Genomic DNA, 60,948 nt, shown 5'->3' with positions numbered 1-60,948 from the left:
TATCTAATCCTATCCCTTCATTTTAGAGGTAAGCAGATTAAAAACCCAAAAAGAAAAAGGGACTTTATGAAGTTAGGTAGAAAGGCAAAGTCATCATAGCACAAAATACTTTTTTTTTTTTTGAGGAAGATTAGCCCTGAGCTAACTGCTGCCAGTCCTCCTCTTTTTTGCTGAGGGAGCCTGGCCCTGAGCTAACATCGTGCCCATCTTCCTCTACTTTATATGTGGGATGCCTGCCACAGCATGGCGTGCCAAGCGGTGCCATGTCCACACTCGGGATCCGAACCAGTGAACCCCAGGCAGCCAAGAAGCAGAACGTGCGAACTTAACCACTGCGCCACCAGGCCGGTCCCCACAAAATACTATTTTGAGTCCTACAAAAGTCTCTCCCCCCATTTCACACCCTAATACTGTTTATCTATACCCATTATGCTAAGGTCTTTTTCAGCCTCTTGTTAATGGTTACTAGTAAACAATGGAAATAAATTTCAGAGTGAGACAGCAGGTCTTGAAAAAGATTCAGAGTTTCATGAAGTCAATGAAAGTGACATTGAAAACCATCTCTAATGGCATGTAAAGTCCTAGATAAACGGGGATTTGGCAAAGATAGACCAGTTACCACTGGCAGAAGAGAAAACTGACCTGGGTAATGACAGATCAAGGCTTCAAAGAGAATGATTCAACTCTCAAAGGATTCCAAGAGGTCCTTGGGATAGCTGAAGGAGCTCTCTAAATTCAGGGAAACAAAACTCCGTCTATGGTGTGTGGCAAAGGTCAATATTGTGTTCTCATGCACCTTGGTCAGAAAATTATGTTATCCCCCAATGCTTGGTTCATTCTTTGTTCATTCTAAGAATTAGTGTATATTTGCAATTATTTACAGATCTTAAATTTAAAGGAAAATCTTTTCCTCATTTTCAATTGTATTTCTCAAGATAAAGTCCCAGTCAAGCTCGGGCTGGCCCACTTCACTCACTCCCTTGTCTGCCTGAGCCCTGCAGGAGGGTGAGTTTGTGATTACCTGTCTGGAAGAGCCTACTACAGTTTCCCCTCTTGTTCTGAAACTTGAGCCGACAAGGGCACAGGGTCAGCATCCTCTGGTCTCACCTCCTTCTCAAGCGTTGACTTTTTCGTCGGGCAGCACTTGACTCCACAGAACGAAACCAGGAAGGGAGGGTTATCATCAAGTCTTACCATTTATTTCTTTATGGGGTTGAACAAGAGCAGAGAGGCCTCTGCCCCACAATGCAACAAAACAGAAAGCAGTACAAATACAGAGACTCTCACCGAAACACAGAGGCAGGGGAAGGGGGACAACTGAATCAGAGCCGGGTGAGGGAGGAAGGGACGGGGACTACTAGGAATCCAGCTTGGAGACTCAGTCATAGGAACTAGTGCAAGAAAGTCCTACTCATGAAGCACAGTGTAGAAAATGGCATAAGAAAGCCGCCCAGCTCTGCTGCCTGTGACGGAGGGCAGGGGCAGCTGGAGGGGTAGGGGATCGGGATGGCGGGGTGGATACGGACAGTCAAATGACTTCGACGTGGAGTGAGGTGCCCCTTTCCTCTGCCACTGGGCAAGGCCCTGGGCTGGTCTGAGCCAGGGGTCTCCTGGGCACTTGGTGAAGAGGAAGAGAAAATGGGAGTCTCCAAGGGTCCATTCCCTGGGGCCCTAAGGTCCCCCCTTACTTCCCAGTCCCTTTTCCCCTCCTGAGGATGCAGGAGTTAGAAGGCAGTACCTAGGGTCTCTCACGTCTACATAAGCATCTCTGGAAAGGAGCCAGCACCTCTTCCCCTCCCCAGCTGAAAAGAGCACTCTAGGGATGGGGCATGTGGCTAGGCCCGAAGTGCTGAGGGCCAAACAGGAGTGTGTGGGCAGGGCACAGGGGTGAGGGGAGGGGGACACACTGTGAGAAATGAGCAAACTGGCAGGGAAGGACTCCCCAGTCTCACAAAGCCTATTTGGGACCCAGCTGAGGCCCCTGAATGATTCCCTCTCTACTTGGGGGGTCTCCCATTTATCCCCTAGCCAACTAATTCCAGCTGTCTCCTCCCCATCCCCTTCTTAGTTTCACCTAATGCAGCTCCAGGTCCACCCCTCCCCTTAACTCGCTGGCATCACGTCCTAGGACACAGGCCCTTCCGGCACTGAAAGCCCTTTGGCCTGTCCCCAGAACACAATTCTGGCTCCCTTTCTTGTCTGCTGCTGTTGCCTTTTTGTGATGTCCCAGGCAATATGGCCTTCTACTCCCAGGAGATCAGCACAAGGCTAACGGCCCCCAAGGGGCTCTCGATGCCTCTTCTCTCGTTCAGCCCTCTCGCCTGACTTAACAGTTCAAGTCTCTCAGCCAAGGGACGACAGCACATCATCTTTATTCAGAGGGTCCTCTTGCCAGTCTTTTGACTTTCTCCAGCAAGGGGCAGGGGTGGTTGGATCAGGGGACTTGCTACAGGGTGAGGGGGGTCTGGTTGTTCCACAACTGAGATAGTAACCCACGGGGTCAGGGATGGGAAGGGATGAATACTCTTTGGTAGGCTGGGGACAGCGACAGGGTGGGGATGGGGGAGGCTCATCTCTGGAAAGCCCTGGGGCAATGCCACCAGGTTCTCCTTCATGGAGGCCTGGGCTAGGACAAGATGGGGGAGTATGGGGACCCAGGCCAGGCCTGACCCACTTGGGCTTAAGTCCCTCCTCCCCATGGAGATCAGAAATGGAAACGTCTTTGGCCCCAAGGCCAAGATCTCCAGGGCAAGAGCGGCCCTTGGGAGTGTGTGCACCTTCTGTAAGTTATGGCCCTTCAGAGAGCAGCAGTCTGACCACGCACCCTCAGCCTTCTGTTCTGAGGCCCACCAACCCAGTTCCTGTGCTCTTTCCCCAGAGGACTCTATCTGCAACACTTTCTGATTCGGGGAGCTGTTCTCGAGCCTGCCTCAACGGTGATCCCAAAGCCAGGTGGCAAGAGCCCGTTCCGCCATCTCTCTAAGCCCTTCGCCCACAACTCTCCCCTCCTCTCCCTTTTTCCTATCTCCACTCTCTCTCACCACTCATTCTGCACCCCGTTCTTACCCCTCATCGTGTAGCATGACGGGGCACAGCTTCAATGCGGCCCTGACCTAGCTGCCACTGTGCGCACCTCATCTCCCAGCCTGGCACTTCCCTGTGGCGGCCCCACGTGGGGCAAGGTGCGCTGGAGTGGGAGGAGGGCCACTGCACCGTCTGCCATTGCCTGTAGGGGTATGGGCAGGAGGGAATTAAGGATCGTGGCAACAAAAGGAATGTGGGGGGTGAAAGAGCTTCTCCCCTCCGTGCCCCCCAACATTCCCTGCAGGGCCAAGGCTGAGTGAGCAGCCCCCTTCCCTAGGGTCAAGGCTCTCGGCAGGGGTGGGCATTTCCAGCCCCCACTCCCCCCCCTTTTTTTGCTAAGCCCCATAGATGGGGGCCCGGGAGGGGGCGCCTGCTGCTCCTGCCTTTTTCTCCCGGATGAGTTTGCAGCTCCCTGGGGCCCTCTGGCCCTTCTGGTGGAGCTGCTTTTGGGGTGGGGGTAGGTTGGGGGTGATGTGTGGTCCCCCATTTCCCCCCGCCCCCCACCTGGTCCTATACCTCCCATGGGAGGAGCCCCCTCCCCCTCCACCTGGGGGGGCTGGAGCTGCTGTCAGTATGTGGTGGAGGTCTGTCCTCCCTCCCTGCTGTCACTCTTCCCGAGTCAGGCCCTCATCTAGGGCAGGCAGTGCCTCCAGCCCCAGTCCCCCACCCCCCTGGTTGCTGGAGAAGGACACCATGGTATGGAGGAGCATGAGAACAAGGACATAGAGCCGGATCCTGCTGGGGCTGAGGCGGGAGCCCCCAGAGACCGGCAGCAGGGAGGGCTTGTGGCTGATTCGGCCTGGGGGGTCATGGCGGGGGTGGTAGTGGTGGTACTGTTGGTGATAGTGGTGGAAATAGGAGTGGTGGAATTGCTGGTGGTGGGTTTTGGGGGCCTCAGACTCCTTGAACTTCTTCTTCTCCGACTCACAGGAGACCCACTGCACGTCACAGCACTTGGTTTCCGGCCGCCTTGGCGAAGTATCCAGCAACCCTGCCAATGGATAAGGAAGGTGTGGTGGGGTGCCAAGGGGCGGGCGCGGATGGATATGCCCTTCCTAGAGAGGAGATTTTTCAAAGCTGACTGCTCCGATAGCCCTGCCCAAGACTCCTTTCCCCCTGCCCGTTAGAACCTTCCCTTTCTAGACAGTTCTCTCCCAGGGATCCCAGATGGTTTCTCTGGGCTAACTCCCTGGCCGGGCAAGTTCTAGACAGAGATGGCCACTCTGTTCTTTGCTCCTATTCCACCTGGTCCTATCCCAGCCTGGGGACCTCGCTGCCCACTCCTCCAGCCCCTAACCTTCTTCTAACCTGACTTCTCTGTTGTCCTCCCTGCTCCCACACCCCCGATCTGATGCCTGCCCTGGGCCCCCGGCCTCCTCCCTCCTCCCCAGTGCCCTGCCTTTACCTGTACAGATAAAGCCAGGGAGCCCTCCGTACACCATTTCCTCATTGTCGGGGAGTATAAAGGGGCACCGGGTCTGCACCTCCAGGCAGTATTGCTTGCAGGGCACCCAGCGCTGGCATTCCTGCTGGGTCACGCTGAAGTATTCTGAGCATAGCCAGGCCTTGTAGACAGCCTGTGGGGAGAGGAAAGAGCATCAGCCCAGGCGCCAGCCCCTTCCCACCTCCGAGGAAAGGAATGAGGAAGGATGTACTTATAGTCTATGGGGGAGGGGGTGATGTGCTCACCAACCCAACCCCAGGATCCAGGGGGTGGAGAAGAAAGAGGGTTTGGGTCAAGACCACTACATCCTATCCTAAGATCTCCCATCTCACAGCCAGGACTCCTGAGTCCCCCAGTCTGCAGTCATCCAAGACTTAATTTGTTCGTTGGTAAAATCACAAAATTACTCCTATGTCTGTGCTGGAAAGAGCTTTACCAATCATCCCATCCAATCCTACCATTTTACAGTTGGCCCAAAGAGGTGTCCTGACTTGTCTGAGGTCACCTATAATGAGGTAAATTTCAGTTCCGTTCAATTCAGCAAACATTTCTTTGGCTGATGATATTAAGTTTCTAAATTCAAGAAAAAGATGGAGAGAATAATCCTTGCCCTACCTCATTAGGGTGTTGTGTGCATCAAACAATAGGACACATATGAAAATGTTCTGTAGACTCTAAAGTGCAATACAAATGTGAGGGGTTATTGTTAATAAAAATTTGCCTTCCCAGGTACCACATGTGCCTTCAAGCTCTACTTAATCCATGCTCTGTCCTGTTGGCTTCAGCCCTGGTGTGGAACAGACACCGCGTTTCATTCAGAAACTTTGCTTTGCAGTTTCACTTCACGGGTCTGCCTCCTGTCCCTCATCGAGCCCACTCCTACCCGGTACTGGGGCCCAGCTGAGAAAGCTTCCTTGCTCTATACTCTTTGGCTTTCATCAAGCCCAGAGTTTCTCAACGGTGACGCTACTGACATCTTGAACTGGATAATTCTCTGGAGTGGGAGCTGTCATGCGTATTGTAGGATATTGAGCAGCATCCCCTACCTCTACCCAGTAGTTGCCACTTGTATCCTCCTCCCTCCCCCTCAATTGTGACAACCAAAAAATGTCCTCCGCCATTGCCAAATGTCCCCTGGGGGGCAAAATCATCTCCCATTGAGAACCACTGATCTAGCTCCTTGCTACTGAAAGTACAGACCGGGACCCCAGGCCTGGCCCCAGACCTGCCAAGTCAGCACCTGCATTTCAACAGGCTGTCCAGGCAACTCTCAGACATAGGGTTAGAGCCCTGCCCACATCCAGTCCTCGGATCTTCAGGGCACCTTTTCACAGTTGCTCCTCACAGCAATGGCTCTCAGACTTCATTGTGCCTCAGGATCCCCTGGGCTGCTTGTAAAACATGCAGATGGCCCCTCCACTTCAGCTTCAAGAGGAATGAGGGGAGCTCAGGAATGTGCATTTTGAACATGGGTCTGGGTCATTCTGCTGCCGGAGGCCTTTCAACCACACCCTGAGCAACATGGTCAGAGCTTCTTACACTGATTTTAACCGTTTACACTAAAATACAAATAACTCCACCGGGAACATGGACTTCAGCAGTGCAATCCCATGCCAGCCTTTTCTGAAGCAGGGAAGTGCTGGCGGGTGGTGGTAAAAATCAACCCCCAACCCCCCGTGGAGGGACACCTTGGGACTTTGAGACATCACTGGCATCTCACAGTTAACATGTCCTAAATCTTCAAATGAAGTTCTTGATTTTTTTTTTTTTGCTCCAAATCTGCCCTCACCCCCAAGTCTTGACCATCCCAGTTCACTGCCACGACCATCCCCCCAAGTATTCAAGCCAGAACCTGGGTGTCAGCCTTCATTTCTCTTTCACTGTCTCCCTGCATGCAGTCCCTCAGCAAGGTGTGACAAGTCTCACTCCACTTCCACAACTTTGCATAGGCCACTGTCATCTGTCACCTGGATGACAGTCTCTTATCTGGCCTCCTCACCTCCACTCTTGCTCTTTCCAATCCACTGCTTACACAGGAGTAAGAGCAATCTCAAACTGCCATGGGATCATGTTACTCCCTTGCTTCAAACCCTTCAATGCGTTTAGAATAAAACCCAAACTTTTGGTCACAGACTTGAAGCCCCTGGATAACTTGGCCCCTGTCTATCTCTCCAACCTCATTCTCTACCTCTCCCTTCAAGCTCATCATGTTCCACATGCAGAGGTTTTCTTTCTTTTCCTCGAAGATGCCCTACTTCTTCCCACCTCGGGGCCTTGGCATATGCTGTTCCCTTGGCCTGGAAGGCTCTTCCCTCCACTTTTGGCATGGTTATGTCCTTCTCATCTTTCAGGTCTCAGTTTAGATGTCACCTCTGCAGAGTGGGTCTCCCTGACTAATGTCGCTAGAGGATGTTCTCTCTGTGTTCTTTTTCTTAATTGTTTCTTCACCACAAATATGACTTTGTCTGCATCCTTGTTTTGTTTTTCTCTGTCAACCTCACTAAAATGTGAGATGCATGAAAGCAGACACCAGTTCGTCTTACTGACCATTGCATACTCAGCACAACATATGTAAAAAATGTCAGTTGATCAAATGAATAGGACGAGTAAATGAAGACATGTCCCTACCCTCAGAGAAATTCAGTTTCATGGGTAGACACATCTCACTTGAATTTATGGCATATGCTTTATACTATAGGAGAGGTTAAACCACTGACCATTTGAGGGAAGCAAATAGAGAAGCTGGGAAAGATTTCAGTGCAGGATAATAGTTGGGCTTGGACTCAAAGTAGGATTTTAGATGGGATGGGTAGAGATGAGATAAAAGGGCATTCTAGGCTGAGGCAACAGCTTAAGCAAAGGTCTGAAGGTGAGTGAATGCATGGTGTGCTAAACGAACAGAGAATGATTTTGTATGAATGGGGCAGAAAGGGTACCAATCTCCTGCGGATGAACATTTAAGTTATTTCCACGTTTTCATTATTATAAACAATGCTTTAGTGAATATCTTTGTACACATGTCTCTTGCACACTTGTGTTAAATTTAATTTATATAAACCCATAAAAGTGAAATTATTGGGATAAAAGGTATGTGCAAAGGAATGAGAAGGGAGTGAAAGGAAGGTGGAAAAGAACAAGTGAAGGTAAGAGGCAGGGTAAGAGGGAGCTGGAAGGGGCTAAGGGGGTAGGCACAGTGGCAGTGGGGTAAGGGAGTACAAGGGAGGAGGTGTGTAAGAAAGAGAGGTTAAGAAATGGTGGTAATAGGGGGCCAGCCCCGTGGCCAAGTGGTTAAGTTCACGTGCTCCATTTCGGCAGCCCAGGGTTTCACTGGTTCAAATCCTGGGCATAGACATGGCACCACTCATCAAGCCATGCTGAGACGGCGTCCCACATGCCACAACTAGAAGGACCCACAACTAAAAATACACAAGTATGTACGTGGGGGCTTTGGGGAGAAAAAGGAAAAATAAAATCTTTAAAAAAAAAGAAATGGTGGTAAAAGTGGAGGTAGGAAAAATAGGGTGGGGAGGGGCTGCCCCGTGGCACCATGGTTAAGTTTGGCACACTCCGCTTTGGCAGCCTGGGTTCATGGGTTCGGATCCCAGGCATGGACCTACACCACCTGTCAGCCATGCTGTGGCAGCGACCCACGTATAAAGTGGAGGAAGACTGGCACAGATGTTAGCTCAGGGCTAGTCTTCCTCAAGCAAAAAAAGAGTGGGATTGGCAACAGATGTTAGCTCAGGGCTAATCTTCCTCACCAAAAAACAAAAACAAAACAAACAAAATCACAGGGCTGGGGAGAACGAGTGGGGGAATAAGAGATGGAGGGTGTAAGGGAGGTAAAGGGGTGCAGTGAGGCTGAGAGAAGATGAAGGGTAAGAAAGAGCAGGGGGATAAGAGGGTGGGGGGCATAAGAGTGGGTAAGAGGGGTCTGTGAAAAGAAAGAGGGAGTAAGAAAGAAGAAGGTAAGAGTGAGCAGGGGAATAAAGGGGGTTGAGGAAGAGGTGAGTATAAGAAAGCAGGGGTAAGAAAGAGGGGTAAGAGAGCAGAAGGAGCGGAGGAGAAAGAAAGAAAAGTAAGGCAGGAAAGAAAAGGAACTCTCAAGAGCCAAGGGCCGCAGTACCTCAGAGACCCCCTTCTATCTTTTGGGCCTCAGAGTGCCAAGATGAGCCTCTGTCCACAGCTTCTGCCCTGATCTCTGCAGACTGGACCCAGAGTCCACCTCAACCCTCAACCCAAACTGTGTGGAACTGCCCCCTCTTCCACCAGTGGGGCTCAGAGACCCCTGTGGGATTCTTCCTGGACTCTTCCAGTTCAATATTCCTGCTCCTAGGTGAGGAGGCCCCAGTGGAGTTCTGGCCCTCCTCCAAGGCAACTGCAATTAGCCTAATAACAGGCTATGATGGCTGGGCACTCCCCTCATCTGCTTTGGGAGAGAGGGCGGGAAGGGGTCAAGGGGGGGAGAGAGGGAGGTGGAGGTGGGGAGAGGGGTGGCCTGACAGTAGGAGTGTGGCCTTTCTCCTTAATAAGACGACCCTCCCTCAGGCCCCACACCCCTAGCCAGAGTCACCATGGCAACAAGTGGGTGAGCAGATTGCCCAAGGAAGACACCAGGCCTGTGGGTGGTGAGGCAGAAACAGGCAAGGAGCTAATGAGGGGAAAGGAGGAAGAAGAGCTACAGGGGTCTGAGAGGTAACCCACTTCCTTGGCCCCACAGGCGGCCAGCTGAGGGAATTGCTGGCCCACCTGCTTCAAAGGTGGCCTGGGCTCCTTCTCAGGTAAAAAGTCTGCTTCTCAGCACTACCAACTGGGCAGCAAGCCTGACAGTCTCTGCAGCTCTCTTCCCTAGCCGGGCCTAAGTAGCTTGCCCATCTCATCAGCGTTAGGATGGAGCCGGGGGGCCAGGTTGTTCGGGCAGTCACAGGGGGCTGGGCACTCATCCACAAGGAGGAGGAAGAGCCGGGGGAGCCAGGGCTAGGGGAGCTATGGGGCTTGCTGGAGGTGGGCCATGCAGGGAAAAGGAAGCAACGTCTCAGAACCAGACAACAGTCAATCGGGAGCCCCTCGGAGATCTTTTGCTCTAGTTTGTCAACTCTGGCTGCATATTAGAATCACTCAGAGAATCTTTTAAAAATGCTCCTGCTTGGCTCACATCACACTCCAGACCAACTAAGTCAGAAGCCTTGTGGGTGGGCCCACACATCTGTAGTTTTTCGAAACACCTCAGGTAATTTTAATATGCAGAGAACTATCAGCTTAGTCCTACTTCATCATTTTATAGAAGAGGAAACTGAGGCCCAGAATAGAGGGAAGGACTAGTCTACTGTCATATAAAATAGTGGCAGAGGGAGGAACTTGAAACCTGGTTTCCTCATTCCAATTCCAGGGTTCTTCCTACTGGACAATCCTACCAGTGACTGCAAACTCCAAACTCAGAGGGCAGGACACAGGGGTGCGCAGAGGGGAGGAGAGCTGAGGAGAACTAGGCCTGTTCTGGGCTTTCAGGCTCTTCAAACTCCAGCCCTCGCTGCAAAGCTTTCTCTATCACGCCCTGTCCCCTGAGCTTAATCATCCTGGACTCTTGAGGTGGCCAAGGAGGATGGGTGGGGTGGGAAGCCTTGACCCGGCAATGCCCTCCTTTCCCTCCAGAACCCCCTTTCCCACCTCAGTAGGCCACCGCTGGGCTCAATCAAGTTCTGGCTGCTGCAGCCCAGTTGCTATGGGAACTGGGAGGGGAAGGAAGCAGGGAGTAACTATAGAGAACACCAATTAACCCAAAAAGGAAGCTGAGAAGGCTGTCCCACCCCTCCTCCCAGCTGGGCTGTTAAGTCACTCTTGAAATGGGAGCGGGCAGGATGAGGGAGATCCCTACCCATCCTGGGCTCTGCAGCTGCCAGTTTATGGAGGAATGGGAGCACCTGGAGAGCCTTACCCTCCTGCTCCCTGCTTGTAGCCCTGGCCAGGGCATTCTCGTCCCTTCTTGTCCCTTCGTTCCTCTAGAAAGAAGCACCTGACTTCTAGTCGTCAGGGTGCCGCATGAATGCACGCAAGTGCATATACACACAGCCCAAAGCCAAGACCCAGAGCCAGAGGGTTTAGAGAGGAGGCCTCCTGGACTCCTTGGTTTTGGGGCTGGAACAGCCTCCAGAAAGGAGGGCTTCAGTTCTTGCCAACCAGGAAGTCAGCAGTTTCCTTCTTGGATTCCAGCTCGCTTCCTTCCCTAGGGCCTGTTTCCCCCTCCAAATCCTCCCTCTGGACCTTCTCTTCATGGCTGCTTGTCTTCTTAATGTCCCCTGGGACCCTCGGCCAGGAGCTGCAGCTGCAGAGGCTGTGGAGGCAGAGCAGCAAGCTGGACTGGGCTGGGGATGAAACTCATTGTCTATAGCGCACAAGTAACCACCCACTCCCAGATTTTAGCTAGGGGGAAACTGAGGCCCAGAAAAGGGGATTGATTTAGCCAAGTCAGAGGCATGCAAGAAATCAACTACAAAGCCAGGATTGGAAAGGAGATACTCTGATGACCAATCCAATGCCTCTTTGCGCTGTATCCATCAGCACACCTAGAATTGCATGAGGGACCTCCTCAGCAGGGTCTGAAAAGTGCCACATGCTCCTATTCCTGATTCTGGGCTTTCAAAGAGTTGGAACAAAACACAGTAAGGTCAAAGTCAGTCTCTCCAACCCAGGTAAGGAGATCATGGACATAACTCTGGGGACAGCAGTAGTTCATTGGGATTGGCAGAGTCAGACTGGGATTAGAGGCATTACAGGGCAAATCCAGCTGGATGGATCGGCTTTACTTAGGTGGCTGTAAAAATAAGTAACAGCTTTCCCGCTTCTGAGAATGAGCAGTCATGAGTCAAAGTGGCCCAGCCTGGCCTGGAGGAAAGGTGGGGGGGGATGGCTAGAGAGGTGGGTAAGAACCCAGAGCCAGTGTAGCTTCAGAGGGCCCCATACCTCCAAGCCTCTTAGGCCACCTGCTCAAGGGCCAGTGGCTGGCTGGGCCTGGCTTGACCAGAGGCAGCCTGGTTAACGAAGAAGCAGTGTCCCTAATGCAGGGGCAGATCTTAAGGAGCCTAGATGATCCACGCCAATCGGGTGCACAGAGGAGGCAGGTTCATGACCACTCCAGAAAGGAGGGGACTGTGAGTCATCCCTCCACCTCCCTATCTGCTGCTGCAATTTCCACTCCCAAGCGCTATCCAGTTACTGATTGTAAACCCCTTGTCACAGGGCGCTCACTCTCCCAGGGCAGCCCATATCTTCAGACAGCTCTAGCAGTTAAAGACGTTCTTCCTTCTTTTGAGCTGAGATAATGCCTCTCTCTGGCTTTACTCGTGGCTCCTACTAGCTCTTCTGGGGTCATACAGAGCAGTTGGCTTCCTGCCCCCCCATGCCAGCCCAGCAGGTATTTGTAAACTTCCCTGAATCAGGTCTTCCCATTCATTCGTCCATGCAATAATCACTTTCTGAACATCTTCTGAGTGCCTGGTACTGTGCTGGAGAGCTACAGATAACAGAGATGAGTAAGACAAGATTGCTATCTTCAAGGATCAGGAGAGACACCCATGTGAATCAATCATTATAAGTCACTGTGATAAGTAGAATGTACTTCGTACAGTGGTAGCATAAAAGGAGGAGTGATCAATTGTGATTTGAGGGCTGAAGGGCAGGAAAATACCTCCGCGTGGGAGAGGCTTGAGTTTGGGCTTGGAAAAAATGAGTAGAAATTCACTAGGTAGAATCGGGTGGGAATAAGTGCACTTCAAGCAAAGGAATCAGCAGGCATAAAGGCTTGGAGGTGCGCAATAGTGCTGGGTTCAGACACTGTAGGTAGTTTAGCATAGTTAGAAGGTGCAAAGCGGGGCATGACGGGAGAGGAGGTTAGGCTGCAGAGGAAGGCCATGCCTATATATGATATGCTCTGGATGCTGAGGAGGAGCTGAGCTTCATCTTATAGGCAATGGAGACCCTTTAATGAGTTTTATTTTTTTATTTTGATTTTTTTGAGGAAGATTAGCCCTGAGCTAACTGCTGCCAATCCTCCTCTTTTTGCTGAGGAAGACTGGCCCTGAGCTAACATCCGTGCCCATCTTCCTCTACTTTATACGTGGGACACCTGCCACAGCATGGCTTGCCAAGCGGTGCCATGTCCACACCCGGGACCCGAACCAGCAAATCCCGGGCCACCAAAGCAGAACATATGCACTTAACCGCTGCGCTACCGGGCCAGTCCCTAATGAGTTTTAAATAATTGCTTTTTAAAAGATTGCTTATTACTTCTGTGACTAACTTTTCATACTTACGTCTGAAAGTGTGGGTGATGGAGTGTAGGCATCAAGACTGGAGGTAGAGAGACCAGTTAGGAAACTATTGCAATAATCTGAATGAGAGATGATGGGGACCTTAACTAAGGGAGTAGCCACAGAGTTAAAAAATGGAGAGGAGGAGGTGGATGTGAGAAGAGATATCAAGAAGGTAGAATCAACAGGATGACTTATGGATATGGGGAATGAAGGAAGGGAGGGGTCCGGGATGACTATCAGGTTTTGGGCTTGGGTAGCAGGATGAATAGTAGTTTCATTCATTAAGGAAGGCAAAGCAGGAGGAGGGGCAGATTTGGGGGTGAAGACTATCAATTCAGTTTTTAGTCATGTTGACTTTGAAGTATATGTGGGTCGGCTAGGTAGAAATGTCAAGGAGGCAGTTGGACATAATGGTCTGAGCTCAAAAGGAGGGTCTTGGCTAGAGAGAAAGGTTTGGGTGTCATCGAGGGTTAAGGGCTTAATCGTTAGGAACATAGTAGGACTCTACTTTTCCATACCCTTTGAAGTTAGGCATGGCCATATGACTTGCTTTGGCCAATGAAATGCGAGTTAAAGTGACATGGGTCACTTCTGGGGAGAAGCTTTAAGAGCTGGTGTGTGCTTTGCCACATTCTCTTCCCTCTGCTACTGACTGGGGAAGCAGTGTTGAAATGGACCCTCTACTAGCTTGGGTCTCTTGGTGGCTATCATGAGCAAATGCTCCCTGTTGACCTGTTTGGGACATGTATTGTGAGCAAGAACTATTTGTTGTGTTATGCCTCTGATATGTGGGAGTTGTTTGTTACTACAGCATAACCTAGCTCACCCTGACTGATAAAGCAATAGTGGAAGCCAAGGAAGTAGATGATATTGTCTAGGGAGAGTGACCACAAAGAGAAAAGGATCAAGAGTGAATCCCTGGAAAACACTAACATTTAAGGGGTATGTGGAGGAAAGGAATCTGATGAAGACGGAGGAGTGGTTTAAGAGATTGAAGGAGAAACAGAAGAGAGTGGCATTCTGTAAATTAGAGGAAGAGAGACTTTCAAAGAATAGGGAGCGGTCAGCAGATAAGGACTTAGACAGGAATCCCGCTGGCAGTCTCAGCATGGTGGGAGCGGTTTCAGTGGAGCAGTGGGGACAGAAACCAAACTGTAGCCAATTTAAAAAGGAATGTGACGGAAGAAAAAGGGAGATAGATATATGCAGACTACTCTTCCAAGAAACAGTCCCAGTTTTTTCAACTATTTCTTGGGATATGGTTTCCAGTTCTGTCATCTATTCTGGTCGTTCATATTTAGACAAATTCCTATTTTTCTATGTCCCTTGCGACTGAATGCAATCCCCAGATAGAGTTTATCAACACAGAGTCAAGTAGGAGTATCAGCCCTCCTGTCCTAGAAGCTCTGCTTCTGTTAATGCAGCCCAAGACCACGTTTGCTCTCTGGGGGACTGTATTGTATTCTCCTGGTAAATCACTGGAGATGGAGAAGGGAAGGCCTGCCTGGAGTATGGTATCAAAGACACAGCCTAGATAAAAGGCCCTGCATGGAGCTCAAGCCTTCTGGTGAGACACCTGTATAAATTAAACATCCTTGAGACTGTAACCTCCCTGAGGACAGGAATTGTATCTTACTTATCTGTGCACTGCTCTCCTTTCAGGGTTTCAGATGGAGCTAGGTATCAGAAGAGGTGCTTGCTAAGTACTTGAAATCCAATCACTTGAAAACCGAGTCGCCAGCAACTAGCCTAGATTGGAGCAAAGTGGAGAGCTCCAAGAGAAAGGTGGAAGCAATGGGTTGTGTAATGTGTTTGCATGAATTTTACAGCTCTGATGAAGAAATTGGAGATGTATTAGCAAAAAAGTCAGAGAAAACGAAGCAAACAGAAAAAAAGAGGCAATTATTAACTCAGAAAAACAAGTTGACCAAGGAAGGAAATGTAATCACAGTATTCTACGTGACTCAGCTGTGAACAATATTTATAATCCTAATAGTATAACCATGAAATACTGTTAAAGCCAGAAATTGTGATAGTCCAATACTGGATGTATGAGGGGAAGGGAAGTATGTTTATGCATGTCGTCCTGCTAGTAAGAGAGTTTAGTCCTCCTCTAATAAAATAAAAAGTCAATAGATATTTAAAACAGAAAAAAAATCAAGAAAGAGGGGGCCAGCCCCGTGGCCGAGTGGTTAAGTTCGCGCGCTCCATTTTGGCGGCCCAGGGTTTCGCCAGTTCGGATCCTGGGCGCAGACAAGGCACTGCTCATCAAGCCATGCTGAGGTGGCATCCCACATGCCACAACTAGAAGGACCCACAACTAAGAATATACAACTAGGTACCAGGGGGCTTTGGGGAGAAGAAGGAAAAATAAAAAATAAATTAAAAAAACAAAATACAGATGACAATAAACTTATGTTTAAAAAAAATCAAGAAATAGTATCGGCATGCTGTTTAGAGATGTGGAGGTAAATATCAGAAGAAACAGCTAAGAGAATTAGAAGTATTTCACTCTCAAGAGTGAGGCTCAGGGGTGGAGCAGAGGGCTTCTGTTTTAATTATAAGCATTGAGATCTATATTTATCATTTAAAAGATATTAAATTATATATATTGTTATATGTATAATTTAAAAGACAGGTACAAGCTACAAGGAGATATATACATATATATATATATATATACATACACACACATATATATGGGATGATATACACGTGAATATATGTATATGTGTGTATTTATGTGTGCGTTAAGTCAATAGATATTTAAAACAAAAAAGTCAAGAAATAGGAATATTGGCATACCATTAGACATGTGGAAATAAATATGACAAGAAAAAGCTAAGAGAGCTTCAAGTGTTTAACTCTGAAGAGTGTGTATATATATGTAGCTTACATGTCTTCTAAAATTATCAACATATATTACTTTGATAGAATGCAAATAAAGTAAAAATATAAACTGATCTGCAGCCATGAACCTCAAAAACAATGAAACAAAATCCCCAAGATTTGACCTGCCCAACCTCGCCAGATTCAGCCCTACGGCCCCAGGCCCTGCACTGCCTGGTCCTCGATCATCCACTCCATTGCCACCGTCTGGGCCGTGGGCTTGGGCCAGGTAAGCGTAATAGGCCAACAGACCTAATGAGTAGTCCCATAGCCAAAGAGAGGAACTAAGATGAGAGGAGGGAGTTTTGGAGTCTTCCATGCCCAATGGTTGCGCAGGCCACCACAGGAATGGTGCTAGTGTGACAGTGACAACCATAGCTTCCTTTGGGCTGCATACAGATGTGTGTAGCATAAAATCCCACTGCTCCCTCCCAGGCACAGCTGTCTGCCACACACTGCTAGTCCTGGGCTCAGGCCCAGGAAACATTCTCCAGCCTTCTGCAAGGATCATCACGAAACCAGCTAGTTACCCTTGCCTTACCTCTTTCCCCAAACATGGTGCCTTGCTAGACAGATGAGAGCCTGGTGAGAACAGAGACCTGATAAAAAGACCTGTCAGCTGTGCTTGGTCTCTGGGGAGGAGGTAAATCAAGGCTTTGGAGTCCTTCCATCTCTGCCTCTTCCCTCCCCCTCCTAAGCATGTCTTTGTGCCCTCACTCGTAGAATCTCTCCAGTTGCCCTCTGGCTCCTAACTTCCCACCCCCACGCCAGACACTTCACCTCCCGCTCCCAAATTACCTTTCCCTTCTCCTAAGCAGTTCACCCCAGTGTTGTCAATCTCGAGTATTAGGCAGTCATTTGGATTAAAAACATCTAATTAAGATGAGAAGAATAATACCTACCATTTATTAAGTACTAACTATATGCCAGGCTCTGTTCTAAGCAACTGACATTTATTAACTCATTGAATCCTCACAGCCACCCCCTAAGGTGGAGACATATTTACAGGTGAGGACAGGAGGGACCAGAGAGTTTAAATAACTTGACCAAGGCCACACAGCCAATAATAATAATGGTGATTACCATTTCTTGAGCACGTTCCATCTCACAGGTGCTGTGCTCTTAAGAGATTAGCATGTTGTATGTCATTTAAGCCTCATAATGACCCTATTTCTTAGTTTCATATGTGAAGAAAATGAGGTTCCAAGAGAGATGAAGGAATATGTTCAAGGTCTGAACAACTATTTTATTGAGAAGACAGATTTCGAACTGGAATTTGAAGCCAGGTTTCCCTGGACTTCAGTGCCCAAGCTCTTTTTTTTTTTTTTTTTGAGGAAGATTAGCCCTGAGCTAACATCTGGTGCCAATCCTCCTCTTTTTTTTCTTTTTTGCTGAGGAAGGCTGGCCCTGAGCTCACATCCGTGCCCATCTTCCTCTGCTTTATATGTGAGACGCCAACACAGCATGGCTTGCCAAGCTGTGCCATGTCCACACCCGGGATCCAAACCGGCGAACCCCAGGCTGCCTGCCAAAGCGGAACGTGCACACTTAACCGCTGCGCCACCGGGCCGGCCCCAGCGCCCAAGCTCTTATATGCCATATTGCCCCCTGGATGGTCCATCCATTTCACTATCACTGTTGAAGTAATTAGTTTGTTACTCAAACAAATCTTTTTGATGGAATTGCAAGTTTGGGAGAGATTTCTAGGACTGGATGGGAGAGTGACCTTCTAAAATCAGTGTACTCAGCCCATTCCCTATCTGAGTAAGGTTTTCTTTGTAAGGGGGTGTGAAGCAAAGAACATTTGGGTACTAGGGGCTACAAATGCCATTTCCATTCCCCTATCAAAGCACTCCCCTCTTTCCTCTAAAGACACACACACACACACACACACACACACACACACACACACACACACACGCCCCTGGGAAATGGAGATGTTGAAAAGAGGCAACTGCTGCTTTATTTCTTCCAAACCCACCAGCTTCATACCCAGAGCCTGAGGCTCACTCTTCCTGCTCTAATCTTTGGCAACTGACGAAGGGAGGGAGCTGTCTCCTTGTAGAAAGGTTTTCTTGCCTTCGGACACAGTTCTCCTGTCCCAGGTCCTATCATTTAGGGGCTTCTGGAACTGCCTTGCCCTGGAAGACTCCAATGCCAGAGTCCATTCCTTCAGAAAGGTCTCAGAGTAGCTACACACTCTACCTAATTAATTGCTCCTTCTCCCCAGCTTGCTCCATAAATGTTCTTCCTCGCAAAGCCTTTTCTCCAGGCAGATGGAGAGTTAGCTAGAGCTGGGTTCAGATTCTGGCTCTGCCAATAACTAGCTGTGTGAACTCGGACAAGTCACCTGTAAGGAGGCAGGGACTCAACCACTAATTTGCTATGTAACTGTGAGCAAAGTACTTTCCCTCTCTGGGCCTCAATTGGGACCAAGAAGATGGTCCTAAGGGGGCAGCATGTACAGGGAGAAGACAAGGTCAAACATCTTTACACTCAAACAGACCTGCGGTCAAACCCCAGGTCTGCTCTGACCAGTTACTTAACCTCAAGCAAGTTACTTAAATTCCCTGATCTACACTTTTCTTTATATGCAAAACGGAGATAACAAAAGCGCCTATCCTTACTTTTCTGTAAATGATATCTGTAAAGCAACTAGCACAAAGCTTTACCTGCAGTATAATTACACTGGCACAGATTGGGTAGTACCATTGCCTTCTGGCAATCAAATACCTGGATTTGACCTGGATTCAAATCCTAGCTCCAACTCTTACTAGCTGGATGACCTTGAGCTAGTTACTTAACCGCTGAGCCTGTCTTCTCCTGTGTAAAATGGGGATGAATATATTTGTTCTTCACAAGGCAGATGTAAGAATTAAGTGAGATAAAGTATATAGAAAGTGCCTCGGATAGTTCCTTTCTTTCTCATTCCCTCCTTTCAGCTCTAAGATTCAATTAACAGATGGAAAAAACCTGTTACAAATGTGATCATAAAAAGGTTGAAATTATTAATACGTATAAAAGAGTACATGCAAATCAATAAGAAAAACACAAGACATGAAGAGAATTCACAAAGTAGGCAATACAAATGGCCTATAAATGAGAAAAACGAATGTTTGACCTAAGAAATTCAAATTAAAAGCCAATGCTAGACCATTTTTCAACTCCAAATTAGTAAAGCTTTAAAAACAGGATACTCAAGACTGGCAAAGGGTGGTAAGTTAGTTCACACTTTGGGTGAGGGTATAAACTAGAATAAACCTTTTGGAGAGAAATTTGGTAGGAAAGAAATTTGTAGGTTGAAAGCCTTAAAAAGGTTACTACTCTTTGATTCTGTAAGATTAGTCCCAAATGTTCATCCTGCAGACTTAATGTTTATGCTTCCATTTGTATGCAAAATAAAGGAAAGAAAAAGTCATTTTGTGTGCCAATGTTTATGTAAGCTCAGAGAGAGGGGTGGAAGGATACACATCAAATTGTTAACATCAGTGACCTCAGGGCAGTGGGCCTGCGAGGGGAGGGAAGAGGATGACTGCTCATGTTTTCTTTATAAACCTCTGTATTGTTAGATTTGGTACAATGAGCATGCATTATTTTGTTATTTAAGAAACTCAGCAAAGCAGAGAAATAAGAAAAAATGGTTAAGATAACATTATTAGGAAAAAAGAATCATAGATCTGACAAAGATTTATGAGCAAAGATCTTCATCACAGCATTATTTATAACAGTAGAAGTTGGAAGTAAAGTAAATATCTAACAATAGGTGACTAGTTAAATAAATTGCACTACATTCATGTGATGGAATATTGTACACTCACCAAGAATGATGTTTATGAATATTTAATTACATGGAAAGATACTCAGTATAACTTCAACAACAAGTTAAAAAGAGCAGGGTAAAAAACTATGATTTCCACCATGTAAAAATATATAGTCACATCTGTTAGGATGGCTATTACCAAAAAAGTGAAAAACAATAAGTGTTGGCGAGCATGTGGAGAAATTGGAGCCCTTGTGCTTTGCTGGTAAGAATGTAAAATGGTGCAGCGCTGTGGGAAACAGTTATGCAGTTCCTCGAACAGGTAAACATAAAATTCCCATGCGATCCAGCATGTCCATATCTAGGTATAGATCCAAAAGAATTGAAAGCAGGGATTCGAACAGATACTTGTACACCAATGTTCATAACAACACTATTCACAATAGCCAAAAGGTGGACGGAAATGAAAACGTATGTCCACACAAAAATTCCTCCATGAATATTCACAGCAGTTTCATTCATAATTGTCCAAACGTGAGAAGCACCAAGAGTCCATAGAGATGAATGGTAAACACAATGTGGTATATCCAGGCAATGGAATATTTTCAACCATAAAAAGGAATGAAGTGCTGATCCATACTACAACATGGATGAACCTTGAAAAAGTTAAATGAAATAAGCCAGACACCAAAGGACAAATAGTGTATAATTCCACTTAAATGAGGTACCTGGAATAGTCAAATTCATAGAGATAGAAAGTAGAATAAAGGTTACTGGGGCTGGGGAGGGAGGAATGGAGAGTTATCGTTTGATGGGTACAGAGTTTCTGTTTAGGAAAATGAAAACGTTTTAGAAATGGATCATGGTGATAATTGTACAACATTGCAAATGTACTAAATGCCACTGAATTGTATACTTGAAAGTAGTTAAAATGGTAAATTTTATGTTATGTATATTTTACCACAATAAAAACTAATATATACATGTATACATATATATGTAACTAATATATATATATGCCATGAAAAAGACGTATTAGGAGAAAATACACGGTAACATTAGGAGTGTCTCTGGGACATTTTTCCTGTTATACTTTTATTTTCCAAAATTTCTCAAAGACCATTTTTTTCGTAATTGAAAAAAAATGGTACTTTTAACAGATTCTGTATCTATACTAATTCTGAAGGCTTAACTTGGTTGATAGTTTTAGTTGAGTTCAACACCAAGCAGATAAGCTCACCTTTCACAGATCAGCCAGGTAGCCAAGCATCTGCCAGAAACCAAATGAAAAGACAGAAAACAATGGTAACACCCACCATTACCACACATCCCTCTGCAGGCAGAACCCGGTGAGCTGACACTTCCTTCTACCCCCAGGAGAAGCCTAGCCATCCCAGGCCAGGGCTCCCCAAAACCCACGCATGGGAGCTGCATGTCCAAAGCCCAGACCAGGCCTCAGCAGGCTCAGGGGTGACAAGGTCTCCCTGTTTCCCCTCCCAGCTCTCCCAGCAGGTGCTGGGTGGGGCTCAGGCCTGCACTAGGCCTGCCTAGGGGACCTTCTCCCTTCCTGCCCTGGTTAGTCTTTCCAGCAGATTGATGCTGAGAATATAAGAGATACACTCCCTCTAGGCATGAGGAGCCCAGCTCCTCCCACCTCCTTTCCGAGCCTGCAGAAAAAAGAGGGAGCGAACACCTCCCTTTCTCACGCCCATCCTCTGCCACTATCCCAAGAGGATACCAGTAACTGTCACCTGGTCTCAAGGACAAGAGACTGGGGTATTGAACAAAGAGGATGTTGGTGGGTCTCCACTTTGGATCTGAGTTACTCCAGGTGGTCCCTACAAGCTGCCAATAGGTTCTGCTTGACCTCCCCTCTAGTCAGTCCAGCTTCTCACCGCAGTCACTCAGTAGCCAGCTGGACATTCCTCTGACAGCTGGAGAGATTAGTAACATTTTCTTTATACATCTGTGCACTGGCAAAAGAACAGACAGACCTGGGTTTGTATCCCAGTCCTTCTACCTTTTAGTTCTGTGGCCTGGGTAGGTCACTCCACCTGACTGAGCCTCAGTTGTCTCATCTGTAAAATCGGGAATCCTAGTACCTGCCTGCTAGGATGGCTGTCAGGATTAAATGAGTTCATGGACGCATATAAAGCCCCTGGTATCTCCCAGGCACTCAAAAGCTTGCAATTTTCTTTCCCCCTTTCCCTTTCTCACCCCATTCTTTGGGGTCAGCCTGCCTAGCCTTCTGGCCCAATGACTTGTGGCTCAGGTTCCAGCTCCTGTCTCCAGAATCCATAAGTAGGAGCTTTGTCCCTGGCAGCCCCTGCCACTCCATATTATCTCCTTCCTCCCACCCCCCAGGGCCAGCTACAGCTCGCCTGCTACCCTTGCTCTCCCCTCTAAGCACCAACTGGCTCAAGGTGTCAAAAATTCAGGCTTTTCTGAACCCCTTCTTATGCCCAGGAAGGGAAGTCTGGTCCAGTGTCCCTGGCCACCTGCACACACTCTGGTCTGTGTGCCTGTAACCACAGGAACACTACATACCCATTCCCCAGAGACCTCCCAGGTCAGCATCTGAGAATGGTGCTTCTGGAGGCCCATATTTGTCTAGACCCCTCAGAAGCTGCTCATAGCTTTTCAGGAAACACCTGTAGCTGGAATCAGCATGTGGCTGAGACATGAGTCGGGGGGGGGGGGGGGGCAGGTTTGCTGCCCAGTCTGCATGGGCACACAGCAGGCACACAGCCTCAGAGGGTGGGAACACAAAGGAACTGCCCTGAGGGAAAAGTTTTTCTAGGGCAAACTCCCACCCTTGAGCCTGAGGTGTTGTCTTACATACCCACCCACACATGCAAGGGTGGGTGTACCCTTTCTCTGAGGTACCAATGCCTGGGGAGGAGACCCACATGCACCCTCTCATGCTTGTGATGTGTTCAGAGATCCTTGATCTTCCTTTAATCTCAGACCCACTCCCTGTCCTCCCTTTCCTTACCCCTACCTCCACTGTGTTCAGCAGACTCTTCCAGCCGGACCATGAGATTAGGTGGGAGGCTCCTGGGCTCCCTTTCTCTAACTAACTTCCCCCACCCCCACCTTCAGGAGATACCAGTGTATCCTTCCTGGAGGTTCCCGTTGCTATGGTGACTATAGTAGTCAGGCACCAGCCTGTGGGAAGGATGGGGAGTAGCCCTGAAGAAGACTGTGTGAGTGTGTGTCTATGTGTCTAAGTGTGTGTGCATGCACACATGCACGTGTCCACCCTGAGTAGGGAGGGGAGAAGGGAGGGAGGAGAAAAAGAGCAGAGAGGGAGACGGGGGCGGGAGGGAGAAAGGGGACAGGAGAAGGGGGGATCAGAAGATGAAAGCGGGGCAGGAGGAGGGACGGGGAAAAGGGAGGTGAAGAATGGGGTGTCAAGGGCAAGAGATGCAGCACCAGGGGGGTTTGGGGGAGGAGGCCAGAAGAGGGTAGGGACATGGGGTAAAGGTTGGGAGGGGTGTGAGGTAGAGGTGGGAGATGAGGGGAATGGAGTGGGAAGGGAGATGGGAAAGGGTGGCCCATTAGAGAGAAACAGTGCGGGAAGTGGGGGAAAGGGGAATGGGTGAAGGTAACTGTTGGGAGAAGCGGGGGTTGGGAGAACGTGGGTGTAGGGGTAAGGATTAGAGTGAGGTGTGGGGTGTGGTTTCGGAAGGGTCTAGGGTGATTTTCTAGTAGAAGATTGGAAAGGTTGTGGGGTCACTGGTATGTGGATGGGGGTGTTGGGTGTTGGCTAAAACTTGGGAGGAATATGGGGGTTCGGAGTGAGGTAGGTCAGGATGAGGGTGAAGGAGTCTGGAGAGGTGTGGGCAGCATGAGCCACTTTCCCACTCCCATGTTTAATCCACTATTTCCTTGTCTGAGCTATAAACATTGCCTCTCCTCTGTCCCTGCCCCTTCCCAGACGCCCAGTGCTCACATTCCTGGACAATGAGCTTCTGTGGATCTGGAGGCCTCTCCCCAGGGGAGGCTTTGCCATGGTTGCCAGGAGGTCACTTCTTGACTGCCTCCCACTTCCTCCACCCCCAAACAGGGACCAGGGCACCCTTCTGCCTGCAAGAACCCTGGGTCAGGGAGGCCAACTGCTCATTGCCTGCAGGTTTGCACGACAACAGGGTCCACTGGCCGACTACGGGCTCCTGCCCTTTGCCAAGTGCCCTGCGCTCCCCGCTCTCAGCACCAGTGTTAGCCTGGGAGTCCTGCCTGGCAGGAAAGCTGTGGCAGGCGGGAGGAGAGAGGAAGGCGGCGAGGCAAAAACAGCTGCCAGCCGGAGTGGAGGAAGAGCAGGGCCCCAATGGGTATGGGCAGAAGGCAAGGAGCTGGCTCTGGCAGTCCCTCCCCCATGTGTGGGTGTTAGGCCTCCTTCCCCAGCCCTTCCTAGCCAATTCGGGGAGCAGGCTCTGCATACCAGCCTAAACTCTGGGCTGAAAGAGACCTCAGAGGTCACCTGGTCCAACTCCCCCCCCCCCCCCCCCCCACAATCTGGAGTTAGAGTCATCTCCACAGCATTTCCTCCAGGGGTCTGCCTGAATCACGCCAGGCGTTTTCTGGAAGCAGGGGCTCACATCCTTCTAAGGCAGTCTATTCCATCTTTGGAAGGAAAAAACTGTTAACTGAGCAACTCTGATGTGCAGGCTGAGGTACTGTGTAGACTTCTCATTAATAATGGCCTCACAGGGCTGTTAGGATAAATTAGCTAAATTTGCTCCATTTTACAGATGAGAAAAGTGAGGCTCAGAGAGTTGAAGTTCCTGGCTCAAGGTCACACAGGTAATAAATAAAAGAGCTGGGTTTGAATCCAGAACTTTCTGACTAGGACGTCCCTCTGGGGCTAAGCAGGACATGCTTCTTCTTTTGCACCATGGCAACTCTTCTGAGGTCTAAAGTCAGAGACCACGTCCTCCTGAGTCTCCTCTTCTCCAGGTGAAACAGCTCCTTCAATTCTGTCCAGGAGAACTTGGGTTCCAGCCTCCTCCCAGCCTACTCAGTGTGAGACCCAGGACCAAACACACAGTCTGCCAGGTGGGTTTGGGCTGTCCAGAATAGCGCCAAAGTATCACACCCTTCCTTGGTGCTAACCTTTATTGATGTGGCCCTATGGTTGGTAGGAGAGCTGAGAACTGTCCTTCTCTTGGGCTTCTATCCCCTCTTGGATCACAGCAGTGAGAGAAGAGGCCAGGGTTTTGTTCCCATCTCCACCACTCCCCCGAATCAGAATGTCCTGAATTTAGAGTAGGCAAGGGGCAGAGGTGGGGGAAGAGGCAATCAGCATCAGGCAGGGGCATGGCAGGGCTGGGAGGATGGAGAGCTGTGGGGGAGTGAAGTGGTTGTCCAGTAACCCAAGGCAGGGCCAGGAGGGCCAAGGGGAGGAGGGGGTAAGGGCTTTGGGGGAGTGTGCACAGGGAGATAAGGGAGGGGTAAAGCATGGCCCCAGGCGTTGGGGGAGGCCATGGTGGGGATGGGCCTGCCTAAGGGTAACATCACCCTGCTGTGCAAGAGGAAGTCAGCCGCACTTTAAGGAAATGTCGCAGCTGGTACTAAATTGGGAGGTGTCACAGGCAGCACTGAGGACAGGTATGATTCGTGGGGCCCTGTGGGGCCCAAAACAGGGGCAGACATTGCAAAGGGAGAGAACAGGGTTTCTGGAGTTGCCCAGAGACGATCTGACTGAGACACCCAAGACAGGGCCCCAGAGACAGGAGTCACCTGGCCCTGAAGCAGAGGCTGCTGGCTCAGTTTCCAGAAGCAGAGGAAGCCTCTTCATCCTGGCCTGGGGCTGTGGGCTCTCCACCCAGGAGAAGCTTTGAGGATGGGGCGTCATCTTCAAGGGATCCCACTTAGGGTAGGGGCTGGACAGGAGAGCTTGGAGCCCAGGGGCAGGTTCTGGGATCAGCACAAAAGGCCTGGGATAAAGGTGGGGTGATGGGGTGAAGAGAGAGGGGCTGCAGGAGGGAGGAGAGCAGGGCTGTCTTTTCCCTTAGTGCCAATAATCCAGCTGGAATCGAGAGCCCTGTGGGTCTAGGCCTCAGTTGAGGGAGAGAGCACCGGAGAGAGGTGGGAAAGACAGGAAGAAAGCTGTAAAGCTGGCACTGCCCTTCACCTGGCACAGCAGGCAGCAAGAGAGCAGGCATCAGGCGGAGTTCACTGAAGAGGGAGAGGGAGAGAGCGACAGTGACAAGGAGACAAAGGAGAGGAGGGAGGGCCCTGGCCATTGGGTGATGGGAGGCCACGGCAAAGCATGGGCTTAGTAGCAGAACTTGTGGGTTGGAGACCTGGCACTCCTGTTCATTAGCTGAGTGACCTTAGGGCAAACTGCTCGATCCCCCTGCACCCCAGTTTCCTCATCTGTAAAATGGGGATGATGGCGCTAGTATTACCAGCCTCCATGGGCAGTTGTGATCTCATATGTGAGAGAGGTTGAAAACCCTTAGCATTACATCAATGTCGGGTGTCATATTACTATTACAAACTGCTATCAGCTACCTCTTCCCACTTAAATTTCACAAAAAACTCAGGACGTGGGCAGAGCAAGGATTACTACCCTGTTTCACAAATGAGGAAATGAAAGCTTAGAGAAGTGAAGTGACAAGCCCAAGGTCACACTGCTAACAAGTGGTAGAGGTGATAAGGCTTCCTGAATCCAAGAGACCAGTTGTCTTTCTCCTACATTAAACTGCTTGGTAAAAATAGTCAACATGAGGGATTATGATTTAGCGCGGGACCAGACAGAGCTTGAAGCCAACTATAACATGGAGAAAACCCCATGGGAAAGTTGTGGCGTGGTCTCTCATTCCTCCTGGTGATTGAGGGGAAAAAACAGTCGGGCCATGGGGTTGGAGGGAGGGTCACAAAAGTCAGACATCTGTTATTCCATCTGCTAGTGGACCACGTCCTTCTGCTCCCACTGAGTGTGCGTATTTGTGGCTGAGGGTGTGTGTCTCTATATGACAAAATGTGCCCTTCTTCATGTGACAGTACTTCTGCCTGTGTGTCTCTGACATCTTGGGAAGATGTGCGTGTGTGTGAACACAGTGTCTGCTTCTACGGCACTGTTTGTAGGTGTGACGACCTGTCTGTATCTCTGTGTGACTTTGCCTGGGGTGGTGGTGTATGGCAGTGTGCGTGTGTGTGTGTGTGTGTGTCTATCTGTCTGTACACCTTTAAGAAGTGGAATATCTCATTTGGTAGTGTGAGTGAGGCAGTGAGTCAGCTGAGGCTGAGGGAGCCGGGAGGGAGACTGCTAGGTTACGAGAACAGGAAAAAGGAGAATGAGAAAGTGAAGTCAGGAGCAAGGAGCTACCCCTTTCCTCCCCAACACCCCGCCCAAATCCCTCAGGAGCCCTCCAAGAGCACGGAACCCTGCAGAAGTCCACAGAGGTCACACTGGATGGAAAGGGGCACTTTCTGCCCCTCCCCAAAGCCTTGGAGGGAGATGAGGTAGGCTAGGAGGCAATTGTCTCCCTCTCCCGCTCTTAGCCCCCAGCTCAAGGATGGGTGATGCCACCACCCCACCTGGTTTCCTCGTCACTTGACCCTTTGACCTTGCTGTTCTCTTTCCTCCCAAAGGCAGGCCACCTGGCCAGGCTGAGCGAATAGGGCAAGAGCACCACGTCCCAAATGTTTACAGCTCCCATACAGCTACTGTCCAGAACGACCCTGCTGAGGGTCAAGAAGTTTCTCAACACTCTGCTCTGCCCTAGGCAGGCCCGTTCGCAGCGGCCTCACCTCTCCTCTGGATGCCTGTCCCCAGCAGCCAGAAAGCCAGCTTTCCCTCCACCGCCACCCCAGGGTGCTGGGAAGGCACTGGGAATTTTGTAATGCACCAACCTTCAGTGGCCCTCCCACAAGCCGCTGTGCCCTGTTCTCAGCTCCTTTTGTCAGGGAAGAGGAGCTGGCAGGTTCCCTCCTTAGGTGAAGACAGGCACCCCTGGGCTCCACCTGCCTAGGCTCTGACCAGCCACCTCAGGTCATATAAGGTCAACAGTCTGGTGTGCCCCACCACCAGGAGTGCCCCTCCTCTCACCCATTGGCAGGGGCCAAAGGGTGAGGGTTAGGTTGCCAAATATTCTTCCTCCCTCCTTTGGCCTTCCCCCTGCACCAGCCAGTCCCAGGACCTTCAATTCCAGCCCAGGAAAGGAAGAGGGCACTGCTGGCTGAGGATGGAGGCTGGGGGAGCCAGATCCCTCTTTCGACCCCTTTACCAGCCCAGAGCCCCGTGACCCTTCCTTCCTCGTGCGAGGGCGGGGCACCAGGAAGCCCCAGTCGGAAGGCGCCCAATCCTAGAATTAATAGAAGTTGGCCAGGTGGTTACCTGACCTGAATCCCTGAGGCCCCTTCTCCGGGGAGGGTCCCAAGGTAGCACTCAGAGTACCACACTGAGAAGGGTAGGGGTGATGAGGGGAAGGGGGGGTAGAGGGGGAGACCTCCTTTTTTCTCCGGTCCCACCACCACTGCTCCCGCCGGGCCGCCAAGGCAGCCGTTGTGGCTGCAGACGCCAGTCCCTACCTTACAGCCTTTCGTGCAGGACCGGATTGAGTACTCTTCTGCCTGTAAGTATTTATGCAGCACGAGGTCGAACTCGTCATATTTTTCCTGAGCATGTCGGTCGAGCCGCTGGTACGCCTCGATACAGTTGCTACACACCTCCCAGGCCCCGGAGCCCGGGCTGGCCACCACGGCCAGCAGGTCTCCCAGCAGGGTGTCCAGGCTGCAGTCCAGGCTGTCGGGGCGGTCCATGCCCAGCAGCAAGTCCCAGACCGTGTAGGTGTCGCAAAAGGAGAGAGTGAAGTTCCGAAAGTGGCCTTTGAGCAAGTTTTTTTTGGCGGAGGGGAACTCTGCCGGGGCACGAGAAGGGGAGTCAGGGGGCCGCAGAGGGGGGGCTGGGGTAGTCGGTTCGAAAAGTCTCTGCAAAGATTGCAATTTGGTGCAAGCTGCGTCCAGCCCCGTGGGCTCTGGGACGCCGCCGCAGTCCGGCCCGGGACCGGCGGCGGGGGCGGCTTTGGTCAGGTTGCTGTATCGGGGGCCGCAGGTGCCCGGGGGCGCACTGGGCGGCGGCGGCGACAGGGGCAGCACTGAGCGAGGAGGCACCGGCTGCCGCTCACGGCCGGCCCCCCAGGGCGGCCGCATGGCGCTGCTCAGCTCCCTGGCTCGGGGCCGGGCCCCCGCGCACAGCCACAGATGGTCAGCGAGCAGCACGGTGAAGAAGAGCAGGGACGCCAGGGACAGTCGCCATCGCTGCGCCCGCTCGGAGTCGGCGCAAGGTTTGTCGCTCGGCCTGGGAGCCCAGCAGCAGCAGCAGCAGCAGATAGTCAGCGCGGCGGCGTCTTTCCCGGGCCACATCCAAGCGCCCCTGAACATATTTCAGGGGGGTCCGGGCTGGAGGGAGCAGGCAGGCGCGAGGCCGGACGGCCGTCTCAGGCGGGCGAGCGGGCTGCGCGCTGCTCCGCTCTCCTCGGCGCCGTCCAGGCTCTACCTCGGGGGCTGCATGGTGAGGCAGGCCGGCCGGCCTGGGGCCCCGCTCAGGCCGGAGTCGCGGGGCGCTCTCGTGCCGTCCCCGCGCCCCTCCCGCGCTCTCTTGCTTGCAGCCCAGGCGCCGCCGCCCGGCCCGCTAGGCGCTGCCCAGCGTCCCGGCGGGGGGCGGTGCGGGGCGCTGGGGCGGTGGCGGCTGCGGCGGCGGCGCCGCACTCCTCATAGTGTCGGGCCCCTCAGCTGCCCTCGGCTCCGCGCCACTCCACGCCGCGCCGGCGGACGCCCGCCTCGCACCCTGTCCCGGCCGTCTCGGCTCGGCGCAGCTCTGCGCCTCTCAGCGCCGCCGTGCGGGCCCGGCCGCCGCGCTCCACTCGCTCGCTCGCCCAGCGCCGCTCCTCGCCCGCCCGCCCGCCCGCCGCCGGCTCCGCGCCGCTCCCTGCCTCGCTCGCGCCCTCCTAGGCCCGCCGGCCGGCCCGCCGCTCGGCCCTCCGGGCTTCGCTCGCGCTCTGGCCGTTCGCCGGGCCGGTCCCGGGCCGGCTCCGCGCCTGCTGCTCCCGGAGTTCCGGCTCGGGCGGGCCACCTGGCTCCCGGCGGCGCCACAGGCGCCGGACGCGGACGCGGAGCTTCACTTAGTGCGCCTCTCGCTTCCGCCTTTCGTTCGCACTGCTGTGGCGGCCGCCGAGCGGCACGGCCCCGTGGCTCCCGCTGGCCATGCCCCCTCAGTCTGTCGCCATCTTCCGCTGTGCGGAGAACACCTTGAGAGCCCGTGTGCGAGTGTGTTTGGGGGGGAGCGGGGCGGAGAAAGAGGCACGAAGAGGAGGAGGGAGCGGGACTAGGGCCCCGACTGCGCCTGCGCCTCAGGACTCCCCCCCCACCCCAGCCCCCGCCGGCCGCAGCCTGTGCCGTTTGGGGATGTTTCCAGTCCACCCCCAACTCCATTCACTTCAGCGCCTCCGTTCATCCGCCCGCTCCCCGCGTGCACACGCCACACGCTGAGTCCCAGGCCCCGGCGCTCCCCCTCCCCCCTCAACCTGGGCGCCGGTCTCCCTCCCCTGGGCGGCCGCTCACTACCCCGAGGGCTAGGGGACTTCTGAGGGTGATTCTTGGAGACAGGAGACAGGAGGCATCTCCGTAGCGTCTCCCTGCCTCCCTGGGTCGCCTCCCCCGTCCCCGTGACTAGGCGACGCTGGAGCCGGCTACGGATCGGACCAGTCCTGTGTCCCTAACTCCGCCGTTGCCCTCCCTGTCCTGCCCGAGGCCAAGGCAGCCCCTGGTGCTGAAGGACAGCTCCCAGCTTAGCTGCCTCAGAGGACAGAGCTTGGAGAGCGTCCTGGAGGGGGCGAGACAGTGGGTTAAGGTGGGTAGTAGTGATGGGGTGTCGTTTCTGCCCTTAGTAAGATTTCCAGCAGCCTCTCCCCCGTCCTAGCTTCCTGGCTCCCCCTTCAGGCTGCTGATAATAGCTGAGCGAGAGTTGGGGAAGCTGCGCCTCCTGATGGAACCATGTGCTTGGGGCCTTCACAGAGTCACATGGCACTAGGAACTCAGACACACAAACGTCTTGCCGTTCAGCCGTGCCACTAACCTTGTTTGGATTCCAGCAAATCTCAGACTGGCTCGGTTGTCTACTTCCTTTCCTCATTCCCTCCCACTCCCAGTAACTCCCACATTCTAATTTTTTTCTTTTTTCTTTTTTTTTTTTTGGTGAGGAAGATGAGCTAACATCTATGGCCAATCTTCCTCTTTTCGCTTGAGGAAGATTGTCACTGGGCTAACATCTGTGCCAATCTTCCTCTATTTTGTGTGAGATGCCGCCACAGAGTGACTGGATGAGATGGTGCTAGGTCTGCGCTGGCATCCGAACCTGTGAACCCCGGGCAGCCAAAGCGGAGCATGCAAACTTAACTGCTACACCACAGGGGGCCCCCTACATTCTAATTTTTAATCAACCATTACCAGTAAGGATTTGTCCATATTATGAATAATAAAAACATGGGGCCGGCCCGGTGGCACAGAGTTAAGTTCGCAAGTTCCGCTTCTCGGCGGCCTGGGGTTCGCGGTTCGGATCCCCGGTACAGACATGGCAGCGCTTGGCAAGCCATGCTGTGGTAGGCGTCCCACGTATAAAGTAGAGGAAGATGGGCACGGATGTTAGCTCAGGGCCAGTCTTCCTCAGCAAAAAGAGGAGGATTGGCAGTAGTTAACTCAGAGCTGATCTTCCTCAAAAAAAAAAAAACAGAATAAAAATAAAGAAATAGCCTTTATTGAGCATATACTAGGTGCTAGGTACTACTCTCAGCCCTTTACGTTCATTATTTGGTTTATTCTTCACAACAATCTTATGAGATCTTACGAGACAGGCAGTACTGTTATCTTCGTTTACATGTGAGGAAGCTGAGCTTTAGAGTAGTTAAGCTGCCTAAGGTCACACAGCTAGGAATGGGTTAAGCCAAGATAGAAACCAAGGCAGTCTGTCTCTAGAGCTCTCTCTCTTTTTTTTTTTTTTTTGAGAAAGATTAGCCCTGAGCTAACATCTGCTGCCAATCCTCCTCTTTTTTTTTTTTTTTTTTTTTTGCTGAGGAAGACTGGCCCTGAGCTAACGTCCGTGCCCATCTTCCTCTATTTTATATGTGGGTTGCCCACCACAGCATGGTTTGCCAAGCGGTGCCATGTCTGCACCCAGGATCCAAACCGGCGAACCCTGGGCCGCCAAAGCGGAACGTGCACACTTAACCACTGCGCCACTGGACTGTCCCCTCTAGAGCTCTCTTAACACTCCAAAAAAGCCCTGGAAAAATGAAGGTATGGAAGACACAGTCCTGCCTTAAAGGATATTATAGTCTACATGAGTAAATGAGGAATATATGTTGGCTAGTGGGGGGATTCATGGACTGGAGACTTGGGTTCAAGTAATAGTTTTATCACTGAACATGCCATGTGCCCTTGAGAGAGTCTTTTTTCTCTCTGAGTCTTGGTTTTCCCCTGAGTAACATGAGGGGATGCCAAGGGCTAAATGAGATTAACACTACTCTGGAGTGGGCTGCCGTGGATGCCTGAAAGGCTTCTGGAAGAGGGAAAATATGAGCTGATTCTTAAAGAAGTAGCAGGATTTGGGTGAGGGGGTGGGAAGGGTATTCCAGGTAAGAGAAATGTCAGTGAAAAGTTTCAGGGATGAGGAGGAGCCTTGTATGGCTGTGAAGCTGAAAGTGTGACAATTTGGCTGTATTGGTGGTGAGAGCTTGTGGGGAAGGGCGTAGAGGGATATGAGACAAGGGACAAAAGCATCAGGCATCTGGGAGGCCTATTCACTCATTATGTTGCAAACACTGTGCTGGGGAGACTGAGTAAGACTGTGTGTAGGAGATTGAGGTGGACAGACATGGCCCTGCCCTCAAGATGCCCACAGTCGAATTAGAGAGGCAGACATTTTAAAGAAGAAATTGCAACCCAGTGCAGTGAGGATGATATGAATGGAAGAGAGGAGAGGTCTCCCTCCCATAGAGGGAAGGACTGATCAACTCTGCCGGCTTCCCTCAGAGATGATTTTGCACATAGTCACTTGAGTTGGGGACATTCATTCATTCATTTATTTGGCAAACATCTACTGAGGATCTGTTATGTTCCAGATGCTGTATTAAGCATCAGAGATATAGACATGAATAAAATATCTGTCTTGGGCTGAGGGAGTTTAGTCTTAAGGGATAAAAATTGGCTAGACAGATAGGAGAAAAGGTGGTGTGTGAAGGATGTCCCAGGCAGAGGGAATGTCATGTGTAAGGGCCCGGAAGCAAAGCCAAGAATGGCATGTTCAGAAACCTGCAAAGTAGTTCATTGTGACTAGGTGTGACACAGGAGTGCTGCCAAAAATGAGGCTGAGGATTTGGCTGGAGCCAAACTATGAAGGGCCCTGGGTGCCATGCTAAGTAGTTTGGACTTTATCCCAAGGGTATTAAGAGCCACGGAAGAGGTTGAAAGGTTTTCAGCAGGAGGTGACACAATCAGATTTGTATTTTTAGAAGATTGATTTGGCTGCAGGATGGAGACTGAGTTGGCAGGGGTAGCGGGGGCTTGAGGCAGGGAAACTAGTTAGGACGCTGGTTAGTAGTCCAGGTAAGAGGTGTTGAGGGCTGAACAAAGACAGCAGCAGTAGGAGTGGAGAGAAGAAATGCACATGAGAGGGAAATGACAGGTAGAATTGAAAGGACCTGGGACTGGCCTGGATGTAAAGAATAAAGTAGAGACAGGGCCTGAAGAAGGAGGATGAAACCAAAGTGTTCGAGTTAGTGACACTAGCGTGACTGCCCCTGTCCACCTGGGAACTCTCTTTCCAGAACCATTCTTTGTTTAGTCCTTGGAGGGTTCAGTGTTCTGTTTAACAAAGAAGGCTAATCGCTTCCAGATACCTAGCTCAGAGCCGATTGGCAGGGCCACAGTGATTGACATTCCTGAATGCCAATGAAAGAACAGCCTGCCAGGCCTAGGCTATCAGCTCTGAGCACCTCTGGAGCTTTCTGTGAGAAGTCACTCAGGCAAGACTCCCTCCCTCTCCCCCAGCACACACAGGGTGAAAAGTGTCTCACAAAGGTCCATTTATCACAGGAGCACAATATAACAATAACTTACCCACACAGTACTCGCTGCACACAAAGGAGAAGTGGTAGCACACCAGCGGTCAGAGGAAGCTTTCATTCTCGCTCTGGATAACACAAGAAATTGGGATGGGGGAAGGGAAGGCATTGGCTTCTAATCAGGCCCCTGGAGCAGAATAGCTGGGTGGGGCGGGGAGCTGCTGTTCCCCAGAGCTGGGGGGCCCCGGCTAGCCTTCTTCTCAGCCCTGTCTCTCCACCTGCTCCCAGGTCAGCAGAAACTAAAGCCAGAGGATAAAGGTGGGTCACTCCTGAGGGGACCCAGACTGCCCAGGAAGAGTGATGGAGTGCCCTCAAACCAGGCAGAGGGAAGGACAACTTGGAGTAGAGGAAGGAGGGGAAGGTTTTCCACAGTGAAATTCTGACAATTAGGAAGAAGAAAAAGCGGGAGCCATTTAAAGTGACCAAAGTGGTTACACAGGGAACTTTCTGCTAAGCTCAGATCTTAAAAGGTCACGGGCAAAAGATGGAAACAAGAGCACTTAATTAAGGGTGAATCTAAGAACCTGTAAGAAGAGTGTCAGGATGGCTAAAGCACAGCTTGAGCTGAAGCTTCTCAGGCTCTGCTTGGATCCCACCCTCTGTCCCCCTCCTCTCTCCATGGTTGGAGTAATTTTCCTCCCACATGCAGGCTACACCTCTCTTAAGACAGGAAGGATTAAAGTAACCCAACCCTACACCCTGGAACTCAGCATCAAGTCGGCCCTTTCCCACCAGTCTGAGTCTGATTTCGTTTCCCCTTGAGCCTCTACCTCATTGCTCAGTTCTGATCCTTGGCCTTCTGTCTCATATCCTGTGTCTGAGTCCCCCAATCAGAGACCTTTCCTGAACACCAAGCCCCTATCAAGTCCTAGGCCCACTCCTGCTCTTTTAGTCTACCATCTAGGGGGAGAATCCTGACCCCAAGCCCCAACCGCGGGGCTGAAGCTTGATGGCCTAATGATGGACCTCGCTGATCCCAACTGCCCGTTTGCATTTCTAAATGTCTAAATTCCTATAGTCATGTTTGCCCTCCATTTGGATCCCCAGTATTCCTACGTTGTAACCCTATGTCAGCTAGGTGTGCTTTTGGACACAAATAATAGACAACTCTACAATAGTAGCTTACATGAATAGAGGTTTATTTGTCTCATGCAACAAAAATTCCCTGGATACATGGTCCAGGGCTGGGATGGTAGTTCGACGATGCCATCAAGACCCTGCCTTTTCACCTCTACCATCCTTAGGGTAGGCTTTCATCTACTTGCCTTTTGTCTCATGGTCACAAGACAGCTGCTGAGCTCTGGACCTCATGTCTGTATTATAGACAGGAAGAAGGGGAAACAGCTATGGGGCAAGAAGGCTAAGGGCAAAGGACCTTCCAGAGAGGCTTTGCCTTTTTATTCAGAATGGAGTACTCTTCCCAGTGACATCCACCTACATCTCTTTGACTGGAACTGTGTCATATGGACACTCATAGCTTCAAAAGAAGCTGGGAAATCTAGTACTTTTAGCTGGGCACATTGCTGCTATGAACAAAGTTGGGACTCTGTAAGTAAGGAAGAGGAGGGAAATCCTTATTGGACAGGAGACTGGTAGCATCCACCAATAACCCCAACCACCAACTGCTTGCCTGGACCACCTTTCCTTTTTCACTAAACCCCTCAGATACTGGGCTTTGACTGCTGGACCTGACTTCTTCCAAGCAGCTATAGCTGTTTTGTTCCTCTAGCACAGGATAGAAAAGATCTGCCTGGCTTAACAACAGCACATGTGAAAAAGACCTTGATTTGATTGTAAAGTCAATGTGAGCCGACAGAGCAACGATGCTGCCAAAAGAGGTAATTAGATTTTAGGCCATATTAATAGAAGTATAGAACCAGAACAAGAGAAAAGATGGTTCTGCCCTTCTCTACACTTGTCACATCCTACCCAGAGCACTGTGCTCCATTCTGGACAACCCATTTAAACAGGGATGCAAGGACGAAGTGCGAAGTGTCCAAAGGTAAGTCACTGGGCTGGTGTACCAGCAGCCACATCATATGAAGAGAAGTTGAAGGCAATGGGCTTCTTTGGTCTAGAGGTAAACAAACCAAGGGGAGAACCCCCATGGGGGAAGAATCAGAAGCAATTATTCAAGTTAAGGTTCAGAGACAGAGAGATTATAGTGAGTAGGGTAATATCAAGTGATTAAGTGGGAGGATGGGAGAGAGAATCGATAACAATAAAAACAAACACTTATATTGTGCTTGGTATGTACCAAGAACTGCTCTAAGCATTTACGTATGTTAAGTCACATAATCCTTTATGAGAACAATTCTGTGAGGAAAGAACTGTTGTAGTCTTCATTTTCCAGATGAAGAAAGTGAGGGACAGACAGGTTAAGTAGTTGTCTAGGGTCACAGTTAGCAAGTAGCTGAGGCAGAATTTGAACAAAAGAGTTCATGCTTACCTTACCTCCTCTCAGAAGATGGTTAGTGATTCTGGGTAATTTCCTACATTTGAATACCAGCTAGCATTTGCAGCTTGCTCAATTGTTTGGCAGTGGTGGGTGAGCTGGCACGGATGGGGCAGAGATAGAGAGCCCCATTTTTATATCTTCTTAGTCAAAACCAAGAGAAGTAAATGTCCATATTTGCCCACCTTGGGCTTTCCCTCTCACTTGGAATTTCTAATATGAAGAATCCAGCCTCATTCCTAGGTAGCTGAAAGACTGACCTCAGCCTAGACTCCATTCCACTCTAGGCCACAAAGGTACAGAGATGGCCACCTCTGGGGTCAACACTACTGTAGAGCTTGTAGTTTGCAGAGTCTGCAGCTCCTGCAGCTGCCACCATCCTAGGCCAAGAGAGCCAGGTTTTGGCCATCAGGCCCAGAGCCTGATAATGCCTCAAAGATGCTAGGACTAGATCCACCCTGCCCCACACCTCCCAAGGTCATCAGTCCACTCCCAAGGTGTAAGCCTCACCTCCGCCCTCACATTGATTCTCATACTGCTCTGCTTTTTTCTTGACTCAATCTATCCCTCCAGTTTTTCTCGACCTCCCCAAGCCTTCCACCAGAGCCCTCTTGACCAGCTGCTCCCTAATCAGCACTCTCAACCTTTTTACCTAACAGAAACCTGCTTAGACCTGTAGGGCTCTGTTTCCCCTCTACCTTCTTCGGTGAAGGCTGCTTGTTGTCTTTTCCAGTGCTTTAGGGTAAGGGGGTCAGGTAGTGTCTTGTTTGCTCCCCATTACTATTTCCAGACCATTTGTTTTCCTCCCCTTTGTAAAAACTACAGCTTTTTTGAGACTCACATCATTTTGATATATCACTCACTCCTTCTCATTGCTGTTGTGTATAGACCTCCTGATCATACCTTCTGTAGCGGGTTGAATTGTGTCCCCCAAAAGGATCTAAACTCTAGTACCTGTGAAGGTGACCTTATTTGGAAATAGGGCCTTTGTAGGTGTAATCAAGTTGAGAGGAGGTCATCTGGGACTGGGTGGGCCCCTGACTGGTGTCCTTATAAGAAGAGGGAAATTTGGACATGGAGACACACACAGAGGGAAGATAGCCATGTGATAAGAGAGGCATAGATTGAAGTGGTGAGACTACAAGCCAAGCCAAGGAATGCCAAGGATTCTTGGCCACCACCAGAAAATAGGAGAGAAGCGTGGAATAGATCTCTCTCAGAGCCCGTGGAAGGGACCAACCCTTCCAACACGTTGATTTAGGACTTCTGGCCTCCAGAACTGTTAGAGAATAATTTCTGTTGTTTTAAGCAACTTAGTTTGTGGTAATTTGTTAGAGCAGCCCTAGGAAGTGAATACACCTCTTTCTCAATGCAGACTTCCGTGTCTGTCTCGGTGGCTTTCCCACCCTCCCTTCACTGCAAGTCCTGCCATCATCCTACGGGACTTCAGTGTCCATCTTGATGATTCAGCCGTCACTTGGACTTCCTGGTTCCTAAACATCTTCATCTCTTCCACTCCACCTCAGCCACCTACCTCCATTGTTACAACCTGAATCTGCTCCACTGTAAATCACCGATCTCAATTGAGTCCTCAACACTGCTTCACAATCCTACTAGGTACTAAATTGCTTTCGTACCTCTCAGTCTCCAGGATGACTATTTCAAATCTTCTCCACTCTTTTCATAAACCTCCAACTCCTGTGTCCATCCTTTCACTCTCTCTCATAGCAGATATCCTCATCATTTACTTCATTATTGATAAGATTGAAGCATCGGGCAGGGCCTCCATTTCCCACATTACCTCTTCAACATCCTCTGTAGGACTCTCCCCCTTTCACAATGGAGGAGGTGTCCCTTCTTCTCAGGGGACCATTCCTTCTGCTGATGTTTTGTAGCCTATCCCTTCTCACCTTCTCACACTATCAGCTATCCCTGTTCTCTCCTATGTGTTCAACCTCTTTCTCTCAACTGGACACTTCTCAGTAGCAGATAAAACAGTCTCTCCCATCTTAAAGTAATGTCCCCCTCAACTCCACACCCTTCTCCAGTTATCACTCATTCTTCTCCCCTTCCAAATAAACTTCTCGAAAGAGTTGTCTACATTCACTCTTCAGCCTACTCCAGTCATGCTTCCGCCCCATCACTACCCTGAAAGTGCTTTCACTCAGGTCACCAATAACCTTCATACCGTTAAATCCAAAAGATGCTTTCAATCCTCATCTTACTTGACTTCTCAGTGGCATTTGACATTATTGACTGCTTCCTCTAATAAAGACACTTTCTTCTGTCAGCTTCCTTTCTTTGTTTTTCTCCTACATCTCTGAGGACTCCTTATTGGTTTCCTTTGGGAGCTTATTTTTCTCAAACTGGCTTTCAAACGTTGGAGTTGCTCAAAGCTGCCTTATCTTCTCAGTCTATACTCTCTCACTAGGGCATCTCATCTATGCCCATGGTATGTATCCCGTATTTATATTTCTACTCAGATGACTGAAACACAACTCAAATTCAATACGTTTAACACCAAACCTATGATCTTCTCTCCGAGATCTGGTTCTCTACCAGTTTTCCCTCTTTCAGTGAATGGCACCCCCAATTATCCATTTACACAATTCAGAAACCTAGCAGTCATTCTTGGCAACCCCTTTCCCTCATATCCAATCCATCACTAAGTTCCATCTGTCTTACCTGTTAAAAGTTTCTTAGTCCATCCACATCTTTCCAATGACACTGCCAGCCACCACCCTTGTCCATGTTACTGTTATCTGTCATTTTTATCTATTACAATAGACTGATCTCTACACATCCACTCTGGCTTCTCTCCAACCCATTTTCTAGACAGCAATCAGAGTGATGTTTTCAAAAGTTAAATCTGATTGTTTTATCATCTTGTATGAAAATCCTCCAATAATTTCCTATGGCCCATAAAAGAAAGAAGAATCGTTAATGTGGCCTACAAGTTATCCAAACTTATATCTCCAGCCTCGGCTCACATCACTTTCTCCCTCATGCTCCATGCTGCAACCACGCTGGCCTTCTTTCAGTTCCAAATATGCCATTCCTTTTTGGCCACAGGGCCTTTGCACATGCTTTTTCCTCTTCCTGGAACACTTTCCACTTCCCACCTCCATCTGTTTTCCTTGGTTAATCCTACTTAATACTCAGATACTCAGATTAACTGTCTGTTTTTGATTCTCCATTTCTCTAGCAGCAAGCATAATGCCTAACATGCAGATGCTCAGTATATGTCAAATGAATGAATGAATGAGTGAGTGAATGGATGAATAGACACTTCAAGTGAGACCATCCCCATCCTATCACAGATGTGTGGCTTTACTCTAACAGATCTGCTAGCATGACTGTGTTTTAATACCAAACACAAACCACAACATGTAGAAGCAGAGGGTCTTTCCCTCATAATTGCCTCCAGAGGTAGTGGACTCCCCTCAGTGAAGGTATCTTCAAGCAGGTGTCTAAGCACAAGTTCAGAATGAATGCCTGTGGTTAAACAGCCACAAGAGGGCTAGATGATTTCTAAAGTTTTTGCCATCTAAGGTTTTGTGATTCTAGTGTTTGGTACATAGAGAGGGTGGCTTGAGCAAAGACACCCTCTGGCATGGAAAATTGGAGAGACATGGAAGAGGGGCCGGCCCGGTGGTGCAGCGGTTAAGTGTGCGCATTCCAGTTTGGTGGCCCGGGGTTTGCAGGTTCCGATCCCAGGTGCAGAAGTGGCACTGCTTGACAAGCCATGCTGTGGTAGGCGTCCCACATATAAAGTAGAGGAAGAAGGGCACGGATGTTAGCTCAGGGCCAGTCTTCCTCAGCAAAAAGAGGAGGATTGGCAGCAGATGTTAGCTCAGGGCTAATCTTCCTCAAAAAAAAAAAAAAAAGACATGGAAGAAACCACTTTAGGATCCTAGCCCATTGAGATCACCTCATTCACTTCCTTCCCTCCCAAAAGAAGTTCTCTTCTAGTCCATATTTGGGAGGCCCAGCATTTTTCCTACATTGAAGATTGCCATGGGGTAGAGGTTCTTCAACTTCCCAAGCTCTCAGTTCTGTCATTCACTGACCTCGCCTCCAATTTTTATCTTTCCTACTTAAATTTAAAGCTATTTCCTCATATTCTCACAGCAAGGATATAAGTGCACTACCCCAGCTGTATCCAAAGAGATTTTACTAAGGTTACTGTTTTAGGCTGAGCGCAATTCCCCACATTTCATAGTGTGGAGAATTCAGGTGCTATCTTTTATACTGTATGGGGGCTACTTTTGGTATTCGGATGTTAAGGGCCTGGTAAGGCTGAAGTGTTGTCAGACTGTGGGGCCTGTACAGGTCAGAGCCATGCCTCTCAATGTAGGGGGTTGGCTCTCCCCTCAACTATGGGATAATAAGTGGTAGCAATCACAACAGAGTCCTGAGGATCCCCTGAGAGAAATGTATTTGTCAGAGAGGGAACCAGGGCTGAGAAAGAGGCCTCTAGGAAATCTAGGACTCAGGTCTCTCTAATATTGGCTGGGGAGGGACCCCAGCCCTCAAACACTTTCTCACTGAGGTTGAAGGTAAGAGATGCCCACTCTGTGAACACAGGTCAGGGGCAGAGAGGGAAGGAGCCAGGCCTCTTTGCTCCTTTGGAGCCTGGGTATAGTTCAGACAGAGCGTGTGAGTCCCACAGAAGAGTTAGCTATGGTTGGCCCAGAGATGTGTAGTGTGGAAGCCAGGCTCTTCGGGTTTCTGGAATTGCCCTGTGCTTCCCCCAGAGCGCTTCAGGAAGTTCTCTGTGCAGATGCTTCCCGCTGCCTCTACCACACCCAGGGAAAACCAAAGATGGGCTTTGTGGCCCTCTTAGGCCAGAGGGTTAAAAATAGTGGCACATGTCTTGAGCTGGGTATGTGGCGGCAGGGGCAATGAGAGAGAGGCAGAGCCCTACCGTGGGGCTCACTATAGGGGTCCTAGAAGCGAGAACTTCCCTCCTGCATGCCCTCCTTCCCAAGGTCTTCTGTGCTCCAATCTGGGAGTCTCTATGTTCTGTTTTACCAAGGGAATGACGGTGGTGAGGTCAGAGTGAGACCTAGGGCCCTAGAGGGGAAAGGGGGGATGCAATGGGCCAAAGCTGAGGGGCAACCACAGCCTCTTCCACTATGGAGGTGCTCTTTTTGGTGCAATGGGTTTCTCCTAACAAGGGAAACAGTTTCTTTATTCACTGGCTGCTTTCTCACGGATCAACAAGAGACCTACCCATAGAGACAGAGGTAGATTTTCCAGATGGCAGTGGGCACATGGGGCCCTTCCAGCACTGCTCTTCAGCCTTCTCTGGAGCCAGCCCCCTAGACTGGACAAGGCCTTGGCCAAAAGCTTCCTGGTCTGGGATCTGGTACAGATTGCTTGTGAAGACCACAAAGCCCCTCTCTGCAGCTTCCTGCCTCACTGTGGCACAGGAGGCTGCCTAGGGAAGGTGATGAAAGGTAGGCCTAGGGGGCAAGGAAGGGCCTCAGTTCTCCACGACTCAATACCAAGTCACTGTCTGCCTCATCCTCTGCCACCAGTAGAACTGGATATAGACGGGAACCAAGTGGAAGTCTAAAAGCAGCAGAACTGGGCTGAGCACTAGAGTCCGAGTCACCTTGGATGCTGGTCCATGCATGACCTGGGACTTTGACCCAAGGAAGACCTGGGTTGCCTAGACTCTGGCTTCTTCCTCAGTCCCTCCCACAACCTGCTCCCACACTGCTTCGAGGTGGGGGGTCCACACCCCGGCATGTGCTGCACTTTGGCTCTGTAGCTGTCCTGTCCACTGGAGGGTCTGTGCTTCCCCTCCTGAGGTTTAGGGCATGGCACAGTGATCCAGAAGTTGTCTTTTTCAGCTGGCCTGGTGAGCTCTAGTCTATGGCTCCCATCCTCTTTGGGAGACAGCACATTGGTAGTGGAAAGAGCACTGACTTTAGAGTCCGGCAGGCTTGGGTTTGCTTCCCAGCCCAGCACTTCTGAGCACAAATAATCAGAGCCTATCAGTTTCTCTATCAGTAAAATAGGAAAAATAGCTCCTTCATAAGGTGGTTGTGTGGTTAAAATGTCATCATGGCTCTCAAGTTCCTCATACATGGCCCTCAGTACACTGTTCTTTGTAGGACAAAGTAAACATTCCCTTCTTTTCTCATGATGTCTTTCTATTCTGTTCTGTTGGTTGAGACACATTTGCCAGGAGATTATTATGTCTGGTTCTCTACTGGGAGGAAATTCCCAGAGGGGCAATTTCTATATATAGCAGAGGCCTGTGGGCTGGGTGCTAGTTTTCATCCCCCTAAAGTGAACATCCTCAGAGGTACAGATTGCCCATGCAGAGAAAGGGGGCCCACATGCCCTTGCTTTTCAGGTATGAGTTGGGAGAAATGTAGGGGGGGGTGTGTGGAGGAAAGTGATCCCCACCCTTAGGATAGGAGTGCAGAGGGAAAAAGTCTGACAGAGCTTCTAGTCCCCATTCCAGAGCAGAGGCAGGGGATAGAGTCCAACCTCTTCAATCTCAATCTCCCCTATCTGGGGACTTTGGAAGATGGAGCCTTCGCTATTTTATATTCATTCCACTGTAACAATTCAAGAAACCTATCATGTGCAATGTGTTTCTTTTGTTACTTCTGTTCTGTTTGTCTTCGTGGTGGTCAGTAGAACTGTTTACTTGAGGGTTGTTTTTAGATTTATCTTTGGGAGAGTGCCAGGATGACTTTATCTCACACTTTAGCCAGACCAAAGGAGAGCTGTGTCCCACCTTTGGGCCGAGTGCCAACGCAGCTTTAGAGAGGAAAGGAAAGGAGGCTGAATCTCTAGGCCTTCAGGAAGGAAGCCAGTAGATCTCTTCGAGTTGGTCTGAACCTGACACATGGTCTGGGAGCTTAGGAGGAAAACCATGTGAGGCTTTCACCAGGTATCCATCAGGGAAGCTCAGCACCTTCATAGGTTAGTCTAAACTCATATTTAGGCCTGTTTAGTCTACCGGCTATGTGGTCTCCTGAGTGGATTCCATCTTGAGCTCTGCTATGTCAGTTAACAGGCTCTCTCTTTCTGTTCTGAAGTTTGAACTCGCTTCTGGAGTCTCCCGGTAAGGACCTGTCTTTCAGGAGTGCTTCTGGCTTTCAGCTCATTTGCAGGATGTGGATGGCCAATGTCTTGGGAGTTTAGTAACTAAACAAGCTAGCGCTAGTTACCAGACTCACCCTCTTCCCCAATAAATCACCGATGACTCACCCTCTTGGTGCACCCAGGGGGAGGGTAAAACTCTTCCTAGAGTCCCTGAATTGCATTCTTATAATATCCAGATACCCTAAATTTATGGACTATGAAAGTAAGAAGGTGGCTCTTCCAGGCCAAAGAGGCTAGCATGGCGGACATGGAAAAAAGCTACAGTGATCTGGGGGAGAAGTTGAGGCAGCTGTTCTGGGCAGGAGTTCTCCTAGGGTGGGAGAGCTCAGCTAGAATATCAAAAGTGGGGGAAGAATGTTTCTATGTGAGAGTCAGTTAGGGAGGGAGAGATTTCTGTGCACAAACACAGTCAGGACTGAACTAAATTACATGCGAATAACTGCCCTGCTCCATTACCATGCTTTGGACTTCTCTATTGTGGCATTTGGGGTCTCCAAGGCTGCCCCACTGTCCTAGAGCCTTTCCTCTTCTCTGACTTCTCTGGTTGTTGTTTGGACCGTCCCTACACCCTACACTGAGTCAGGTCCGTTCTGGCCCACAGGGAGGTGATGCTGCCTGGGATTGAGCTGACCCGGGATATGACTCCATGCACAGATGTAAACAGAATCTAACTCAGGAGTTCTGAGTCTAGGCTGAGGGTTCTGTAAATTGGCCTCTGCTGCCCCCGCATGGTAACTGAGTAACTTTTCCTACCTGAGGTGAACTGAAAAAAGGCAGTCAGACCAACCTCCAAATTACTGTTCACTTTCCCCAGCTCCTTTGAGCCACCGCCAGCCCTCTCTGCAGTGCTGCCAGGGACATGGCTCTCTCTTGGGACAGGAGCAGGACACAACTTGGCTAGGTCCTGAGACTAGTGAGGTTCAGGCCATGACTGGGAGGTGCTGCATTCCACTTTGGCCTGTATCCAGATTCCCCACCTCAGAGCTCTTCTAGGGATGTGGGGAGTGAATGGAGGAAGAGGGTGTTCCAGACACAAGGAATGAGATGATTTCTCTCAGGGCATGCTCAGCCTCAAAATCACCAGCCTGAAGCCCCCAAGTATCCCAAGCACACGTCTCAAAGTCTGAGAGCATGATCCTTCCCAAGTGTGCTTTGAAGTTAACCCAAGAGCCATGACTCAGCTTCTACTGCTTTTTGCCAGGTAGCTCTGGCAGGTCAGAGGTGGGCCAGAGCCCAGTTGGAAGGCCTCCCACCTTCTGGGCTTTACACACCTTTGGGCATTAGGGCATGGGTGGAAGAGGAAGCAGGCTCTTGATCTGATGCAAACGATGTAGGCTCTCCCACAGACCTCAGGGAAATGTCCCATTGCTCTCAGAGAGAGTACCACTCTACCTACAGAACCAGAAAATGGGTTCAAAGCCAAGCCTCACCACCCAGGCAGAGATGAGAAGACGGGTTTGGAGGGTTTATGCCTCTCTGAGTATGAGCTGGCAGAGTGAAGATACTACCAGCATCCCACTTCCCAACTTGAGAATTGGGTGGGGAGAGGGCTTCTAGAAGTAGATCCAGCAACTTTCATTCTGGTCTCCAAGTCCATCCCTCAGCATGCTGGAAAACTGCTGCTTATCTTCACTTTTGGCTCCTTTCTTTGGGTATTCCCTGCACAACTCCTTCCTGTATCCAAGACCCCTATCCCATCTAAGAGGCAGGGCTTGACCTGTCTACAGGTGAGGTTAGAAATATGGAGTCATAGTAATAAAGCCCTCTAGGTACTTGACATGTATTATTTCATTAATCCTCATTAAAACCTTGTGGAAGAGGGATCGTCATTATTTTTTACAGATGAATAAATCAAGGCTCTGAGAGGTGAGATGGTTGCCGCAGGGTCCCACAGCTAGGACCTGGAGTCTCTTGCACATCTACCTGGATTTAAAGTCAGGATTCTTACAGAACATCACTCTGCCACCTTTCGTTGTTTTAGATCCCTTCCTCTTCCTGCTCATTTATATCCTACCAGATGCCAAATCTATAGATTCTACTTTAAAGATTTCATTTTTCCTTTTTTCCCCCAAAGCCCCCTGGTATATTTTTAGTTGTGGGTCCTTCTAGTTGTGGCAGATTCTACTTTATAAATTGCTCCTATATCTGCTCCCTGCCTTCTCTTTTTCTTTCTCTCTTCTCACTTCCTTTCTCCTGTCGCCTACATCCTCTCTTTCAGCTGAAATAAAATTTACATACAGTGAAATGTACATATCTTAAACGTACAACTCATGGGTTTTCATGAATGTATACACTATATTTCTACCACTCTAAATCAAGACATTTCCATCATACTTGAAGGTTCTCTCATTTCTACTTTCAGTTAATTCTTGGCCTCCATAGGCAACCATGGATATGTTTTCTGATACTATAGGTTAGTTTTCCAGTTCTAGAATCTCGTATAAATGGAATGCACAGTATATACTCTTTTAGGTTCTAATTCTTTTGGTTGTATAGTGTTTTTCATATTCCACATGTTGTGTACATCAGATACTTCATTCTCTTTTCTGGGTAACAGTCTTATTGAGATATAATTCACATACTATACAATTTATATTTATATATAAATTGTGTATATATATATATATCTAAGTGTACAGTTCACTGGTTTTTAATATATTCACAGTCATGCAACCATCACCATAATCAATTTTAGAACATTTTCATTAGCCCGAAAAAGAAACCCTGCACTGCTTAGCCATCACCCTCCAGCTCCCCTCTGCACCTGCCTTCAGCCCTAAATAACCATTAATCAATTGTTATAAGCCACCAATTTTATTCAGATTTCCTCAGTTTTACTTGTATTCATGTGTGTGTGTCTGTATGTATGTGTATGTGTTTAATTTTATGCAGTTTTATTGCTTGTGTATGTTCGTGTATCCACTACCACTGTTAAAACATGTAACAGTTCCATCACCACAAGGATCCCTTTTGTTGCCCTTTTATAACCTCTTCCCTCCTGCCTCCATGCCTCTCTCTAATTCCTGGCAACCACTAATCTGTTTTCCATCTCTATAATTTTGTTATTTCAAAAATGCTATATAAATGGAATCAGACAGTATGTAACTTTGCAGGGTTAGCTTTTTTCACTCAGCATAATTCCCTGGAGATTCATCCAAGTAGTTGTGTTTATCAATAGTTTGTTCCTTTTTATTGTTGAGTAGTAGTCCATGGTATGGATGTGCCACAATGTGTTTAACCATTCACCTGGAGAAGGATATGTGGATTGTTTCTACTTTGTGACTACTATGAATAAAGATGCTATGAACATTTGTCTACAGGTTTTTGTGTAAGCATAAGTTTTCATTTCTCTTGGATAAATGCCCAAGAGTGCAATTACTGGGTCATATGGTCATTGTATGCTTAGCTTTTTAAAGAAACTACCAATTTGCCTTCCAGAGTGGTTTTACTATTTTACAATCCCACCAGCAACGTATGAGTGATCCAGTTTCTGTGTGTCCTTGCCAGCATTTGGTGTTGTCACTACTTTTTATTTTAGCCATTCTGATAGGTGTGTCATGATAGCTCATTGTGATTTTAATTAGCATTTCCTTAATGACTAAAAATGTTGAACATCTTTTGATGTGCTTATTTGTCACTTGTGTATAATCTTTAGTAAAATATCTACTCATGGTTTTGCACATTCTTTTTTTTTTTAAAGATTGGCACCTGAGCTAACAACTGTTGCCAATCTTCTTTTTTTTTCTACTTTTTCTTCCCAAATCTCCCCAGTACATCGTTGCAGATATCTATTTTTTTAGTTGTGGGTCCTTCTAGTTGTGGCATGTAGGATGCCGCCTCAGCATGTCCTGATGAGCAGTGCCATGTCTGCACCCAGGATCTGAACCAGTGAAACCCTGGGCTGCTGAAGCGGAGCATGTGAACTGAACCACTCGGCCATGGGGCCGGCCCCTGCACATGTTCTAATTGGGTTGTTTGCTTTTTTACTATTGAGTTTTGAGAGTTCTTTATTCTAGATACGAATCCTTTGTCAGTTATGTGGTTTGCAAATAATTTTCCCAGTCTTAGTTTTTTCTACGTCTTAAAAGAGTCTTATGTGGAGCAAAAGTGTTACATTTTCATAAAGTTCAATTTATCAAATTCTCGTTTTATGGACTGTGCTTTTGGTGTTTACTTATGATGTGCTGTGGTTTGGATTTCTTTGGATTTATCTTTTGTAGGGTTCACTCAGCTTGCATCTGTAGGTTTTTTGTATTTTATTAACTTTAAGAAATTTTCAGACATTACTTCTTCATATACTCTTTCAGCCTCACTCTCATGCTCCTCTTATTTTGGGAATCTGATGAAAAGAATGTTGGATTTTGTTATTGTCCCTGAAGCATCTGAGATTCTCTTCATTTTCTTTCAATCTTTTTTGTCTCTTTTGTTCAGATATGGTAAATTCAATTGACCAGTCCTTAAGTTTACTGATTCTATCCTCTGTCATCTCCACTCTATTCCTGAGCCCATATAGCAAGTTTTTAATTTCTTTTTTAAAAATTTATTTTATTTTTTTTTAAAGATTTTATTTTTCCTTTTTCTCCCCAAAGCCCCCTGGTACATAGCTGTGTATTTTTAGTTGTGGGTCCTTCTAGTTGTGGCATGTGGGACGCCACCTCAGCATGGCCTGATGAGCGGTGCCGTGTCCGTGCCCAGAATTTGAACAGCGAAACCCTGGGCCCCCGAAGCTGAGTGTGCAAACTTCACCACTCAGCCACGGCGCTAGCCCCCGCAAGTTTGTAATTTCTGTTTTGTATTTTCTAGTTCTATAATTTCCATTTGTTTCTTTTCTATAACTTCCTTTTTTTTGGGATTTTCTATTTTTTCATCTGTTTCCAGTTAATTTGTGACTGCTCGCTGAAGCATTTTTATGATGGCTATTTTATGATCCTTGACAGATAGGTCCAACATCTGATTCATCTCGGTGTTGGTGTTATTTGATTGTTTTTTCATTCATGTCGTGATAGTCCTGACTCTGGTTCCTCTTATGAAGAGCCAGATGATTTTTTTATTGTATCTTGGACATTTTGGCTATTGTGTTAGGAGACTCTGGGTCCTATTTAAATCTTTTATTCTATCAGGCAGTCACTCTGTTTAGGTATAGCATACAGTTCCTGGCCTACTTTTGTACGCTCTGGTTCCAAAGATAATTTAATTTTTGTAGTCTTTGCTATTCTCTTTTCATCTGCTTCATTTATCTGGTGCTACTTGGTTTCCCATTGGTCTCTGAAGGGGAAGAAGCATTTTCCCCAGGTCAGGCTGCCTGATGCATCTAGATGGGGAAAGGAATGCTCTGCCCATAGGGATGAACAGTGCTTCCTGGTCCCAGCCACTTGTGGTGGGATCCCCCTTGCCACTGGTGCTCCTTGCTACCTGTTGTGGAGAGAGGTCTCTGGCTTTCTGGGGATAAGGAGATTGCTTTCTGGCCAGACTCTTCTTGTGGCAGGATTCCCCTGTCTGCGGGAGACTGAGAGTGTTTTCAAGCCCCGACAGCTTGTTGCAATGGTATTCTCCTTGTTGGTGCCCCTGAGCTGCCATGCCCCTTGTCTCTGGTTGGAGCAGAGGAGTCTCAGGCCCATGGGGACAAAGAAGTTTCCAGGTCTGGGTCACTTTTTATGGTGGGGTACTTCTCGCTGCTGCTGTCTGGTCACCTATCATCTCTCTGTGGGGGACAAGAGTCTTGGACCTGGTGTGGAGGGAGAGGATTGCTCTGGCCACTTATTGTCAGAGGTGATTCCTATTGATCCCCCTTTACCAATCTAGAATATCTTTCTTTGTATTTTCTTATTATTGTAAATATGTCAGTGATTCCCCCCAATTAATCTATAAATTCAACACAATTCCAGTCAGAATCCAACCAGATTGTTTTGGTGGAACTTAAAAAGCAAAGGGCCAAGATTAGCAGCTGGTATTTGTTGAACACTTGCTGTATTCCAGGCAGGGTTCTAATCACGTGTTATATGCTTTATATCTATTAACTCATTTAATCTTCACAATAGTCACGTAAGGGAGCTCCTGTTTTGTGCCTATTTCGTGTATGAGAAAATGGAAGCACAGAAAGTTTAAGTAATTTGGCCAGGGTCACATAGCCAGTAAGGAGCAGAACCAGTACTCAAATCCAGAAAAATCTGGTTCCAGATGCCACACTCTTAAACCCCACACTAGATAATTTTGAAGAAAAAGTTGGGGGGTTCACTTTGTCTCACATCAGGACTTAGTACAGAGCTATAGTGATTAAGAGAGAATGGTATTGGCACTGGAGTAGGTAAATAGGCCAATGGAACAAAATAGAGAATTCAGAAATTGGCCCAAGCTACCAATCCTAAGAAGGAAGCTATAATTAGAATTCATTCATTCATTCAACAAATGTTTATAAAGCATCAACTATGTGGTAGGTGCTAGAAACACTGCAGTGAATAAGACATCAGCCCCTTCTCTCACAGAGTTTACATTCTAGTGAGGGAAGACAGAAAATAAACAAGTAAAGTGATAATATGTCTTAAGCAGTTTGTAGTGAAGAAGTGAGTGCTATTGTGGCAGCAGGGAGCAGTGAGCAGAAGCTCAAAGAACCCTGTGGGACATACTGCTGTGGAATGTGGAGGCAAGGAGGAGGAGTGGTTGGTGATTTCAGAGATCTGGAATAGGGCCAGTAACGGCTTCTCTAGTTTACATTAGGGTTGGCTGGCCAAGTGGGGCAGGAGGAGAACCAGACCAGGTTCCCTAAACGTTCTGCACCCCCATCATGATGAGCAGTGTTTGTCAGCAGAGGTGCTTCCTTCAGGGTGGTGTTGGCAGCCTGGAGCTTCTCAAAGCATTGACCGAGTGGTGACCAGTGGTACAGGGAACTGACAGCAATGGCATCTCTACCTATTGAGCCAGGGGATTCTGGGTGAAGCACAGCAGTCACTCAAGACATTTGGGCCAGCCTTTGAATCCAGGCACTAGGGTATCATGTGGTACAAGCAGGGGAATGTCATGTTAGATATGAAGCTACCAAAAATTGCTATGGCTTACATTCGGAATTTTTCCCAACCACCAAAATGAACTTCTGGAAGAGTATTGTGGCAGGAATCTCAGCCATACTGGCCTTTCTGTTTCTTCAACATACTCTTTTCATTCCTACCTCAAAGCCTTTGTGCTTGCTGGAATAATCTTCTTCCATATCTTTTCAATATTTCAACTCAAATATCACCTCTTAAAGATAGGCCTTATCTGACCATCCTATGTAAAGTAAACCCTCAGTCACTCTCCACCACATTCCCTTGCTTAATATTCTTCTTAGCATTTATCGCTATCTGAAGTTACCGTGTATATTTGTTTACTTGTTTATTGTCTACCTTCTACTCAAATGTAATCTCCATGAAGACATAGACCATTTCTTTCTGGATACTGCTTTATCCCCAGCGCCCGATATAGTGCTTCACATACAGTAAGTGCTCAATAAATATTTGTTGAGGAAGGAAGGAAAGAAGGAAGGAAATGTATCTGCCAGGGAGCAAAAGATAACTTGTCTTAGTGGAACAAGAATTTGAAGCCCTCTGATTTGACCCCTTGGCCTCTGCCAAGCAAGACTCTATATAGACTTTGGCCTAATGTCTATGATGGATTGTTGCCATTAGCTGCAACCAGAATAACAGGGCCTCGAAGCTTTCTGGTCACAGAATTTACTAGGGTGGACCTGTAACATTGCCTCCACAACTCTGGTTGCTGAGAGAGGGCATTTTTCCCCCTCCTTCCCAAACCCAATCCACCTCTGCTCCATGCTAGTAGTTCTGGTTGTCTGGCTGCCTAGAAAGACATCATGCTGCTTCTGGCATGAGCTGAATTTCTCTTTTTGCCTTAGATGTTTTAGATTGCCATGATTTAAAAACTATGTTATATGATTAACACTTTAATGATTTGTCTTGATGGGGTAATTGTTTAGAATGTAAAAACGGGGAAAGGGGCCACTTAATTCCATTAGTCCTTTTATTACATTGAGTATTTTATTAGATACATTTTATTTCTTTTCTTTTCTTTTTTTCCCCTCAATGCTGTGTTTGTAGTAACAAAATGGTGAGATTACGTATAAAATCTGAACTACACGCTCTGGAAACTTTTTTTTTTTTTCCCAAATGTATTTGATTCAAAAGGGTAGGTGTATGAACACTTTGAGAATACAAAACAAGCAAAAGTTATTATAAATTCACTTGTTTTCCATTTTCATGCAGGCGATAATGTGCTATATAGCCAGGTATCATTTTAGATAAAATTGATTGATTCAATATAAACTGTCACAAGGCACACTAATTGTATATAAAATCATATATAATAAATTAAAGAAAAAAGAAAACCAACAATCTTAGATGGTGTGAATGGTAGAGGATCGAGAAAGGGGATGCTCAAGATAATTTTGGTGATAGGTAGTATTTACTAATCCAAGTCACTATTTTGAATACTTTGTCTATATTAATTCATCTAATGTTGAACAATCCTATGAAGTATGTGTTATTATTATCACTGTCATTTTACATATGGGGGAACTGTAGCATAGGGATATTAAGCGACTTGTCCAATGTCACACCTCTGGGAAGTGGTGGAGCTTGAATTTGACCCCAGGCAGTCTAACCTCAGAGACCTTTTTCTTAGCCACTACACTGGTTGCTAATAGTTTGCTCTTGATTGCTAATAGTTCCCCTTCCTACTTGTAATAATTGCTCTCAGTGGGAGAAATATGCTCAAAAGAGAAAGTAACAGGAGCTTGGATCCTCTAGGGACAAAGCAGCTCTCAATTCTTGGAGGTCTCTGTGTGTATGGATGTGTGTGTTAATGCATATATACATATTTATGCAAACTCATTTATTTATCCTTGGCTCCATAGCTTTATATATATCTGTAATGAAGATTAGAAAATATAATGGTGAAAAAACATTCAATTGCCAATAGCAAGCATAGAATACCTAGAATACCTAGAATATAAATTTTACAAAAGTTCAAGACCCATGTGAAAAAAAGTATAAATACCTAGGAATACAAATTTAACAAAAAAAAGTACAAGGCTCATATGAAGAAAAGTATAAAACTCTACCGAGGAACATAAGGAAGACTTTGATAAATAGAGAAACATGCCTTGTTCTTAGATAGGAAGACTCAATATTGTAAAAGCTGCCTGTTCTCTCATATTTAACCTATACATTAAAGACATTCCCAATGAAAATTCCAAGAGTTTTGGGGTTGTTTTTATTTTTTGGAACTTTGCAAAATTATCCTAAAGTTTATCTGGAAGAATAAATCTTAAGGAATAGCAAGAAAATTCTGAAAAATAAAACTAAGAGAGGATTTGCCCTACCAGATATTAAAATTTATTATAAAGCTGAAATAATTAAAATACTGTAATACTGTCCTAGGAATAGAGAGATAGATCAGTAGAATCAAAATAGAAAATCCAGAAATAAACCCAAATATGGAATTTATTGTGTTATAAAATAGTAATTGCAGTTTACTATGGAAAAAAATTCAATAAACTCTATTGGGACAACTAGCTAGTTATTTAGAAAATAACTAGAGCTGGATTAATGCCTCATTCTTTATACCATACATACAAATTTTTGGTATAACGACATAAAATGTGAAAAAAGTGAAACCATAAAACCAGTAGAAGGAAATATGATTGAACCTTTTTATAATCTCAGGGTAGCAAAGACCTTTTCAAGCATGATATGAAATGCACACGCCATAAAGGGAATATTGACAGACTTAACTGCATAAAAATGAAAAATTTCTGTACAACAGAAAATGTCAGAAACAAGATTGAAAGACAAATGACAAATTGGAAAAGAGCACATGTGACAGACAAAATTTAATTTACTCCCTCTAAGAACCTATTAACAAAAAGATAAATACTCCAGTACAAAAATGAGTTAAGGACATGAACAGCAAAATCGTGAATGAAAAACATACATGGACAATAAACCTGTGAAAAGCTCTTCAACATCACCATTAAACAGGGAAATGCAAATGAGAACCATGATAAGATGGCCTTTGCCAACTTTTAGTTTATCAAATATTTTAAAATAGCCTTTATTTCTTAGAACAATTTTAAATTTACAGAAAACTGAGAAGACATTACAGAGATTTCCCAAATACTGTGCACCCAGTTTCCCTTATTATTAACACGTTACATTAGTATGGTATGATTTTGTTTACAATTAATGAACCAGTACTGACACGTTATTGTTAACCAATAATAGTTTTTACCTAATGTCCTTTTTCTGTTCCAGGATCTCATTCAGGACACCACATTACACGTAGTTGTCATGTCTCCTTAGGCTTCTCTTGGCTGTGGCAATTTCTCAGGCTTTCCTTGACAATTTTGGAGTACTGGTGAGGTATTTTGTAGGGTGCCTCACTATTGGAATTTGTCTGATGTTTTTCTTAGACGAGACTCGAGTTATGGATTATTGGAAGGAAGGGCACAGTTTAAGTGCCATTTTCATTACATCACATCAAGGATACATACTATCAACACGATTTGTATCTATTGATGTTGACCTTGCTGAGGTGGTGTTTATCAGGCTTCTCCACTGTAAACTTACTCTTTTGCTCCCCTTTCCGTACTGTCCTCTTTGGAAAGATGTTACTATGTGCAGCCCACGCCTAAGGAGTGGAGCAGTATACTCCCCCTCGTTAAGGGCAGAGTATCCACATAAATTATTTGGAATTTTTCTGCACAGGAGATTTGTTTCTTCTCCCCCATCTATTAATTTATTCAGTCATTTATTTACATCTGTATGGATTTATGGATATTCATTTTATACTTTGGGTTATAATTAAATACTACTTTATTTATTTTGTTGCTCAACCTGTTCTAACTCTGCCCATTAGGAGTGTTTTCAATGCTCCTTTGATGCATTCCCATCAATGTTTGTTTTTAAAGCACTGCCTTACTTTCTGCTATTACAAGATGCTGGGCTCATCTTATATATTTCCTGCCCTAGTCCCACAATCAGCTATTTCTCCAAGGAGCCCTCATTCCTTTTGTTGTAGAATGGTAGTATTGGAAACCAAGATCTGGATGCTAGATGTGCTCTTTGTTCCTGTGATCTCGTTGCTTTTAGGCGCTCTTGGCTGACAGAGCAAAGAAATATATGTGTATGTGTATTAACCCATACATATACACGTCTATAAATACTTCCATATGTAACCATCTGTATCTATATTAAGTTAAATACGAGTTCATAGTGATGTCTCCAACTCTAATCCATTACCACATGGATCACTTTAGCCTCCTCCCTTTGTTTACCTATAAATTCCCATGCCAACCGTGAGAAACCTGGTTCCCACCATCTGCCAGATGTATTTGATTGTTTAATTCCAGTATAATTCCAGTATAGCCCCATCAGAATTGTTAACCCATATCCCCGTAGGAAACAAACTTTATCAACTAGATTACAACACTTATGTGCAGTTCCTTGTGCCTTTAGTCTTATAGACTCCACTCATTTCCAAAGTTCCTTTGGTCAGGACCTATTCCTCCCACCCCCTTCAGTGAAGTTGTCTCACATATTTGTAATGCAGTTAGATTCTCTTGGCACAATCTGCATGCCTTCCTGAGATCCCTGACCTCCTAAATTATTTTTGAAAACTGCATACATTAAGGTTCACTGTTTGTGCTGTAAGGTTCTATGGTTTTGACAAATGTATAATGCCATGTATATACCATTACGTTATCATACAGATATTTTCTACCCTAAAAATTGCCTGTGCTTCATTCTCCTACCCCCGGATCCCCTGGCAACCACTGATCATTGTATCCGCAGTTTTACCTTTTCCAGAATGTTATATAATTAGAATCATACAGTATGGAACTTTTTCAGACTGGCTTCTTTCACCAAGCAACATGCATTTAGGGTTCTCCATGTTGTTTTGTGGCTTGATAACTCATTGTTTTTAGCACTGAACGATATTCCATTGTATGGGTGTACCACAGTTTGTCTATCCATTCACCTATTGAAGGACATCTTGGTTGCTTGCAGTTTTTGGTGATTATTAATGATGCTGCTATAAACATCTATGCAGGTTTTTGTGTGGGCATAGGTTTTTATTTTATTTTTATTTTTTACGTATTTTAATTTTTTCCAACATGCCAGAGGCTATTCACCTTGGAGACCTGCTGTGGATATGGGTATGGCCTGCTGCGAGATTCACACCCTCTCCCCTGGATTTATAAGGGCCAGCGAGAGGTCGCTGGATGCTGCCAGAACCTCGACACTTTCCAAGTGGACATAGGTTTTTAAATCAATTGAGTAAATATCTAGGAGTGCAATTGCTTGGTCATATGATAAGACTATGTTTAGCTTTGTGAGAAACTGCCAAACTGACTTCTAAAGTGGCCGTACCATTTTGCGTTCCCACCAACAATGAATGAGAGTTCTTGTGGCTCTGCCTCCTCGTCAGCATTGGCTATTTTCATGTTTTAAAAAATTTTAGCCATTCTAATAGGTATGTAGTGGTATGTCATTGTTAATTTGCAATTACCTAATGACGTATGACGTTGAGTGTCCTTTCACTTGCTTATTTGCCATCTGTATATCTTATTTGGTGGGATGTCTGTTCAGATTTTTTACCCATGTCTTAAGTGGGTCATTTGTTTTCTTATTATTGAGTTTTTAGTCGTTCTTTGCATATTTTGGATACAATATTTTATCACATATGTAGTTTGCAAATATTTTCTAGTCTGTGGCTAATCTTTTGATTCTGTAAAGTGTCTTTTGCAGAGAAGTTTTAAATTTTAATAAAGTATAATTTATCCATATTTGTTGTTCATTGGTTGCACTTTTGGTGTTATATCTAAAAATTCATTGCCAAACCCAAGTTAGCTTTTGTCCTGTTTTCTTCTAGAAGTTTTACAGTATTGCACTTTATATTTAGGTCTATTGTCCACTTTGAGTTAATTTTTGTGAAAGCTTTAAGGGCTGTGTCTAGATTCATTTTTTTTCTTTTTGCATGGATGTCCAATTGTTCCAGCACAATTTGTTGAAAAAACTTTGCTTTCTCCATTGAATTGCCTCTGTTCCTTTGTCAAAGATCAGTTAACTATATTTGTGTAGATCTATTTTGTGGACTCTCTATTCTGTTCCATCAATCGATTTGTCTGTTCTTTCACTGGTACCACATTGTCTTTGCTACTGTAGCTTTATAGTCAGTCAGTCTTGCAGTTGAGTAGTGTCGGTCCTCCAGCTTTGTTCTCCTTCTCCAGTATTGTGTTGGCTAGTCTGGCTCTTTTGCTTATTCATATGAACTTTAGAATCAATTTGTCGATGTCCACAAAATAGCTTGCTGGGAATTTGGCTGAAATTGCATTGACTCTAAAGATCAAGTTGGGAAGAACTGATATCTTGACAATATCAAGCCTTCCTATCTGTGAACACAGAATATTTCTCCATTTATTTAGATCTTCTTTGATTTCTTTCATCCAAGTTTTATGGTTTTCTGTATGTAGATCCTGTACATATTTTGTTAGATTATACCTAAGTATTTCTCTCTTTTTGGTGCTATTGTAAATGGTGTTGTGTTTTTAATTTCAAATTCTAATTGTTCATTTCTGGTATATAGGAAAGCAATTGAATTTTGCATCTACTAGTTCCAGGAGGTTTTTTATTTTTTGTCTGTTCTTTGGGACTTTCTACATGAACAAGAATTTCATCTGTGAACAGAGTTTTCTTTTTTCTTCCCAATGGGCATACTTTTATTCCCTTTTCTTCTCTTATTGCAATAGATAGGACTTCCAGGACAATGTTGAATAGGAGTGATGAGAGGGGGCATCCTTGCCTGTTCCTGATCTTAAGGAGGAAGCATCCCGTTTCTCACCATTAAGTATAAGGTTAACTGAGGACTTTTTGTAGATTTTTTTACTAAGTTGCAGAAGTTCCCCTCTATTCCTAGTTTGCTGAGAGTTTTTATCATGAATGGGTTTTGAATTTTGTGAAATGCTTTGCCTGCATTGATTATTATGATTGTATGATGTTTCTTTTTCAGCTTGTTGATGTGATTGATTACATTAATTGAGTTTTTAATGTTGAACCTGCCTGGCAAACCTGGAATAAATACCACTTAGTCATGGTGTAAAATTCATTTCATACATTGTTGAATTCGATTTCCTAATATTTTGTAGAGGATTTTTGCATCTGTGTTCATGAAAGATATTGGTCAGTAGTTTTCTTTTCTTGTAATGTCTTTATCTGGTTTTGGTATTAGTGTAATGCTGGCCTCATTGTATGAGTTAGAAAGTGCTACTTTTGTTTTATTTTATGAAAGAGATTGTAGAGAATTGGTGTCATTTCTTTCTTAAATATTTGGTAGGATTTACCAGTGAAACCATCTGGGCCTGGTACTTCCTTTTTTGTAATGTTATTAATTATTGATTCAATTTCTCTAATAGATGCTGGCCTATTCAGATTAACTATTTCTCCTTGTGTGATTTTTGTAGTTTGTATCTTTCAAGGAATTTATCCATTTCATCTAAATTATCAAGTTGTAGGCACAGAAATGTTCATATTATTCTTTTATTATCCTTTTAATGTCCTTGGGATCAGTAGTGATGACCATTCTTTCATTTCTCGTATGGGAAATTTGCATCTTTTATTCTTGGTCAGTCTGATTAGAGGTTTATTGGTCTTATTTCCAAAAAAACAGCTTTGGTCTTGTTGATTTTCTGTATTGTTTTCAATTTCATTGATTTCTGCTTTAATTTTATTTCTTCTATCTGCTTGCTTTAGGCTTAAATTGCTCTACTTTCTCTAGTTTTGTAGGTTAAAGCCTAGATTATTGATTTTAGATTTTTTTCTAATATATTTAGTTAATGCTATAAATTCTCCTGCATCCAACACATTTTGATAAAATATATTTTATTTTCATTGAGTTCAAAAGATTTAAAATTTTCTCTTGAGACTTCTTTGACCCATGTGTTATTTAGAAATGTGTTGTTTAATCTCCAAATATTTTGAGATTTTTTCCAGCTGTCTTTCTGTTATTGATTTCTAGCTTAATTCCCCTGGAGACTAAGAACATACTTTGTATGATTTCTATTTTCTAAAATTTGTTCAGGTGTGTTTTATGGCTCATAATGTGGTCTATATTGGTGAATGTTCCATGTGAGCTTGAATGTGTATTCTATAAATGTCAGTTAGATCCAGTTGATTGATGGTGCTGTTCAGTTCAACTGTGTCCTTAGTGATTTTCTGCCTGCTTGATCTATCAATTACTGAGAGAAGTCTGTTGAAGTCTGCAACTATGATAGTAGATTTGTCTATTTCTCCATGCAGTTTTATCAGTTTTTGCCTCATGTATTTGACACTCTGCTGTTAGACACGTACACATTAAGGATTGTTATGTCTTCTTGGAGAATTGACTCCTTTATCATCATGTAATGCCCCTTTATCCCTGATCATTTTCCTTGTTCTGAAGTCTGCTTTCTTTGAAATTAATATAGATACTTTCTTTGATTAGTGTTAGCATAGCATATTTCCATCATTTTTTTCATGTTAGCAATCTTGGCTTTATTTTTTTTGCATTTTCTTATTGTGGTAATATACATAACATAAAATTCACAATTTTAAGCATTTTAATTGTACAATTCAGTAGCATTAAGTACATTTGCAATGTTGTGCAACTATCACCACTATCCATTTCTGGAACATTTTCACCATCCCTAACAGAAACTCTGTACCCATTAAGCAATAACTCCCCACTCCTCCCTTCTCCTGGCCTCTGGTAATCTCTATTCTACTTTCTCTTTTTTTTGCAGAGTAAAAAAATTTTTTTAAATTGCAGTAACATTGGATTATGACATTATATAGCTTTCAGATGTACATCATAATATATTTCGAATTCTGTGTAGATTACCACCCACAAACTAATTATAGTCCATCCCCTCACATGTGAGCCTAATCACCCCTTTTGCCCTCCCCCCTTCCCCTATGGTAACCACCAATCCAATCTCCAGTGCTACGTGTTTGTTTGTCGTTTTTATTGTCTACTTATGAGTGAGATAATACGGTATTTGATTTTCTTCCTCTGACTTATTTCACTCAGCATAATACCCTCAAGGTCCATCTATGTTGTCCAAATGGCCGGATTTCGTCATTTCTTATGGCTGAGTAGTATTCCATTGTGTATGAATACCACATCTTATTTATCCATTCGTCCCTTGATGGGCACTTAGGTTGCTTCCAAGTCTTGGCTATTGTGTATAATGATGCAATTAACATAGGGGTGCATGTATCTTTACGCTTTTGTGTTTTCAAGTTCTTTGGATAAATACCCAGCAGTGGGATAGCTGGATCATATGGTAGATCTATTCTTAATTTTCTGAGGATACTCCATACTGCTTTCCATAGTGGCTGCACCAGTTTGCACTCCCACCAGCAGTGTACAAGGGTTTCCTTCTCTCCACATCCTCTCCAACATGTGTTGTTTCCTGTCTTGTTAATTACAGCCATTCTGACCGGAGTGAGGTGATACCTCATTGTAGTTTTGATTTGCATTTCCCTGATAGCTAATGATGTTGAGCATCTTTTCATATGCCTGTTGGCCATCCGTATATCTTCTTTGGAGAAATCTCTGTTCAGATCTTTTGCCCATTTTTTAATTGGGTTGTTGGGTTTTTTTGTTGTTGAGCTGTATGAGTTCTTTGTATATTTTGGATCTTAACCCCTTATCTGATACATGGTTTGCAAATATCTTCTCCCAGTTGTTAGGTTGTCTTTTCATTTTGTTGATGGTTTCCTTTGCTGTGCAGAAGCTTTTTAGTTTGATGTAGTCCCATTTGTTCATTTTTTCTTTTGTTTCTCTTGCCCGGTCAGACATAGTACTTGAAAATAAGCTGCTAAGACCAATGTCAAAGAGCGTACTGCTTATGTTTTCTTCTAGAAGTTTCATGGTTTTGGGTCTTACATTCAAGTCTTTAATCCGTTTTGAGTTGATTTTTGTGCATGGTGTAAGGTAATGGTCTACTTTCATTCTTTTGCATGTGGCTGTCCAGTTTTCCCAACACCATTTATTGAAGAGGCTCTCCTTTATCCATCATATGCTCTTGGCTCCCTTCTCGAATATTAGCTGTCCATAAATGTGTGGGCTTACTTCTGGGCTCTCGATTCTGTTCCAATGATCTGTGTGTCTGTTTTTGTGCCAAAAGCATGCTGTTTTGGTTACTATGGCTTTGTAGTATATTTTGAAATCAGGGAGTGTGATACCTCTAGCTTTGTTCGTTTTTCTCAGGAATCCTTTGGCTATTCAGGGTCTTTTGTTGTTCCATATAAATTTTAGGATTCCTTGTTCTATTTCTGTGAAAAATGTTGTTGGAACTTTGATAGGGATTGCATTGAATCTATGGATTACTTTAGGAAGTAGGGACATTTTAATGATGTTAATTCTTCCAATCCAAGAGCACAGAATATCTTTCCATTTCTTTGTGTCTTCTTCAATTTCTTTCAACAATGTTTTATAGTTTTCGGTGTACAGATCTTTCATCTCTTTGGTTAAGTTTATTCCTAAGTATTTTATTGTTTTTGTTCCAGTTGTAAATAGCATTGTATTCTTAATTTCTCTTTCTGCTGCTTCGTTGTTAGTGTATAGAAATGCAACCGATTTTTGTACGTTGATTTTGTATCCTGTGACTTGAGTGTATTCCTTTATTGTTTCTAAAAGTTTTTTTGTGGATTCTTTAGGGT

At 46.6% G+C, this 60,948-nt stretch overlaps 1 protein-coding gene across 1 annotated transcript; it reads right to left on the bottom strand.

Moving 5' to 3' along the window:
* Positions 1 to 1,177: 1,177 nt before the first annotated feature.
* Positions 1,178 to 28,879, bottom strand: NALF2 (NALCN channel auxiliary factor 2). The gene is made up of 3 exons (XM_014832346.3): positions 28,028 to 28,879; positions 4,490 to 4,661; positions 1,178 to 4,075 (listed from the first exon to the last, which is right to left on the bottom strand). The coding sequence occupies exons 1-3, from the start codon at positions 28,877 to 28,879 to the stop codon at positions 3,690 to 3,692; spliced, it is 1,410 nt and encodes a 469-aa protein (XP_014687832.3). The 3' UTR covers positions 1,178 to 3,689.
* Between the last annotated feature and the right edge of the window lie 32,069 nt (positions 28,880 to 60,948).

The sequence above is a fragment of the Equus asinus genome, chromosome X (genome assembly GCF_041296235.1).
Source record: "Equus asinus isolate D_3611 breed Donkey chromosome X, EquAss-T2T_v2, whole genome shotgun sequence".
NCBI lineage: Eukaryota > Metazoa > Chordata > Mammalia > Perissodactyla > Equidae > Equus > Equus asinus.
This window is presented reverse-complemented; position numbering and strand designations above follow the sequence as displayed.

What these genes read in the sequence shown, in the direction of transcription:
- NALF2 (XM_014832346.3), bottom strand. Translation starts at nt 28,879, where the DNA reads ATGTTCAGGGGCGCTTGGATGTGGCCCGGGAAAGACGCCGCCGCGCTG. An exon ending in CCTGCACGAAAGGCTGTAAG is followed by an intron (nt 4,662 to 28,027) that starts GTAGGGACTGGC and finishes CTCTCCCCACAG; the next exon opens with GCTGTCTACAAGGCCTGGCT. An exon ending in CCCTGGCTTTATCTGTACAG is followed by an intron (nt 4,076 to 4,489) that starts GTAAAGGCAGGG and finishes ATCCATTGGCAG; the next exon opens with GGTTGCTGGATACTTCGCCA.